Source organism: Quercus lobata, chromosome 11 (assembly GCF_001633185.2).
Source record: "Quercus lobata isolate SW786 chromosome 11, ValleyOak3.0 Primary Assembly, whole genome shotgun sequence".
In the NCBI taxonomy this organism is placed as follows: domain Eukaryota; kingdom Viridiplantae; phylum Streptophyta; class Magnoliopsida; order Fagales; family Fagaceae; genus Quercus; species Quercus lobata.
The window spans coordinates 14,425,244-14,497,332 of record NC_044914.1 but is presented as its reverse complement, the minus strand read 5'-3'; the positions used below and the strand labels follow the sequence as shown (position 1 = coordinate 14,497,332).

At 32.0% G+C, this 72,089-nt stretch overlaps 4 protein-coding genes across 7 annotated transcripts; all 4 read right to left on the bottom strand.

Moving 5' to 3' along the window:
- Positions 1 to 44,978: 44,978 nt before the first annotated feature.
- LOC115967393 lies at positions 44,979 to 48,277 on the bottom strand. Of its 4 annotated transcripts, XM_031086477.1 has the most exons (3): positions 48,191 to 48,277; positions 47,328 to 47,631; positions 44,981 to 45,681 (listed from the first exon to the last, which is right to left on the bottom strand). In XM_031086477.1, exon 2 carries the CDS (start codon positions 47,615 to 47,617, stop codon positions 47,345 to 47,347), a length of 273 nt encoding a protein of 90 aa, XP_030942337.1. In that variant the 5' UTR covers positions 47,618 to 47,631; positions 48,191 to 48,277; the 3' UTR covers positions 44,981 to 45,681; positions 47,328 to 47,344. The 4 variants fall into 4 exon arrangements, with proteins under 4 accessions (XP_030942338.1, XP_030942339.1, XP_030942337.1 ...); XM_031086478.1 differs by lacking the exon at positions 48,191 to 48,277 and having other exon boundaries at positions 44,979 to 45,669; positions 47,328 to 47,633; XM_031086479.1 differs by lacking the exon at positions 48,191 to 48,277 and having other exon boundaries at positions 44,979 to 45,661; positions 47,328 to 47,633.
- Positions 48,278 to 48,667: 390 nt separating this feature from the next.
- LOC115967392 (pentatricopeptide repeat-containing protein At3g18020-like) lies at positions 48,668 to 50,768 on the bottom strand. Its single transcript, XM_031086475.1, has one exon. The coding sequence runs from the start codon at positions 50,707 to 50,709 to the stop codon at positions 48,685 to 48,687; it is 2,025 nt and encodes a 674-aa protein (XP_030942335.1). The 5' UTR covers positions 50,710 to 50,768; the 3' UTR covers positions 48,668 to 48,684.
- A 4,107-nt stretch (positions 50,769 to 54,875) lies between these two features.
- On the bottom strand, positions 54,876 to 55,613 carry LOC115967555 (pentatricopeptide repeat-containing protein At3g18020-like). The gene is made up of 2 exons (XM_031086677.1): positions 55,204 to 55,613; positions 54,876 to 55,091 (listed from the first exon to the last, which is right to left on the bottom strand). Exons 1-2 carry the CDS (start codon positions 55,596 to 55,598, stop codon positions 55,037 to 55,039), a joined length of 450 nt encoding a protein of 149 aa, XP_030942537.1. The 5' UTR covers positions 55,599 to 55,613; the 3' UTR covers positions 54,876 to 55,036.
- Positions 55,614 to 66,067: 10,454 nt separating this feature from the next.
- On the bottom strand, positions 66,068 to 71,177 carry LOC115967352. Its single transcript, XM_031086429.1, has 3 exons — positions 71,069 to 71,177; positions 69,995 to 70,298; positions 66,068 to 66,366 (listed from the first exon to the last, which is right to left on the bottom strand). Exon 2 carries the CDS (start codon positions 70,282 to 70,284, stop codon positions 70,012 to 70,014), a length of 273 nt encoding a protein of 90 aa, XP_030942289.1. The 5' UTR covers positions 70,285 to 70,298; positions 71,069 to 71,177; the 3' UTR covers positions 66,068 to 66,366; positions 69,995 to 70,011.
- Positions 71,178 to 72,089: the final 912 nt, after the last annotated feature.

Sequence of the window (72,089 nt, the reverse complement as noted above, 5' to 3'; positions counted from 1 at the left end):
CCAACCTTGTTCTAAAAAACCAAGAAGAATAGTACAAAACAAAATTTGCTTCCTTTTTCTTCCTTTTTTTATTTTTTATTTTATTTAAAAAAAAACACCTAGAATGAAATGCATGAATGTTATGCAATGCAAATCCTAGAAAACAAAAATAAAACAAAAACAAAACCAAAGAACAATGGTCACAAAGGGTAGAGCAATGAAGCACAAGGACCATGTCAGAAAGACTCAGTTAGTTCGAGTCTTTTGCATCCAAAACCTTTTAGATGCACCATGAGCATTGGAGTTCTTATTCACATGAGAATGATTACCAACTCCAGGATTGGAATAAAGGTTTAAAACTTTTACCAATTCACCAATAAGTACCATAGGATCTTGTGCTTGAGGCACAGGTACTTTTGGTTTGTTTGCTCTCTTTGCAGCTTGCAGCTTGTAATAGTTTGGACGAATGTGTCCAGACTTTCCACAAAAGTGACAAACCCATGCAGGCTTATCATGTGTCTTGTCCTTAGATAGGGTAGGCTTCTTAGGCTTAGATTCTTTCAGATCAACCCTAATCTTCCTAGATGGTTAAACTTCTATGGATTTGACAACCTCACTCACAAGGGGTTTGACAGTTTCACTCACTATCTCACTCACAGAAGGTTCAGATGAAGAAGATGAAGGAACAAACTTTGTGGAATGGGGAGCAGACACAGAGATGCTTTCAACATAACCTAATCCAGTTTTGTCAGAAGAAGACTTTTGAACACTTAACATTTGATCAAGTTTAGAACTAGCAGATCTAGCAACAGATAAATCAAGTTCCAAAGATTTAACTTTATTAAGCAAAAGCATATTCTCAGTTTTCACATTGTTCAAAAGTTCATTAGCATCAAACAGTTTAACAAGCAAATTCTTCTTTTCAAGCTCAAGAAATTCAATTTTCTTCAGGCCAAGTTCAGCATTCATAGCATCCTTTGCAGCAACTTTACAAAGTTTATTATAGGCCTCTTGAAAATCTACATCTTCAGAGAGTTCCCCATCAGAAGGGTTCTCTTCAACAGATATGCTCTCATCGACTACAACAGTAGCGGTGAAAGCAATGAAGTTTCCATCCTCATCACAATCAGACTCATTATCAGAAACTTCACCATTACTAAGGGTTACAGCCATAGCCTTACCCTTAGACTTCAAATAGGTAGGACATTCAGATTTCATGTGTCCATACCCTTGACATCCAAAAACACTAAGAGCCCAAAGAATTATTGGAAGATTGACCTAATTTTTCTCTAGGTTTATCATTATTGTTAACCTTAGTGGGATCATGCTTCCTAAAGTTTCTAGGTTCAGCAGTGTTTGTGCCTCTTGCCTTTCTGTTACTGTTCTTAAGAAAGTTTCTAAAGTTCTTGGCAAGGTAAGCAATCTCTGTAGCAGAAAGCTCATCATCAAATCCACCACCTTCAACATCATCAATTGACGTAAGAGCCATCGATTTGGATTTGGTAGTTTTGGGTAGATCCAACTGATAAGATTGAAGAGATCCTACAAGTTCATCAACAAGGATGGAGTCCACATCCTTGCTTTCAGTAATGGCAGTCACCTTGGGTCTAAAGTTTTCAGTTAAAAATCTAAGAATCTTCCTAACAATTTTAGGTTGATCATAGATTTCACCCAAGTTAAAAGCAGAATTAACAATGTCATTCAATTTAGCATAGAATTCATCAAAAGATTCATCATCAGACATCCTAATGCTTTCAAATTTAGAAGTCAATTGCTGCAATTTATTGATTTTGACAGCCTTTGTGCTTTTATGCACAGTCTGGAGGATATTCTAAGCAGTATGAGCAACCTCAACATTAGAGATTCTCTTAAATTCCTCCATAGAAACAGCATTAAAGATAGCATTTATAGCCTTGCTATTAAACGCAGTTGCTTCTTTTTGAGAAGCTTCCCACTCACTAACAGGAGTAGCGGGCTTCTCAAATCCGTATTCAACGGAGTTTCACACTTTCTCATCAATAGATTTCAGGAATGCTTTCATCCTTACTTTCTAGTAAGCATAATTATTCCCATCAAAGTGAGGAGGAATAACTAGAGAGTGTCCATGTTCTATGACAACAAGGGTCAAGGATCAGCTTAGTGATCAAAGGATCAACAACAATAGAGCAACCTGCTCTGATATCACTTAATAGTTTTTAGACCCCTTAAAACAATTGATTTAACCTAGGTAATTAGCCAAGTTGTTACTTAGTCCAATTAAATAAGTCTAGGTTATCACAATAACAAAGATCAAATCAAGCAAAGTAGCGGAAAATAAATAACACAAGATATGATCATCTAGGAAACCAAACCGGTAAAAATTTGGGGAGGATTTGACCTAGTTATCCTCAAGGTAAACTTGAATCCACTATCTTGAAAGAATCGAAGTTCATACAATAAGACTTACAAGCCTCCACGCTTGACTTCTTATTGCTACCAACCAGTAGAACTTACTTACATGACCACATGCAAGATCCGAATCCACAGACTCCTTCTTTCTTGGATTCACCACTAGATACAAGCACACCCGCTTCTGTTTTCTTTAAGTTTCAATGGCACCAATTGAATTGATCATCAAGGTGTAGATAAATCTTCTCCTTGAAAACTCTAAGTTTGTGTAAAGGAAAACTCCTCTAGATCTCACAAGAGATTTACACAAATCGCAAATATGAGCAACACTAAAACGTGGCTAGGGTTTGCCTTTTATACTTAGGACAAATAAGAAACCCTAAAAACGTTTTAAAACACCTAGGGCTGAGTTGGAAAAATCTACAGAAAATCATTCTGCCCGAGTTTCGATCGATCGAGCCTAAGCTTCAATCGATCGAGCCAGGCCGAAAGGCACAATGCTTTCCTGCTTTAACTCGATTCCAACTTTACATAAATGTACAACTTTGAGTTAGACTAAAACACTTCTAAACACATTGTTTTGATCAAGTTTTGCCAACAATACAAATTAGAGTTCTAAATACATAAAATCCTAAGTCTTTAGAACCTAACAACAATCTCTCCTTGTAATGCACGGCTCCCAGTACGTGACTATCCAATTGCGCGGATCCCAGTACGTGACTTCAATCACCAACTAAAGAAGGTTGTTGGCTGCAAAGTTTTTCAGTTCATCCAGACGATGAAGATCAAGAAGATACTTGGTCATAAAACCCTACGGTGTACAAACACAGTAGTTTCTTCACAAGAAAGATGAACTAGGGCAAATTCTGTCTCCGGTCACAATTTGCTTAAACAAACTTTTGCTCAGCACTTATGCAACTTTTGTCACCTTTGACGGCCCTTAAAATAATCATTTTATATGTCTAGGGTTGTGAGAAAAGAAAGCCCAAACATACAATCACAGATTGGAGTCAAAACAAAACTGAAACTCTGTTTTTCATAAACCTCGACAGATACCCTATCTGTCAAGCTGCTGTCGAGCCACAGGCTAGAACAACTCTTCAAGGCTCGATAGATGCTAGCTGTCGAGTTTTAATGAACGACACTTTTCACATTTAAATCTTGGACAAATTTGCATGGTTTTAACACTTGAACTTGAAACAAGGTTTCTTAAAGCATCAAATATATCCTAGATCTACCCAATTACAAGTAAAGTGCGTTTTGTCAAAGAATTAGCCAATTACATAAAATAGTGACATGTATTCCTAATATGTGAAACACATATGTCCCAACATTGAAGTCAAACTTTATTTAAAAAAAAAAAAAAAAAAAAAAAAAAGTTGGGTGAATGTTTAGATTCCGCTCCTCTTTTATTGGATTCTAGAAACCCTGAAATGTCATCTTAAAATATCAAACTCCGCTGGCTCTGACAGTATTTGAGTTCTCATTTTTAAAATATCAAATGACAATGTGATATAGTCGGCCTATTTGATGTTCCTGTCTGTATGGTTCGGGAATCTTGGACATTATGCTTTGTGATCCACGCACAAAGCCAACAGATCCCATGAAGGCCCACTAGTTATATTTTTCTACTCTGGGTAGATTACTTTGAATAGATTAGAATACACACATTTGAGTTGTTCAATTATCATTATGATCTGCATATATTCTTTTTGATAATAACAAAAACAATACGTATATGAAAGCTCTAATGGAGTTCAATATATATGATTTTGTCAATCTCCATCTTAAAATATCAAACGACTATGTAATAGTACTAGGCCCTTTAACGCCCCTGTCTCTGTAGTTTGGGAATCATGGACGATATATTCTTTGTGATCCACGCACAATTTCAACACATCCCATGTACTGTAGACTGTAGAGCCCCCTAGATAGTTATCTTTTTCTGCTTTGGTTATTAAACTACACATTTAAATTGTTCAATTATTACTGTCATCTGCATATATTATATATAATGTCCTCTTTTTTTTTTTCTTTTTTTTTTTAATTAGAGAAGAACATATATAATACATGAAGCTTTATAAACTATCAATAGTAAATCATTGACTTTAAAGACATATGAGATTATAGAATATTTTCCTAATACCCACGTATTGGATGAGTTATTATTTATTAAAATAGTGATAGATATAAGAAACAATAAATAATACTCGATTTCATCAAAAAAAAAAAATAATAATAATAATACTCGATGAATTTGCTCAGGAAAAATATATAATAAAAAAAGACTATAAACCAGGTGATGAAAAGACAACTTGCAGTTCCCACAATAAGCTACTTGGGATCTTCATGATGGGGTACACCCACTCCATGACAGCTGAATTTTGGGGTCTTCGTGATGCATATAATCTCAACATCCGCAAGCTGCTCATTGAAAAATACACAAATTTTGTTGTTACCATTATCAACACATGGTTCTATGGCTGACATTTCTCACTCTTGTAATGCATTGATATCTAATTACATGTCTCTCTAGCTTTTTGACGAGACTCATATTCGATACACTCACTGAGAAGGGAATCACTGTACGGACATTTTGGGAATAGGAAGGATATTATCTTAGAGATAATTTTGTATCATATAATTCATATCCTCCTCATTTTATTTTGTATCAGCTTTTAGCTAATGTTTGGGGTGTTGTATACCCTAGATTTTGAGTATTGCTCTGTGTTGCGTGCTTGAATTTATATCACTTATTTTTTGTTTTGACAAAGAGAAATTGATTCAGCTTGCTCAGTTTTATCTAAATGATTTTTCAAAAATTCAAAAATGATAGGACAACTTACCAAAATAATGAAATTAAAAAAAATATTATATCTAATTTACTCATCATATATATACATTTAAAGCCAATACTACAAAAAAAAATCCAATTAAAGTCCAAATTATATTTCAATTGAGGTCTAATTTTATATCATATGTCTCATCTAAGGTTTTTTAATTTTTGTATCAAGTGAGTTAATTCAATGCAAAATACAATGAGTAAAATGTAAATGAACCATAAGAAATTTAATAATATATCTAAAATTAGAATAAAAGAGAGTCTGAAAGATTATTCCTTCCAACCCTTTGTTTGTCTAGGTAAAAATAATTCAAATTTATTAACTTTTTACCTAATACTAATAATTATGTAGAAACTTATTTATATATTATATGTTGTGTGTGTGTGTGTTTTTTTTCAATTATATCCATACACATGCACAAGTAATTATAAACTAATTTGTTATAAACTTATATTTCCATCGATCATACAACTACCAATTGCAACAACTACTGCTGAAAGGACTTTTTCAACCATGAATATGGTTAAAATTCCAAAATCTATTACACAAGTGATCAATGGGAGAATGGTGGAGCAATGAATGAATGAATGCTTTCAGACAACCTAGAAGAGGCAGGAATAATTTTCTTAATCTTTAAGGTGTGAATATTTAAACTTTACTCCACTTGAAACAGCTAGCTTTGAGAGTTTATTTAAGTTTTTTTTTTTTTTTTTGAGAATTTATTTAAGTTAATCTTAGATGTCAGTGCACAAAATGTGTTCATACATTACAAAATATTAGGCAGCAAAATAGTCAATGCAATAAAGCCTGACTGGATCGGTGACATCAACACGCAATGAAAGCATTGCTTGCGTATTAATAAAAGGGGGTATTATCTGACCGGAACTTCTTTTAAGTTTTTTTTTTTTAGGATAAAAGGGGGTTTATTATTTAATTATATATAGCTTCATACAACAACAGGCATTACAACCTTTAAGGGTCTTTTTACCAAAAAAAAAAAAAAACCTTAGGGTCAGAGTCTACTAGTCCCAAGGTTTATAAACTTCTTGTAAGTTTATTTAATTATTGTAAATCATTCTTTTAAGAAAAAAACATGTCGGAACCATATATTTCCCTACTTTTTTAACAAACCGAACAACTTCTGGGTTTAGCTTCATGGGTATGTCCGACGACGCCATAAAAGACCACCAGTGGTCATGTCTAAGAAAGTTAGAGAATTATTCGGAAATATCTGTGATATCTTTGGTGTTGGTGATGCTAAAAGAGCCAATAGATTTGAAGGGTCTTCTTCCTTGATCTTGGATGAGAAATGGGTAGTTAAGTAAGAGCCTCCACATAACGCTACAGTACCTACTTGCTTTTACCTTTGTAATACTAAACTATAGAAAATACACATATTTGAAAGAACAACTATTGTCATGTGTTGTTGTGTTGTGCTTCTTGTGCCTCACTCTTCTCTTCTTCATTTGGAACACACACAAATAGGGCCGGCTCAATAGGTGATGCAATTGCCTAAGGCCCTAAAATAAAAGAATGCCCCAATTTGTAAAAAAAAAAATTATATATAATATATTTATTTATATATTTTAGTTAAAAAAAAATTTTAAGCATTTTTATTGGTCAATAGAATGCATTAAAAAGGCATCATTGTATCTTAAAATGCAAAAAAAAAAAAAAAAAAGGAAAAAAAAAAAGTCACACTTCAACTAACAAAATTAAATTATAGAGCTAAATTTATTAACTCATTCTTGAAATATGCTAAAATCAAAATTAATAACAGAAAAATTCATTAATAATACAACGTAATTGTTTTGAAATATGCTAAAATAGAGATTATAAATTTAAAAAACCAAAGAAAAACCTCTCATCTCTGTATCTCTCTGCCTCTCCATCTATATTCTTACGGTCTTACCTTTCTTTTCTTCATCTTCATCTTGATTCTCAATCTTTTTCCATCAATTTAGCCAATTAGTCTACCTTGAAATTTTTCTTTGTTGATTCCAGCGTACCAGTCGGCGGTCACAAAGAGGTATTCTTCTTGTTCAGTTCTTTCCCTCTTTCTCAGTTTCTCTGTCTTACCGAAAATAAAGACTCAAGTCTATTTCTTTAACTTAAATTATATATATTTTAGTTTGCTTCACACTTTAATTCACTGCACTGCACAGTTGTTTGATGGGATGGGAGGGACACGTTTTTTTGCTATGGCTTTTCTAATCTGCCCCTCTTTAAACCTTTTTCTGCCATATATTTGATTCTGATAGGACACCTTTTTTCTTTAAATCTTAGCCATAGGAATATATGATGTAGTGGAGTACAAGCCAGATGGTTCTCACTTTTTTTTTTTTTTTTTTAATCTTACACTTTATCTATTATTATAAATTATTATATCAATTAATAATTTGATATGTATTATATCAACTCATTTGTATTATAGTGACACTAATTTATTAAACCATGTATTAAATTAATTTTTATTTATACAAGTTTAAACTTTAAAGTGGTCACGGCTTTAGAAAAATTGCAATAATCAGGTTCTATTGTTCTATACTTAAAATTTTATTTTTAGTTAAATTATCATTTTTCGTTATAAATTGTGTTTTATTTATCTATAAATATTTTCTCATTATAAATGTCTACTAGAAAATATTTATCCGGATATGAAAAACTTCTAAAAAAGAGAAAAATTGAAAAACAAATTGAATCTCAAAAAGGATTTATGGATAAATTTGTTACTAGTGTTAAAAAAAACACAATAGAAAGTTTGGGTGAAAATATTACAAATGAACAAGAAACTCATCAAAAAGAGTTGGAAGATAATGAAATTATACAACAAAAAGAGAATAATGAAAATAGTCCTAATAATATTCAAACATCTGATGTAACAATAATTGATAATGAAAAACAAAATAATTTAGCAGAAAATGAAAAAGAGACTAACCTACTTACTAATAATATCTATGATCCAAGTCAATGGGAAAATATTGATACAAAATTAAGAGATTTATTAGTAGAAAATGGTCCAATTAGAGACAATGATCTAAAATTTCCTTTAGACAAAGATCGTAGACATTTTTCTACTACATTTTATTTTAAAAAGTTATCAAATGGGGAGAAATTTGATAGAAGATGGCTAGTGTATTCAAAAGATTTGGATAAAACATTTTGTTTTTGTTGCAAGTTGTTTAATTTTAATACATATATATATATTATTTTATTAATATTCAATTATAAAAAGACCCCCTTTAAAATTTCACCTAAGGCCCCCAAAATTGTTGAGCCGGCCCTGCACACAAATGACAAACTCCTCTGCCAGATGATGGGTTGTGAGTTTGTGTATTGGGTTCAGACGTTTAGGTTATGTTTGGTAACAGTTTTTATTTTCTATTTTCAAAAACTTGTTTTTGGGAATATAAAGGAAAAACAATTTTCTTGCATTTGGAACACACACAAATGACAAACTCCTCTGCCAGATGATGGGTTGTGAGTTTGTGTATTGGGTTTAGACGTTTTTAGGTTATGTTTGATAACAGTTTTTATTTTCTATTTTCAAAAACTTGTTTTTGGGAATATAAAGGAAAAACAATTTTCTTGTGTTTTCGAAATTAAACACACGTTTGGTTAGTTGCAATTAAAAAAAATAGTTTTTTGAAGAAAAAAATAAAAAATACTAAAATATGTTGTTACTAGGATTTGAATTCTAATGCTAACTCATTAAATGAGTCAGATTCATTAAATTAAATGCGTAATTTCATTAACTTTTGAAAATTAGAAACTGAAAACAACATTTTGCATGTTTTCAGTTTCCTTCACAAATTGAGTTTTGAGAACAGATTTTGTTTTCCTATCTATTTTGAGTTGCCAAACAAGTTTTTTAGTTTCAAAAATAGAAAATTGTTTTTAAAAACAGAAAATAAGAGGAAAAAACAGTTACCAAACATACCAAGTGATTGGGAACATAAACATTCAATTAATTATAATTTAGTCTTGTAAGTCTAGAAATTTATTTAGTGCATAGATGCTTGCAAGGCTCAATTTTGTTTTTTGGCTATTGTAAATTAAGCCCATCTTCTTAGATATGTTTGTAACAATGATATAGGTCTTCTTGAGAAAATAGAAAAAATATATAGTAAAATTTTATGAGAATGTAAATTTATTATAAATATTTTTATTTTTCAAGATAAAAATGATTATATATAATCTAGACATGAAAAAAAAAAAAAAAAAAAAAAAAAAAAAAAAAAAAAAAAGCTTATTTCATTTAAATATTTTATATGGCCTCAAAAGAGAGAAAACATCAATTTTCAATCTAACACAATCAATTTCATTTAATTTGACAAATAAAATTTCTACCATTCTTACCTCTTCTTTCATATTGAAGAGTTGCAAGTACTTGATCTTGATTTAAAACCTCTATTTTATTTTTTTGTCAAACACTACACAAATTTGCAATTTTTATTGTCTCACCAACTTGCAATTCAAGCCTGTATCTGAAACATTGTTATTCCACTTAAATCGATTAGAATTTTTTTTAATAATATTTAAACATGAGAAATAGTAAATAAATAGAGTTATTTACATAATTAAATCATTATATATAATGAGATACATTTTAAAAGATACCACCAAATCCACAACAGTTGTTTAGTACTTACTGAATTTTTGTTATATCATCATTATATCATCCTTCTAGTTGTATTTGCACCTACAAATACTTTGAAGGATCAATAATGATGAAATTTTCTCATACAAATATTTACCTTCTTTTCAAGAGCATTTCCAGTTCTAACTTCTAATACATGCATTGCTTTTGCTTTGCATTTACTCCAACCAAATTCTGTTTAGATCTATAAGAGTAAGCTACGTGAATCGTATATAGAGCAAGCCATGTGAACCAAAGCCTACATGTAAAAGCAAAGCGTGGATCAGGAAAAAAAAAAAAAGGATTATGGTGTTGCTGAATCTTGGACTCAAAAAGTTGTACCGTTGGTGAATTTTAAGAGCATCTTTGGCTGCATGGGCAGTGATGAACTTATGATTTCAAGTATCAGGCCATTTTCTTCTGATCGATTCTTTTTATTTGACCTCGAGAGTTTAAATGAGAACAATCTTAGAATTGAAGATCTTGGAATTGAAAATATTTTACAGGAGCACTACACAACTAATCTCATGGAGAGCTTAGTTTTACTCAATGATTAAACCATAAGAAGGTAATCTTTTGAAATTCTTATTGATGAGTTTGTTCTTTTATGAATGTTGTCAGTATGGTGGTTTAAATAAAATTGATAAACATCAATGATTGATTAAGATTTTGTGTACATCCTAAAAATTGATTAAGTATTAGAGTATAAGTTGATAATAACAACTAAACTTCTATTTTATCCAAAATGTTGAAATTTTGAAAATCTAAACAAAATTCTTCAATTTTTTATGTGTAGTAAAAATTTATGAAAGTGTGAAGCTGATTTTTTTTTTTTTTTTTTAAATAGAAATTATAGGAGAAAAAGATAAGAAAAAAAATATATATATATATCTATTTTTTTTAAATCTAAAAAAAAAAAATCATGCAATTTAAGAAGATAAGAAAAATAAATATAGATATATATATAAATTCATGTGTTGTTGTGATGTGCTACTTGTGCCTCACTCTTCTCTTCTGCATTTGGAACATACACAAATGACAAACTCCTCTACCAGATGATGGGTTGTGAGTTTGTGTATTGAGTTCAGACGTTTTTAGGTTATGTTTGGTAACAGTTTTTATTTTCTATTTTCAAAAACTTGTTTTTGGGAATATAAAGGAAAAAAAATTTTCTTGTATTTTCGAAATTAAAAACATGTTTGGTTAGTTGCAATTAAAAAAAAAAATAGTTTTTTGAAGGAAAAAATAGAAAATACTAAAATATGTTGTTACTAGGATTTGAACTCTAATGCTAACTCATTAAATGAGTCAGATTCATTAAATTAAATGCGTAATTTCATTAACTTTTGAAAATTAGAAACTAAAAATAGCATTTTGCATATTTTCAGTTTCCTTTGCAAATTGAGTTTTGAGAACAGTTTTTGTTTTCTATCTATTTTGAGTTGCCAAACAAGTTTTTTAGTTTCAAAAATAGAAAATTACTTTTGAAAACAGAAAATAAGAGGAAAAAACAGTTACCAAACATACCAAGCCTTTAGGTTTTAATCTCACGTTTATAGATTTTTTTTTTAAAAAAAAAAATAATCTGACATAGTGGGTTGATCTGGTATGAAAAATTATTTTTTATTATTCTGTTTGACACATCAACTTTTTCCATCTAAATGATAATGGCAGGTCTAAATTACTATAACACTAAAAAGGTTATGGATCAAATTAATTCACACAATTGAAAGTTTAGAGATTAAATTGACACATGATATAAAGAATAAAGACCAAGGTTATAATTTACCATTTAAGTCAATAATGTGGTTACAAAATCGTTTGTGAACATTTTTGTTTTTATTTTTTTTATAGGATTTTTTATTTTTTTTTTGAGAAACTATTTTTATAGGATTTGGATGTGAAAATTGTTTTACCCATTTGTGTTTTTCAGCATATATAATAGTGGACATTTAAAAGTTACCTTTGGACCCCTTTTGTAGAGTTAAATCAACTTAATTAAATTAACCAATTATGATCTTCAATGGAATTCTGATTATTAATCCCAATAAACAAATCAACAAGTAATAATTACAAAGTAAAAAACCAATGAAAAAAAAAAAAAAAAACACTCCAAGGGTTATCACCAACCCTAAGGAAAATTCCAATACTAAAATCAAAATTTATACAATTAAATCGTATCAATGTTCCTAATTCTTACCTCCAATTGTACTTACAATGTGTCCCCACACTACTCCGGGCTAATTTGAAGATTCTTCTAAGCTCTAGAATAGGGATGGACACCATGGTTTTATCCTTGATCACCTATCCTCCATAAGCAAATTTCAACAAAACCAACAAAACAGAGATCTAAAATACAATTTTTTTTTTTTTTTTTTTTTTAGAAATTAAAATACAAAATATTGATTCACCTTTTTAGTTTCATGGAAAAAAAAAATTACAAAACAAAATAAATAGAAAATTCAATTATAAAAGTAATAAGTCTCAAGAATAAAGCAACAGGCAAGACATGACTATCCACTTCAGTAGCATCAACCAAATACAAGAAAGTACCATTGAAAGAGGACACTGGCCATGGGGGTCAGATATCAGTATATAGTTTACATGTTTCTGAATATTGTGCAGAAGTTTTCATCCTTTCCATGCTTAAATAATCAGTCAAGATAGTGAGCCCCTCTATGCCTAGTACAACGGAATTACATTTTTCATCCGAGTGAATTCAAGATAAAATCCATTAAAATCAGAAGCACAATCATACCATTACTATTACGTTAGGCTGAAAGCAAGACTTGGCTCACAAGTTATGATAGGTTGACAAAAAACTAACCTCATGAGTTGCAAGCTGTTTAGTTTGCAAAGGAAAGCTGAAGGACCACAGGCTAAGCTGAAGCATTTGGGAATAAATACAGCAACAAGTGAGAAACACAAAAGTGCCACCAAATCCGAAAAGAAATACAACCACAGAACAATCAAAGCTCTCTTCAGCTTTTCCTTCTCATGCGTGTTAATTTGTTCTTAATTTGAGAGCAATTGGAGTGGCAGGGGACGATGTGAAACTCTGAGAGACATTAGGAGATATTTGCAATTTACCCTAATATTAAATCAATGTCTATTAAATAATAAAACCCATGTATTTTCTTTCGTCATTTTTACTTCATGATTAATATTACTCTTATTACCTATCCAAAAAAAAAAAAAAAAAAATGAGCTCTAGCTCAATTGGCACGTCCTCCCCTTGCAAGTGCCAAGTGGAGGGTGAAGTCATGAGCTCAAGACCTATGGGATGCGTGTGTAACATACCAATCGAAAAATAGAATAAAGTTTATTTAAGGCAAGATAACAACGGATTGGGGGGCTTTAGTTTTTAAGTAAACTAGTCGCTAACCCGTGCGATGCACGGGATAATTAAACAAAATTTATACACATTCACTTTTATTGGTACAATCATTTGAAAATAATTCTAACTAATACCCAAATGTAAGAGACACATTGACTTACTATTTAAAGTAGTTTTCTAAAGAATTTACACATATTGTGCAACTAAGCCTTAATTTCTCATCAACAATAAAAACATGGAAATTCAAAACATGGAAAGAAAATAAAAATTACAACAATTAATTCCATTATCTTTCATGCTATACTTTGTAATTGTACGGAATTAAGTCAACTCAATTTAAGTAATTGTAATAAAATTGGCTTCTACTATTCTCTATTCTATAGAGATATGAACATATTGGATTTTTCAAACAATTACCGGTATTGCAATAAAATGATTTATTATTGAAAATAAGAAACAAAGAAAATCTGTCTATAACTTAAGAAACATAATATACTAAAATTAAAGAGATAAAATTTTTAGAGGACAAAATATTATAGATAATTTTAGAAACAGATTATACACTTAAAAGGGTTAGTAATTTATAGCACTTACCCCCCACTATTAGTATACAGACACCAAGTGCGATCGTCGTAACCCTTTGAAAGAACCTTCCCCAATTGGACCCTATCAAAAAAAAAAAAAACACCCAATTAACAAAATTGATCCAAAAGGGTCTAAAAAGCACACAAAATCAATTCAAAAAACAAAAATATGAGACAAAGTAATTACTTTCCGCTGCCAATGAAATCGTCTTTTGTATTTATGTTCCAAACTGCAACACTTATCTCTCTAAGGCCTTCAATTAACGAAAACACAAACTTCTCTTAGAATACCGGAATATTATGACCATCTATACACACACACACAAAACAAAATCAGCATAACTCACTATAACTCTATAGAAGCCTCAAAAATATAAAGAGAAATTAAAGGGGTTGAATTTGATATTTACGTTTGGAGAGAGAGAGTTTGCAGAAACTGTGACTTTATATTTCTTAACTTGAGAGAGAGGTTAAGGTTGCTAGGGTTTTGAGGTGTTATAATGTTTTTATGTAAGGTTGCTAGGGTTTTGAGGTGTTATAATGTTTTTATTTTTATTTTTTATTTTTTAAATATTGTGATGACGTGGAAAATTGTGGTGCCAGCAAAGGCTTCGATTTTATATATATATATATAGACTAGCTTTTAAACCCAGAAGTTTAATACGTACATGCATTTTCAGGTTCTTGGAAAACATGGTACAAATTTTTTCAACAAATTTTTTTACAAAAAATGACGAAATTTTTGTAAGAGCGCAAATAAATTTATGTACATGTAAATAATAAGAAACAGAGAAAGTAAATCTATTCAAATAATTTAAGGTTAATATTTGGAGTGAGTCTTAGTTAAAAAAAATTAATTAAATAAGGATGTAGCAAATGCAATTGAATATATAAATTTTGAAAAATAACACTTTAGTATGAATTTCAAATTGAATATGTATATAAAACTTAGTATGATATCCAGAACACTATATATGATATCAATAACAATATGCATTGACTTACAAATAGATCTTCTTTTAAACCTATTCTAAACACAACTAAAATGAACGGTAACATCCTTACTGATGGAGAGAAAATATTTCTATCAATTGAAAAAAAAAATCTAGCTAAAGAGAATGGTGTGAATGTCCTTGGAAGGAATTTGGTGGAGAAGCATGACTGTTGTCCATTTCATGTTTTTCGTCTTAAATTCTTAATACCTCTTCTTCAGCTAAAGAAATTGAGAAAATGAACCCAAGTTAAAAAATAATTCAGATTCTTAGGAATGTAATGTCTTGCAATCTAGATGTCTAGAAATGTAACGATTCATATGTTTGATTTAATTGGGAATCTAATAAAATTCTTAGGAATGTGAGATTATAATACTTGGTTTATCTCCAGAAATCTTAACTGATTTATTTATTTTTTCCATTCTATCCTTAGATTTGTAAATCCAATTAAATCTTTTTAAAAAAAAATAATAATCTTCCTCTAAATAAATAATGAAAAACAAAATATAAACTATAAATAATGACAAATTCATTAAAACTATAGTCTAAAAGAAGAAAAAATAAATATATCAACAGAGTTGTCTATCCTATTTATGTTGTTTTGGCGAGAAGAGATAAAGACAAAAGAAAAGATATTGATGATTTGTTTTATATTTTATCTCAATTGCTTAAATAATAAAGAAAAAATGATTAAAATTATCAATTTATAAAAAATATAATTTCCTTTAAGCTTAAGAATCTAGATAACCACCTATTTTAAAGGGAATCCACATTCCTACTGAAAATGAGTTAAAGAGGGAATTCAAATTCTCCTACCATCTGATTCCCTAGTGTGATTTACAACCAAACATGGGAATCATTAAACATTTCTAGAAATCCTAAAACATTGTCCCATACCAAACGCCACATTAGTTTCTATGGTGCCTCGTGGAAAGGTAGTAGCTTTAGACTTCAAGCACGTTTCAAGCATTTGTTTTTGTCTTGTTCTTATTTTTCTTTTTTATTTTGTTCTCTTCTTCCTCCAGTGTGTTTCAGGGCTTAAAAAAATTTTAAAAAGACCAATTCAGGGCCTGTTTCGGACTGAATTGGACTGATTCAAGGCTTGTTTCGGACTGTATCGGCCTAAATTGGACCGTATCAGAAAGGGAAAAAATAAAATAAAAATCCATGGCTGCATGGCACGTCCATGCGTATCCGACTCAGGTGCACCGGCCCAATCAGCGCACCCGTTAGTCTAAGAATTGGGCTTTGCTCAGCAACTCCACTTCTATTCTTGGCTTATCATAAATATAAAATTATTCTTGCTAATCGAGTAATTGTATATGTTTGGGGATTTTCAAGCTTCTATTGATAACTCTTAATAATGTAGGTGAATAAAATATTATATCAACAACGTCTCGCAGATCAAACACTGATGAAGCTTCATATATAATGCTGATTGCTGACATAAATTTCATTTCCAGAAACAGACGGCTAGCAATTGACTGCAACATACACCGATTCATGTAAACAATTAGAGCGTACAACACAACACAGATAGGAACATTAAATTCCAATTCGCCCAATAAGAATTATCAAAATCCAATACAGTTAAATCTAATTCAACGAAGCCTAAATTCAATTCAAAACCAAAGCCTTATCATATTTTCGCAGCAAATTTGAAAAACAAAATTTGGCAGTTACGACTTCATCAAAATCAAAAATCAGCTCAAAAGCTATCTTGCATATGCCCCCTTCATCAAGAGAATAAGAATATTCAGGTACCTAAATATTTTTAAGGAATAAACTCAATTCCTCCGTTTGACATTTTTTACATTAATCTATTTTATTAGCATCTCTAATGTAAATTTCTTAAGAAGCAATCAGCATGCCGCAGAAACTTCACGTCTGAAATTGTAAAAATTGGAAGTGAAGAAAGTGCACAGGGCTCAAGGAAAAGAAAATGCGGGGAGAAAAAAAGTCTGGAAAAATGGTCTAAGTTCAATAAAGGCCCACTTGGGATCTTCAATGGTCTAGTGTAATTGATAGTCTCACAATTAATATCGTTATTTTTCTCTCAGATAGTTTTCCCTGATACAAATTAGCTTATGATTTCTAATATTTTATATTCATGTCAAGGGTAATCTCAAAAGTTCAGGTTTCTATGGGTGGCCTATCAATGCAACATTGCAACCATGGGGAAAGGGTCAAATTATATTGATGAAACTAACTAATGGTTCCTAAAATGAAGGGGAAAAAAAAAGGTACGCATCACATACTTGTGAAGGAATGAGACACGGTATGAACAAGCCAGGCATAAAAAGGATCAAGAGAAGCAAATCCCTACATCCATGCAAGTAATCTAATCATTATAAAAAAAAAGTGAAACTTTTTTTGGATAAGTAAGAAATCAAGACACTTAATTTTAGGAAATTGAAAGATAATAACACTTAGTTTTAGGAAATTGAAAGATAATAATAAACTGTCAAGAAAAAGATACAAGCTTAGAGAGCATCTCAACAAAATCTCATATTCATTTTGTTATTTTGGAGATTAGTACTTTTTAATTTAATTTTGAGACTAAATTTATAATATAATACTGGTTAAATATGAATTTTTAATTCTATTTTTGAATTGAAGTTTTTAGCGAGTTTCACGGGGTATTCTTTGCTCTCTACTATTAGCAATACCCTGCCATTTATTTGGTGTTCTCTACATTTTTAATAAAGGTTGTAAGCAAGTAATACATAAACAAAATCTATTAGCATCACTTACTAACAAAAACTCCTTCCCCCACCCCCCACCCCCCACCCAAAAAAAAACAATTGAAAGAATGACATTTTTGCTTAAAATCAGCCGGTGATGAACTAATGAAAGTTTTACACCCATCTGATACACTTCCCAACCAAATTTGAATGTAAAACACATATCTAGAGGTTAGTTTTTAGACCCCTTAAAACACAATTGGATTAACCTAGTTAATTAGCCAAGTTGTTACTTAGTCCAAATTCCAAGTCTAGGTTATCACAATCAAACAATCATATCATGCATAGCAGCAGAAAATAAATAAGACAATGATATGATCACCTAGGAAAACCAAACCGGTAAAAAATCTGGAGAGGATTTAACCTAGCTATCCTCAAGGTAAAAAGCAAATCCACTAGAAATAATCGAAGTTCATACAATAAGACTTACAAGCCCCCACGCTCGACTTCTTATTGCTACCCACCAGTAGAACTTACTGACACGACCACGTGCAAGCTCCGAATCCACGGACTCCTTCTTTCTTTGACCTTTGCAAAACACAAACACTCCCGTTTGTGACTTTGAGATCCCACTCAAAGGTTTAGCAACACAAACTCTCCTATTTGTGACTCCAAGACCACCCTTGAAGGTTTAGATCATCAACACCTTTGATGACAAGAGAAGACAGCAACTTCTACAATACCGGAGCTTGATATTCTTCAAGGAATAGCACCAGTAGAAGACATAAGAGAGCTTTTTAGGAACAAAACCCTAAATACAAAAGAGGCACACTCTTTTCTCTCTGAAAAGCCACATAAAAAGGTGCTTAGGGTTTCCTTTATATACTGGGAGAAGTAGATTAGAGTTTCTAATCCTTAATGGGCTTGAACTGCTGTTTGGGTTTAATTAAAATTCTGTAGATACGATTTTCGATCGATCGAGCTTGTCTTTCGATCGATCAAACCAGACAGATTATGAAATCTTCTTCCTGCAGCTTGTATGTTCTTGAATCTTGACTTGAATCACATTGAGCATTGTCTAATAAAACCTATAGACTCTAAGATCTATATCTAGACAAGTTTGTGTTCACGATTTGCCAATTGTTCTAAACATTTAAAACCTAACAAACTCCTCCTTTGGCAACTCGTGACAAAACTTTCATACAAAATGAAATGCTCAAATAAAAGAACAACCCAATACAATAAAATGCCCATTACAAAAAATCCCAATCTAAGACTCCTAACCTAGAAGTTGCAAGAAGAGGTAGAATGTCTTGATCAGAATGCACCTGTCTTTCCTGAAACACTCAACAAACACATCACCACATTTGTGGAAAGAAAAATAGTAAATCAACAAATATGCAAACTAACTCTCCCCCTAAGTTAGATACATCAAAAACAAAGTTAACTCCCCCTAAACAGAACATTCTTGTATTTTCCACACATATTCCCAATATGGATTTCATCTAAATCTCCCCCTTTTTGTCACGTAATGACAAAGACAACTCAATAAAGAGTAAACATACGCAATAAAGGATAAGAGAAATAGAGAATCAAGGAAATACAAAACAGTTCAACTCTATAGAAAATAGAGACAACTCCCCCTATGAACAACACAGGTTAAAAACAAGCTTCTCCCCCTATAAAAATAGGGGAAAAAAAAACAAAACAAGTTTTGGGAAAAACAGTTTTGGGGAAAAATAAAGGGGGTGGGGATAATAAAAAGACACAAACCAAGTTTTTTTAAAAAAAAACTAAGTTGAGGATACACATGAAGAAAAAATATTCTCTCTTTCAATAAAATGCAAACATGGCACTATGTGACCCATAAATAGTTGCATGAGTAGAGAAAATATTTGCACATTGATTATCCATCATATCTCTTAAGAAAAATATTTTCTACAATTTACACATAAAAAAATAGCATATACTAAAAAGTACATAACTCAAAAACTTAATCAATCAATTTTTAAATCAAGTTTAGTACCCAATTTAGTAAAGTGTATGCATGCTATGTGTGAAAACAATGAGAGATACGATTGCAAAACTGCAAGATGGATACAAAAAAAAAAAAAATCAATGCAATATTTGTGAATCCTAAACGTAAATGATGCATGGAAAAATCAAATTTTTGAAAAACATAATAATTTAATGCAGAAACTCCTCAAAGCACAATATTTCATGAATGAATTGCATGAGTATGAGATTAAAAGTTTTTCAAAAAACACTTGAATTCAACCTAGATCTTCCAAAAACAAGATTTTCAATCAATTTGTTCTCAAATCTCAAACTTTAAACACATTTTGTATCAAAATCAAGGAACTTTAATCTTGGATGGCCACAACAAGATCACACACAATATAATGTACCAAGTTTAGCAAAGAGTAACTTGTGTAGTGTGTGGAACTAGCAAAAGCTTGAAAAACATGTGAGGTGATATGTAAATAGACAAAATTCATCACATAGAATTTGAAAGAGACTATCACCAAATGAGTTACATCATATAACTCCCACATCTCCTAGAATATAAGCTTGCAATCATGTAAGTTTCTTGAATTTTGCCTCATAATATACACACCAATTTTAATTATGTGATTTGGCATCAAGCCTAATAGTACATACCAATTTTAAGCATTAAGCAATTAAACCGAGGCTACACCTTATGTTCTTTTTGTACAAGTGCTACACTTTCTCGAGCACAAAATCTTATTATATGCACTAAGGTGTTCATGATTGGATAGTGAACAGTGGTGAGATGGTTATTTATGTCTTTCCCTAAGGTTCAAGTCCGACAGTCAAAGACATGTGACTTCAAGATCAAGACAAAGTGATCAAAACCATAAATATCTTTCTCACACAACATGCACTACAAAGCTTCAACTAGTCAAGTGCAATAAGTAAGCTCATCAAAAGTAAACAAGATACATAAACATGTTATGTAAAGATAATATGATCAATCCTTGATTATAAATCCATGATGTGAAATACAAAACACAATAATCTTTTTGGTAAAAAAAAACATGACCAAAAACAAAAAAGCACATATTATGCTAAATGAACAATGCAAATGCAATGCATGACAATGCTTAACTAAGCTATAGAGGATACACAAACAAGAATTATCAATTTCTTAATTAACCCTTGAGTACATGTACAAATTAGTACATACTCACACAAAATCAGAAATAGCTTAGCACTTATATAACACATACTATTCAAGTTTCTCCACAATGTCAAGTATGTTCTAAATCAAGAGAGAGATATCATAATTCATGTAATCCTCAAGAAAAATAAAACAAGACACAAAATAAAATATTTTTGACTTTTTGAAAATTTTTCAATGTTTTTGGATTTTTTTTTATTCAATAAAAAAAAATTCTAAAAGAAACAAAACAACCAAAAATAGAAACAAGGCATGTCCACAATCAATTGAAAGAATTAAATTAGGGACAAGTCAGCAACACTCACCTTGGAGAATCTTTTCTCACCCATATAGCATGAGTCTTCGGTTTTGTAAGTGAAAATCCATAAGAAGCAGAGTGTATTTGAGAAATTACACCAATCTTCTGAAAAAGATTGAAATCTTGCAAATTCCTTTCACAAGCCAACAAGCTCAAATTTTTCAAAAGAATATGAAACAATTTATATGGACTTATGGCAAGAGAAATATCATCACAAATCTTAGATTGAAACACAGAATGCTTAAATTTCAGTTTATGACAATTAGGACGAATGTGACCATGGACACCACAAAAGTGACAAACAGGAACAAATTTAGGAACATCAGTATTCCTAACAACAAATCTAGTCTCAGATTTTGGTTTTTGCCTCAACAAAGAGCAATTTGGTCTAATATGACCAACAACACCACAAAGGTGACAGGTAGGCGCAAAAATAGATTTATTGTGCTCTCTAATAGTAGGTTTAGACGTAGGTTTAGAAACTTCAGCGTCTACATCAGAACTTTTATGTTTGTCTAACCTAGCAAAATAAGCCTTTTCTTTATTATTCCTCTTAAAATGAGGGATATAAACTTTCTCAGTTTTAGGCTTAAGAGAAACAGAAACACTTCTGTTATCAACAGCAGGCTTGGTTTCAGTCAAATTTTCAATTTTGGCTTTAGATTCAACTAACTCTTGTTCCAAGCTTTTCATCTTCTCATCTTGAGAGGAAATTTGATTTCTCAAAAATTCATTCTTTTTATTAGATTCATCTAATCTAACAACCAATTCCTCTTTTTCAAGATTAGCTAATTTTAACTCTTCCTTGAATTTCTTAGCAATTTTCAAAGATTTCAATAATTCCTTACGGAGAGTTTCACAAGCATCAATAAAATCAACAGAAGCATGAGTAGAAACATGATCAGAAAGATACTTCAAATTATCCATGACAACAGGGATCAAGGATCAGCCCTTAGATCAAAAGATCTAAAACAAAAGAGCAACCTACTCTGATACCACTTGTTAGTTTTTAGACCCCTTAAAATACAATTGGATTAGCTTAGTTAATTAGCCAAGTTGTTACTTAGTCCAAATTCCAAATCTAGGTTATCACAATCAAACAATCATATCATGCAAAACAGCGGAAAAATAAATAACACAACGATATAATAACCCAGGAAAACCAAATCGGTAAAAAAACCTAGGGAGGATTTAACCTAGCTATCCACTAGGTAAAAAGCAAATCCACTAGAAAGAATCGAAATTCATACAATAAGACTTACAAGCCCCCATGCTCGACTTCTTATTGTTTCCCACTAGTAGAACTTACTGACACGACCACGTGCAAGCTCCGATTCCACGGACTCCTTCTTTCTTTGGCCTTTGCAAAACACAAACACCATCGTTTGTGACTTTGAGATCCCACTCAAAGGTTTAGCAACACAAACTCTCCTGTTTGTGACTCCAAGACCACCCTTGAAGGTTTAGATCATCAACACCTTTGATGACAAGAGAAGGTAGCAACTTCTACAATACCGGATCTTGAGATTCTTCAAGGAATAGCACCGATAGAAGACATAAGAGAGCTTTTTAGGAACAAAACCCTAAATACAAAAGAGACACACTTTTTTCTCTCTGAAAAGCCACATAAAAACTTGCTTAGGGTTTCCTTTATATACTGGGAGAAGTAGATTAGAAACCCTAATCCTTAATGGGCTTGAACTGCTATTTGGGTTTAATTAAAATTCTGCAGATACGACTTTCGATCGATCAAGCCTATCTTTCGATCGATCGAACCAGACAGATTATGAAATCTTCTTCTTGTAGCTTGTATGTTCTTGAATCTTGACTTGAATCACATTGAGCATTGTCTAATAAAACCTATAAACTCTAAGATCTATATCTAGACAAGTTTGTGTTCACGATTTGCCAATTGTTCTAAACATTTAGAACCTAACACTAGAGAATATACATAACAAATGTTTGGAACAACATGTGTGTGTGTGTGTGTGTGTATGGGGTTATAATTCTTGCAACTAAAATGAATTTTGTGTCATATGACTCCTAGTTGGTCATCAGCAACTAAGGCTTGTTGCAATTCCTATTATTTGGTGGACATGGGATGTAATTGCAAGCATTAGGGGTTGAAGTTGGAGCCGTAGGGTGTGAAAATGACACCATTTTTACCCCATATTTTGGCTTTATAACACCCAATGACCTCATGAGGCTTAACAAGGAAAATCAAAGACAAAAGCATAATGACTATGGCAATGCTGAAAAGGTTTTTCCACCAAAAGTACATTGTTCAATGTTGATGAAGAAAGAAATGAATGGAATTGTAAGAGCAAAATGAGTTAAGACTTAAGAGGCTTGGTTTGCTAGGATTTTAGAATGTGATGGGGGTATTTAAATATACATCTTTGGTGAAGTTATTAAGAATGATCAAGAAAAATTGTTGCACTATTGTTAGGAAGAGGACTTTCTGCTTCCCAAATGAGTAAGGCCCCCACGCATAATAGCGTGCATACTCATACATGTTCTCAACGTGTTGATATATTGGGAAAAAAATAAATATTTTTTTACTAAAATATATCAATTATTTTAAATATACTTTAAAATTTTTTACACTATTTAATTATTTTGAAAACATTAAATAATTATAAAATATGTGATAACTAAATAAAAACATACCTAAAACTTGTTTTAATTAATTGGGATATCCACACTATGGTGGTCTAAACTTTGTAGAACTGTAATATGTAATTGCATGTTTGTATCAATATCTGTGTCAATGCCTCTTAAACCAAACTTAATTACCTAGACACAATATAGGGGGAACTAAAGAAGCTAAGGGGTAAGATTAATGTATGAATCATGTGTGTATGCCATAATAGGGAAAATTGTTTTTTATTTATTTTTTATTTTTGTATAAAGAAAGGGATCATGTTGATTTTGTGCGATTTCAATTGTTATACTTCACATCTCTCCCTTGGTGGGAGCATACAAATTTGACATTGTTTCGGTGGTATGCGAATTACATAGAATTTTCAACGAAGCTATAGTAAAGGCTCAACTTTTGTGAAATGGGCAAGAGAAGAAATCAATTATATCAATCAAAGCTCCACTACCAACTTGATAAGATGCCCAATGCCTCTTGACAAGTCAAAATGACTCTAGGGCTAAGACAAAAAACAAGACAGGTGATAAACAATCCAACTATCCTTTTTTTTTTTTTTTTTTTGGTTAAAAGGAACCATGTCATTATCAAACCAAAACAACAGAAGTATTGGCAGAGCGCCTTAGATTGTACAGACCCTGTGCATCAGAACTTAGAATATTACATAGTTCAACAGAGTCAGGATTTTCTAATATAACAAAATCAAAAGGGGAAGAATAGCCTTCCTTAGCTAGCTTGTCTGCCACTCTGTTAGCTTCTCTGAAGACATGGTTGACCTTGCAATGCTGGAGACGACTAAGGAGGAACCTGCAGTCATTTAAGAGGGGGGAATAAGCTCTATTAGAGTTGTTATTTGAAAGTACAAGCTGCACAATAACCTTAGCATCAAGCTCCACAGCAAGATGGGTTATTCCCAGTTGGTCTGCTAAAATGAGACCATCTCTGAGAGCCCAAAATTCAGCTATGATGCTTTTTGCAACCCCAACTCTTCTTTTATAACCTTTAACCCAGTTGCCATTACAGTTGCGAATTACACCACCCCCTCCCGCTTTGCCCAGGTTCCACAATCCAACTATCCTAGGCAACATGAATATAGGCCTACGGCTCCAAAATAATAAAAAACTATACTCAAGGTAGAACAAGGATGGGCCTAAGACTCAAACAAAGAATATGATGTAGTTAAAGCCCAAGGCAAACAAGGATGGGTCTAAGGGCCAAACAGAAAACAGGTGGGCCTATAGGCCCCTAGACAAACAAGTATGGGCATAAGGCCCCAAGGCAAAACAAGATGGGTCTAAGGCCCAATCAGAGAACAATAATAGGCCTAATTCCCCTAGGGAAAAAAACAAAGATAGGCCTAAGACCTTATGATAAAACAAGATGGGCCTAACACCTCAAAGCAAACAAGGACGAACCAAACGCCCAGACATAGAACTAAATGAGTCTAAAACCCCCTAGATGAAGGACAAAAATAGACTTAATGCCCCTAAACAAGGTAAATATAGATTTGAGTCCTAAACAAAACTAGAAAACAAGATGGGCACAAGGCCCCTTGACAAAACTAGAAATGAAAGACTCGAATCATCAAACAACTTGGGTCTTTAAAAATTAAAAGGGTCAACCTTCAAAAAAATATTTGGATAACACCTTTGAAGATTCATTTGAAAGTAAATATTTTTTTCTTACAAAAAAAAAAAAAAAAAAAAAAAAAAAAAAAAAAAACCTATTTGAATCTTTTGGGAAAAGGTTAGTTGTAAAAGACTATTCTTCTTCTTTCTTCTTTTTTCTTTTTTGCTTTGTAAAACCGATTTTAAAAAATTATTTGAGAATAGATTTTGAAAACTTCATTCTTTTTTTGAAAATTTATTTGAAAACTTTATCATTTTTTCTAAAAACCTCATTGAGAATTTCTTTGGAAAGAAAAATCCATTAAGAATTTAAAAGATTTCATAAACTTCATTTTTTTTTTTTTTTTTTTTGGAAAACTTATTTGAGGATTTGTTTGAAAAGTACTATATAAGCTTCACTTTTTTTCTTGGTAAAAATTATATATTTTTTAGTAGTGGTTGACTCTTTCTTGAATGCCTAGTAAACAATGTAAATACAATTAAAAAGTGGGTATAATCTATAAAATCAAATTAAAAAAATTCTTAGGATGATTCACTAATTTGGAAAAAATCCATGGAGTAGGAAGTTATTATTGAAGGATCTTTTTTTTTTTTTTTCCTTTTGTTTGAGAAAGTATTATTGAAGGATCTAAAACTGAAAAGAAACATATAAAGAGAAAGCAGGTCCCCTTAAATTAGACCTCTTCCCAATTCGATATAACCCTTAGGCTTCTCATTCATTGAACAAGAATAAAACACTGATATAATGCGTATACTTTATAATTAGACTCACCCATCTAGTTGTCAAGCATAATTTCAGCATCGTCTCCTTCAAGCATTACACTTGATTATATGCCATACTCATATCAAGTTTGGAAGCCATATATGCATAACTATCTCATATCTTACTTTTTATGTAATTTAAGACTTCTAAAAATTTGGTTTGCATGGTCAAACTCATGAGACATTTGTAAACTTGCTACATCAATTCAATGGTTTGAATTCTCTTTCTTCCTTGATTGACAAGCAGCATGACAAAGTGTGTGTCACTACTTATCATTATATCATGGATTAAGTAGTGGCATGGGAATTTTCATAGAAATAGCCCCTCACCATGCAAAGGTGAGACAAACGTGGTGTACATGGAAAAACCATCCTCCCTTTTCTGGTTTTGATTGTCGGTTCACAAGTTCGTCCATTGATATTCATAAACAAAATCTAATCAATTAGTTGTAATTTTGCTTGTGCTTAATAATTTATTGCTGATCATTCATAAAAATAAATAATTACATACATACAATCTATTAGTATCACTTACTAACAAAAACTTCAACTAAAAAACAATGAAAATAATGACCTTTTTTCTTAAGATCAGCTTATGACTAAATGAAAGTTTTACACCCATCTGATAAACTTCCCAACCAAACTTGAATGTTAAACTTAACACATATCTAGAGACTGAACAAAATAAACATTTGGAACAACATATATGGGGTTGTTTTTCTTGCAACTAAAATCAAAGTTATGTCATATATAGAAATGACTCCAGCTGATCAGCAGCTAATTATGCTTGTTACAATTCCCATTATTTGGTGGACTTGGGATGTGGATGCAAGCATTAGAAGCTGAAGGTGGAACCGGAGTATTCGAAAATGACACCATTGTTGCACCATATTTTGGCTTAGTAACACCCAATGGCCTCATGGCCTCATGAGGCTTAGCAAGGAAAATCAAAGACAAAAGCATAATGACTGGCAATGCTGAAAAGGTTTTTCCTCCAAAAGAACATTGTTCAATATTGATAAAGAAAGAAAATGAATGGAATTGTAACAGCAAATTAAGTTAAGAGGCTTGGTTTGTAAGGAATTTAAAACATGATGGGCGATATTTATATATACATATTTGGTGAAGTTATTAAGAAGGATGAAGGGAAATTGTTGCACAATTTCTAGGAAGAGGTTTGAAAGCATCTACAAAACACGGATAGCTATTTTATGAGATGTTCACACCAAAATCCATATGTATGTTTGGTCCTCCGCCTTCTTCTACCAATGCAATTGTAATTCTGAAGGATTCGTGCTTTTAATTAGCTACCTTTTTACCCCAATTTAACATGAGTAATTAACAAAAAGTCATAAAATAATTTCATAATGTGATTTCAATGAAACTGTTTAAATATATTAAGATATAATAAATGTGTAAAACATGATAACGTAGACTAGTTATGGATTTCGTCACTAATTATTCGCTTATAAGCTAATTTTTTGTTTTTTATTTATAAGTTAGTTTTTTGTTTTTTGCTTTTATATATAACTTCTTAAAACTTCAAATTTTTTAAGTATATTTTAGTGTACTTTTAACGAAATGCTAAATAAACTGTTTACAAACAAAAAAGGTTATAATATATATGTACTAAACATATACATATACATATACATATATAAGCAAACATATATATTAAAATTCACACTTTAGAATAATATCGTCCTTTGACACTTTATGCTGACATTTTCTTATTATGATATTACTAAAGCTTGTTTCAACTAATTTGGTGGCAATATTATGAGAAACAAATTTATCCATTTTTGGTACTGAATCACGTCGTTGAAAAAGAAAGAAAACAAAAAGTAATTACAAGTTCATTATTTCCTATATTTTTCTTGCCATTGACATAGTAACTTCTTTACCTTCTCAATCACCCTTACGATGTATTTGAGCATCAAGTCAAACCAAATTAAAGTATAGCTTCCAAAAAGAAAATCAGAGGAAGTAAGCCTGAGTTTTGTATTACGTGTTTGACATTTTACAATATTAATTGCATGCCAACGTCACACAAATTCTTGGCAAATCATGCCAAAGCAAATCCCAGGAAGACCGCAAAGGCACAAATCAACATTTTCAACTTTGAGTTCCGCTACTTTATATGCGGGACACTTGTTGGAAGCCTACCAGGGGCTTGTTTACATCTTCCACATCATAGCACACTTTGTGCTTAGCCACCGCAAAAAGAAAAACATTAGGTTGTGCTAAACTTCAATTAGCTTTATCGCAATCTTTTTTCTTTTTCTTTTTTTGAGAAACCTAGATATAATATAGGAGGAGAAATGCTACATCTATAACATATTCACATTAATTTCACAAAAAAATCTTAAATGATAAGTTGTTATTGATATATAAAAAAGTAATGTCAGTGATAAACTCAGTTTAAAACTTGTAACATCTTGCTACCTAAGATTTATTGTCAAAATATTATGGATGTAATATTACTCATAAAATAAAATTTTAAAAACATAAGTATCACCTCCTTTACTGAATTAAAGAGAGTTTTCTTCGAAAAGAACATTTTTTTAAATCAAGAAATTAGGATGTATATTTCAAGTTTCTTTCTACGAAGGGGTATAGTTCGGATTTTAGGGCTTGTAGAAAAAGTGAGTAAATAATGCAATATAATACAGCTTAAAATTTGTGTATGTTGCGTATCAAAAAATGAAAAATTGTGTATGCTGGAAGAATGAAATTGCTGAGAAGATTCAAGGAAGATGTAGTGAAAGAACAAAATCTTACTTAATTAAGTTTTATTAAAAATATATACAAATAATTGCAAATTATATTAATATAATAGGAGCTTTTCCTTTATATGTTTTGCGTCGAAGTTAATAAGTTACTTGTCATGTTCACATTGATGACATATTATATATAAATATATATATATATATATATATATATATATATTTTGTAGACACTTAAAAATAGTTCACAATTAATGATTTTATTCAATTCATATTCTATTTGGTATACATGTAATACCATTTAAATATAATTATCAGCTAAATATAGGAAGCATTCATACCTAGTATGTAAATTTCTATTTGATGGATCTTTTGGAATCATTGGCTTCATCTTCAAGTAAGATGTAATGAAAAAGCACTGATGAGATAGTTCTCAATATGCCAAAACATAAGGCTTCCTCAATTTCAAAAGTAAGACCATTTCTTCCTTTCTTGGAAATTGTTATCCAATTAACATAAGTCCCAAAAGCTCAAAAAGTGTTACTCATGAAGTAATGATGAGTACAATTTTCTTGTAATATATCATATGGAAGTTGTTTTGAGATAGCTCGACCTTATTTTCCTTAGTTTAAATGGGAGCCACGTGAACTTAGAAGAAGCTAATTAAGGCATTACATGTCAAAGTAAAGTTGAAGAAAAATACTACAAATATATACTTGGATAGAAGTTAAAGTCTATTCTGCAAGTTCCTGATACAATGGCCTACATGGGATGCGTTGGAAATAAAAGGTTGGCAAGCCAAGGAAATTGAACCGGAAAGAAGTAAGCTTGTTTTGAATAAGATTTTAAATTTCATGTAATTGATTTTTCACAGTCGTTAATGTACATTTCATTCCTACAAAGTTCATAATTTTAGGTACAATATTATATATATTTTTGATCGATATCTATATTTAAAATGTGAAATAGGTAATGTATACTAATGATATATATATATATATAATATTAGTAAGTTTGTGAAAATCAATGTCCACAATTTTCATATATAGCACCATTCGTTAAATAAGAATAGAGTAATTTTCTGAAATAGCCTTGTCAATGTTCCCATGCAAAGTTGGGACAAAAAGGGACTTCTTTATGTAGAAATTTTTCTTCTTCCCTTTTAGTCTTCAACGACAATAATTTTCTCTACTAGCCACTTTTTTTCCTTTATTGACATATTCTAGTGGAATTTTTAAGTCAAATAATAGCTTCTTTTGGTGTTCACAACAAAGAAGGTCTCTATCTTATGGGATGTTCACAACAAAATCCATCTCTGTTTGGTGCTCCACCTTCATCTTCAAAGAAATTTTCATTTTGAAAGGGTTTACACGCTTTTAGTTAGCTACCTATTTACCCAAATTAACATAAAATCATGTTTATCAAAAGATTAAATAAATGAATCATAGAAATAATTAGACACTTTATCAAAGAAATTGTTAGAATATATTAAGATATTATTATAAAGGAGTATAGTACATAATTTATTAGGATATTAACAGAAGTGTGAACAACCTGATTTTTTAGAATACCATGTGTTACTATGATTTTGTAATATCATATGTTAATATGGTTTTAGGGTTACCATCTATTTTTTCTTTTTATATAAATAAGTGGTGTCACAACTTTTAATTTCATCAGACCATCCCACTTCTTGTCCACAAGACAATCGAAAACCCTATGAATCAATAGTGTGGTGGAAAAAATTTGGAAAATCCTAGGTTGACCAAAAATATAGTGGACACATGTGATAATGGAAACCTTGGCTTGGGGGCTTGTTCACCATCCAAAGTCACAACATTTCACTTCATATGAGTAAAAGTGTGTTCATCAAAAAGGTTGACGCTATAATTTAATCCTAGGGATCGTTTGACCAAGAGAACCATTACATGGTGATTTTTAAAATTATTCATGTGTATTATTTAAACAAGTCATCACATGACTCTTAAAAAAAAAAAAAAAGCATATAACTAGAATTATATATAAATGATGTCACTTAATGAGTTAAAGAAAGATAATTTCAAACCGATTTGGAACAAAACATTTTATGATGGTCATAGATAGAATGGGTGATTTGCCTAGAGATATTGTGATTCAGAAGACAGAGGCCTTGGGCGGTGGGCTTGTAGTAATGCTATTGTACATTAAGGGTGGGGAAAAGGGCTTGGACTTGGGCTTTGAAACACCTGAGATTTGACAAAATATTGCACCCGCTACACTAGCTCAAAACTGTAACTAATACAATCTTTTTATCGTAACATTCTTAAAAAAAGTGTATATATATATATATATATATCGTATACAAAAATTGAGACATCTGAGATTTGACAAAATAAATTTATTGAGAGGTTGCCAAAAATAGCCTCTTGAATCAACTTTTTAATAGCTTTACGAGGACCACCGACATTTACATATGTACACTAGTTGTGTACAAAGAAGTAAGAATAACAATAGGCATATGCGACTAAAATCATCTTTGCAATAGTTTTTTGGATATGGTTCTACTCCCATATGCAAAATTTTTCCATAAACTGCATATTGGCATACGTTAAGAAACTTTTTCGCATAAATCTATATGCATATATTACAGAGTGTGAAGGTTTAGAGAGCGTCTGGTAGAGTTGTTAAACAACTCATTTTTAGTTTTTAAATAACATTACACATTTTTTTACACACTTTTTCACCCACAAGTATTTCAAAAACTACAAACAACATTACTCAAACTCTTTTATCAAACAGACCCTTAATTTTCCATAAAATTGAAGATGTCATACTACATAGTCAGGTGCAGTAGGATCTTTTGTTTGGTGGGCCCAATTTTGATACTAATATAGTAGTCATGAAACAGAATAAATTATCACACATATGTGTAAACACACATACATACATACATACATACATATATATATATATAAACATTAATATTTTGATACTAGGATAGGTCATAATTTATAAATATATTGTATATAAAATTAACAACTTTCACATATGTATATTCGCATGATAATTTTTTAGAAGAACTTATCATTTTTTAAACTCTAATGAGTATACAAAAACTGTTTAGTTTGATATTAAACATGTACAAAAAAAAATGAATTTGAGAAAGAAAAAAAAAACTACCTTGTCTCTGTTTTAAAAGCATCATTGGACTAACCCAAACATTTGTGGAGGGCAACTTCTATTTTTGTAGTTAAATATTTAAACCTTTTAATACTTATACATACTATAAAAGATTTTTTTTAAATTTTGGAGGGGCCATGGTCCCCCCAAGCCTTGCTATAGCTCCACCCCTGTACATAGTATCATGTCATTTAAAAATTAATTATCAATCATTCCTTATAAATTATATGAGATTTCAATTAAAATAATATAATGCATGCCCATTCTTTTGGCATATAGATGGTTGGCAAGGAGCGAGGTGGAGTTCAAACTACTAACATGAGACATCACAAAGGATAACATTAATTACTGAAAGATTATAATTTGAATCCACCATAGTCGTACTCAATGCACAAAGCTTCAACTTTTTGTGGGGTCTAGGAAATGTTCTTTAAGCAGTCTTATCCCAATTTATTTTGGAGAGGTTGATTCTCGAATTTGAACCGACAAATTATCACTCTTAATGAAAGACACTTACTATCGCTCCATGGCCTAACCTCTAACTTTAAACCACCATGAATGCCTTTATATTCATTAATAACTAAACTTTTGCATTTTAAAGTAAATGGAGAAGATGATAGTAATGTAATGAGTATTTCCATACCATAATAATAGACCTTTTATTTATTTATAAACTATTACACAAATAATAATTGAGGGGAGATTTGAACCATGGTTCTTCTCATAAAGGAGAGGAAGACATCTTAACAAAATAGACTTTTCATTATAATTTACATGTGTTAAAAAAAAATAATGAAAGAGAGACCACAAACACTTGAATTTGTAGGCAAAAATAGGATACAAAAACTTTCGGAACTAGTCACGTAGCATTCATCCCATGCAAAGGTGGGACAAAAGTGACATACGTAGAAAATTTTCTCCCTCTCTCAGCCAAGTCTACAAGGACATTTTTATCTCATAACTATTGTTTTATTTGTTGATAAATGGTGGTATTCACATGTGAAACAAAGGAGAAATCTCCATTTGTTCATTAATGGCATTTTTCCTTACCAGGTGTGGGGATGTAAGTGCAAGGATTAGGGCTAGAAATAGGAGAGACCACAAACACTTGAATTTGTAGGCAAAAATAGGGTACAAAAACTTTCGGAACTAGTCACGTAGCATTCATCCCATGCAAAGGTGGGACAAAAGTGACATACGTAGAAAATTTTCTCCCTCTCTCAGCCAAGTCTACAAGGACATTTATATCTCATAACTATTGTTTTATTTGTTGATAAATTGTGGTATTCACATGTGAAACAAAGGAGAAATCTCCATTTGTTCATTAATGGCATTTTTCCTTACCAGGTGTGGGGATGTAAGTGCAAGGATTAGGGCTAGAAAGTAGAAATAGGAAGGGACGGTCGATTTTGTAGAAATTGCGCCTTGTTTAGGCCAAGTGTTGGTATGTCATGCAAAGGCCTAGGCCTAGCAGCATCAAGAGGAGAGGTGATAAAATTAAAAATCAAGAACACAACTATCACCACCTTGACAGTGTTGAAGAGATCGAGTTTTCTTCGAAAAGAACATGTTTTTTTAATCAAGGAATAAGAATGTATATTTCAAGTTTCTTTCTACTACGGGATATAGTTCAGATTTTAGGGCTTGTGGAAGAAGTGTGAGTACATAATGTACTATATATAGCTTAAAAGTTGTTTATGTGGAAGAGTGAAATTGTTGAGAAGATTCAAGAAAGAGGTAGTGCAAGAACAAAATATTACTAAATTAAGTTTTAAAAAAATATATACAAATAAAAATATAATTGGAGCCTTTCCTTTATATGTTTTGCGTTGAAGTTAATAAGTTACTTGTTATGTTCACATTGATGACATATATATAAATTGTGGACACTTAAAAATAGTAGTTTACAAGTAATGATTTTATTCATATTTTATTTGTTATACATGTAATATCATTTAAATTTAATTATCAACTAATTATAGGAAGCATTCATAACTAGTATGTAAATTTCTATTTTATGGATATTTTGGAACTTCACCTTCATGTAAGATGTGATGAAAAAACACTGCCGAGACAGTTCTCAATATGCCAAAAGGCTTCCTCAATTTCAAAAGTGAGATCATTTCTCCTTTCTTGGAAATTGTTATCCAACATAAGTCCCAAAAGCTCAGAAACTATTACTTGAGACTTGAGAGTATAATTTTTTTGTGATATTATATCATATGTAAGTTGTTTTGACAGCTCTACCTCATATTCCATAGCTTAAATGGGAAATATGTGCACTTAGGAGAAGCTAATTAAAGCATTACATATTTACAAATATGCTTAGAAAGAAATTCATATACTGCAAGTTCCTGACTCATTGAAGCTTAGAATATCCTTGCCACAATGGCCCACTTGGAAATAAAGATTGGCAAGCCATGGAAATTGAACGAGCAAAGAAGTGGACCACCATAGCCTTAGGATGTTGTTGATATGCATGGTTAGGGAATATATTCATGTAAAGAAGTAAGGTTGTCTTAAATAAGAATTTAAGAACCTAAGAGGAAAATTATCCTAAATTGTTTGGTAATTGTTCTCTTATACCCTTTGGTGTACATTTTATACATACAACGTTCATAATATCATATTTCTTTATTTATATATATATATATATATATATATATTTATATATATTTCAAATGTGAAATGAAATTAATATATATATATATATATATATATATATTTCAAATGTGAAATGAATGGTGTATACAAATGATGTAGAATATTTATATGGAAAATCAATGTCAACCGTTAAGTGAGGATAGAATAATTTTTGCCTTCGGAAATAGTCTTCTCAATGTTCCCATTCAAAGTTGGGACAGAAAGGGACTTTACTACATAGAAAATTTTCTTCCACCCCTTTAGTCTTTCAATGACGAAAATTTTGTCTCCTAGCCATTGTTTTCTTTACCGACAAATTCTAGTAGAATTCACAAGTCACATTATGGCTTCTTTTGGTGTACGTTCACAACAAAGAAGGTCGCTATCTATTGAGATGTTCAATTTGAAGCTCACGTGCTTTTAGTTAGTTACCTCTTTACCCAAGTTAACATAAAATCATCTTTCTCAAAAAATCATAGAAATAATTAGACATTGTATCAAAGATACGGTTAGAATATATTAAAGACATTATCAAAAAGAATATAATTCATATAATTTATTAGGATATTAACATGAGTGTGAAAACGTGATTTTTTTTAGAATACCATAAGTTACCATGATTTTGTAATATTATGAGTTAATACGGTTTTAGGGTTACTATCTTATTTATATATATATATATATATAGGGGTGTCCACGGGTCGGGTACTCGATCCGACATTATCAGGTCGGGAATATTTCGACCCGCAACCAACCTGAATGAAGTTTCAGATCAACCAGGTTGGGTCGTATCGGTTTTCGGGTGTGAACGGTCGGTTTCGGGTTTTCTGATCCTCCGATTTTTGGCCAAAATCTGGCTGGATCTAACGAGAGTTGGGCGAGATTCCTTTGAATCTATGAAAATTTGGCCGAGATTTAGCTGAGTTTGAGTAGATCTGGGCTGGATTCGCCGAAATTAAGCAAATCTGAGTAAGGAAGAGAGTAGATCTTGGCCAGATTTGAGCTGATCTAAGCGAAGGAAGCCTAAACATGGCTGGATCGGAGCTGAGAAGCACCAAATCTAGGTGATTTTCGTCGTTCTTTGAGTTTTTGTTAGGTGGCTCGGGTGGCTCGGGTTTTTGAGGAAGAAACCCGCCACTCGACCCGTCGGAGTCAGGTTCTGACGGTTGAGACCCGTCACCAACCTATTGAAGGTGTCAGCCCGGCCGTGACGGGTTGGTCCTAGTGAGTCTCCGGTTTGCATGGACACCCCTATATATATATATAAGACTATCCCACTCCTTGTTCATGAGACAATCAAAAACTCTTTACGAATCAATATTGTGATGGATAAATTTTGAGATTTTCAAGTTTACAACACGTACTTCAAGTCTATCACACTTGCAACCCAGACGTCCTCAAAGAGACTAGGGTTGCTATCTTAAGATCACTATATTTTTATACATAAATTTTTAATAAATAAATAAATAATGTATTTTTATATGTACATTACATTGAATTTATTATAAAAAATTCAAAATAATAAAAACGAAGTCATTTGGATTTTTTTTTTTTTTTGTAAATATAGACCGTCAAATCAAGTCACATCATTTCATTATATTATTTTATTTTATTTTTTCTATTTTAGCAGAAAAAATTATTGCTTTTTGTTTGGGAGGGAATTGTGATAATAATATACTAGTCAAGAGTCAAGATAAACCTCGCACACACACGCGCACACACGCATATAAACCTTGTTATTTTAATAGTAGAGTATACACAAAATTATCAACTTTGATGTATATGTATTTATTAATATATTGTATACATAAAATTATCAACTTTGTTGTATATATATTTACGAAATAGCTTTTTTGGAGAACTTATCATCTTTTAAACTCCAATAAATATATAAAGATTGTCTATTTTGATATTAGACTGTATAAAAATATCAGCAAAAATAAATTAGAACTCCTATAAAAATTATGCTCAATGATTATTTTTCATAGAATTAAATCATATTCATTACTATTCTTAAATTTTGCATTTTCAATTTTCTGGCTACTGGCTGCCTTATTTCCTTTTCTACACCATTCAAACCAAAGTACAAGTTTTCAAAAAGAAAAGCCGACCAAGAAAGCCCCCATTTGGTTCGTGCTTTATCTATTTGACATTATTTACATTAATCTTGTCTCCTAGTCATTGTTTTCTTATGTTCACAACAAAACCCATCTCTGTTTGGTGCTCCGCCTTCCTCTACCAAAGTAATTTTAATTTTGAAAGGATTCATGCACTTTTAGTTAGCTACCTCTTTACCCAAATTAACATAAAATCATATTTCTAAAAAAATCATAAAAATAATTAGACACTGTCAAAGAAATCGTTAGAATATATTAAGATATTATCATAACGGAGCATAGAATAATTAGACATAAAAATAATTAGACACTGTCAAAGAAATCGTTAGAATATATTAAGATATTGTGTGAACAACATGATTTTTTAGAATACTATGTGTCACCATGATTTTGTAATATCATGAGTAAATATGGTTTTAGGGTTACTATCTTTTTTTCCTTTTTCATATAAGAAAGTGGTGTCACAACTTTTGGCCCATGAGATAATCCAAAACCCTATGATGAACCGAGTGTGGTAGATGAAACTCGATCAAGACCTTTGAGTTTATGTTACGTCCTTCATGTCCATCAAATGTACCACCCAAACGTCATCGAAAAGACTAAGGTTACTATCTTAAGATTAACGTATTTTAATTTTTTATACATAAATTTTTAAATTAAAAAAACGTATTTTTATATATACATTGCATTGAATTTAATATAAGAATTCAAAATACTGCAAATGTAGTCATTTGGATTTTTTGATGTTGTAAATATAGATTGTCAGATCAAGTCACATCATTTCTCTATATTATTTTATTTTATTTTATTTTTCCTATTTTAACCTAAAAAAATTATTTTTTGTTTGAAGGGCCAAATTATGATACTAATATATTAGTCGAGAGTCAAGAAAAACAACAAATGCAATTACACACACCTGTACATATAAACATTAATGTTTTAATACTATAATACATCATAATTTATAAAAATATTATATAAAAAAATTATTAACGTTAGCAAATACATATATATATATATATATATATATTTACAAGATAACTTTTTAGGAGAACTTATCAACTTTTAAACTCTAATAAGTATACAAAATTTGTCTAATTTGATGTTAGACATGTACAAAAAATTTCAGAAAAAGAACTTAGTAATCCTATAAAAATTATGCTCAATAATAATATTTTATAGAATTAAATCCATCTTTTACCATTTTCATAGTGAAATTCTTAAAATTTTCATTTTCAATATAAATTATAAAAATATATGCCAAAGTAAATAAAAAAATTTCAATGAAACCAAGTCTTTGAAGACATGAATGATCCAAGACTTTAATAGATACTAGAGCATTTTTTACAATAATAAAAAATGAAATTGAGAAAACAAAAACTACCTCATCTCAATAACTACTAGACTAGTTGGTAATTTTTTTTAAGAGCATTATTAGATTAACTCAAATATTATTAATTTGGTAGCAGTGTTATGAGAAACACATGTATCCATTGTTGATACTATATCACATCACTAACAGTGGGAATGGGAGAACGTGTTTAGAAATTACGTCTATTTCTTATATTTTTCTTGTCGAATTACACTCAAGATGTATCTATGTAAGTCCAGTCAAACCAAAGTATAAGTCTCCAAAAAGAAAAGCTGACAAAGAAAATCCCCAAATTGGTTTAGGCCTATATATCTATTAGACATTCTTTACCAAAATTCTATTATAAATAAAAAAAATAAAATAAATAAAAATAAAATAAGTTCTAGGAAAATCCACGTTGATAAAAAAAAAATGCGGTGAACACATTGATCATGGACGCCTTAGGGACATGTTCATTCAACAAAAATATTCAATATTTACGTAAAATATACATAAAAACTAATTAATAAATTGTAATATCCACACTTTTCTTTTTTTTGAGAGTCAATAATATCATCCACTTTAAGTGACCTAGATACAATATACAATGGAACTAAAGGGGCTACGGGATAGGATTGGCCTATTAGGCATGGATATATAATGCGTTAATCACATGTAATTATGCAATAATAGGGATTTTTCTTTTTCTGTTGTTGAAAAAATCATGTTGATTTCGTGTAATTTCTGTTGCTTTACTTCTTGTCTCTCTTGGTGGGAGCACTCAAATTTGACATTGTGAAACTTTCGGTGGTATGCAAATTATATAGGATTTTCAAGGAAAGCTATGGTAAACACAATTTGTTTGTGAATTGGGCAGAGAAGAAATCAATTATATCAGCCAAAGCTCCACTTCCAATTTTGACAAGATAGGCCCTCACATTGAATAAGACAAGTTAATAATCCTAGACAGCATGTATATGACCTAAGTAAATAACAAGGTAGTAGAGAAAATAAAGATAAATCTAAGGCTCAGATGGAGAAAATATAGGTCTAAGGTCTAAACACAAAACAAGAATAGGCCTAAGGAAAAGTTAGACAGATAAAGTTGGGAATACCCTTATTAGACGAACAAGGACAAGCCTAAGGCTCCAAGACAAATCAAGGATGTGGGCCTAAAGCCCAAAGACAAAACAAGATATGCCTAAGGTTCCAAAACAAAACAATAATAGACTAAAGGCCCAAACAGAAAACAAGGATAAGCTTAATGTCCCTAGACAAAACAATGATGGACTTATGGCCCAAGCCAAAAAAAGTTGGGCCTAAAGCCCCTAGATGAAGTACAAAATGAACCTAATGCCCCTAGATGATATAAAGATGGGCTTACATCCCAAAACAAAGTAAAAAATAAGATGGACCTGGAGCCCCTAAACAAAATCACATAACTAAAAAGGACAAACTTGAATCATCAAAAAAATTAGGTCATAAGATTGAGTCAACCTCTATAAATATTTTAAGAACACCTTTAAAGGTTATTTGTAAGGAAAGAATTATTGTTATTTTTCTTTTTTTGGTTTGGAAACTCCATTTGTATTTTTCGCGGGGGGGGGGGGGGGGGGGGGAGTTGTGGTATGTTTGGTAACTATTTTTTTCTCCTTATTTTTTGTTTTCAAAAACAATTTTCTATTTTTGAGACTAAAAAACTTTTTTGGTAATCTAAAATGAATAGAAAACAAAAACTGTTTTCAAAACTCATTTTGTGAAGGAAACTGAAAACATGCAAAATGCTGTTTTTAGTTTCTAATTTTTAAAAGTCAATGAAAAAATACATTTAACTTAATGAATTTGTTTCATTTAATAAGTAAGTATTAGAGTTCAAATTCTAATAACAACATATTTTAGTATTTTCTATTTTTTTTTTCAAAAAACTATCTTTTTTGATTTCAATTAACCAAACATGTTTTTGATTCCAAACATACAAGAAAATTGTTTTTTCTTTATATTCCCAAAAAAGGTTTTAAAAAATTGAAAACAAAAACTGTTATCAAACATAACCTTAGTTTCTATTTTTCTTTTTCGTTTTGTTTGGGAAAAACTTTCTTTTTTTCTTGAAAACATTCATTTAAAAAAAAATCCTTTCAAAATTTTTTTTTAAAGAAAATTTTATGAAAAATTTTTTGGAAGGAAAAATCCCTTGATAATTTAAAATATTTTGAAAAAAAAAAAACATTTTTTTAAAAAAATGTAGATCACTTTTTTTCCTAGTGGTTGTCTCTTTTGGGTAGACCTAATAAGCAATGCAAGTACAATTAGGATAATGCTACATGTCATCCCATCAAACGCACACATAATTGGGTTAACCCTACTGGTTGGGTTCTAAGATTAACATAATTGGGTTAACCCTACAAGTTGGGTTCTAAGGTTATATATTTATGTCTTGGTAAGGATAATAGTGTCTCCTTCTCCTCCTCCAAATGGCCACCCACAACTTGCTAGGGAGATCCATTCTCCAATCCAAGCAAAGTGGAACCTTAATGGGTTGGCAAATCAGCTTGTTAACGTACTAATAATCCATTATAGGCAATGACATAGGTTGTGAGCTAAGTGGTGAGGTTCAAAGAGCTTAAACCCTAATTGCATTTATGGTCCCCCACTCACCTCCATCATGGGTTATATAGGGTAAAGAACATGCGAATATGTGCAAAAGAAAATAAAATGGGTTGGGCTCCATTAATATTTTTTTTTTTTTTTTTTAATAAGTATAGTCTAACAATACATCGGAATCTATTTCTCTATCTCCAATGAAGTTGTCATTGTGGGCGTATCGCCTTTCACCATAGGTGTTGCTCTAAGATAATGTCTCAGTTAAGTTGGCTAGAGACGGAGGGTTTTAGTATTGCGCCATGCACCATATAAGGTGTTGCTCTAGGAGAATGTCTCAACCAGAGGTAGAGGTATGTACAAGGGTGGGGGGCCAAAATTTTGAAAATTTTTAAATATACATATATAATTATTTTCAAATTTTCAAATTTTAGTCTACAAATATAAGAGTTGGCCTCTCAAATATTTGAATTAGTCAAATGATGCTTTTAAAAAAATAATTGGTTTAATAGTTATAAAGATACAACTTTATTTTTCACAGTTTTATTTTTATTGTTAAATGTGCTTTTATATATGTTAAATATTTAATAAAGTTTGGCATAAAAAATGTTTAAATCTATCTTTTTCAACCTGTTACATGGAAATTAACAAGTCATTGACTCATTAAAAAAATCTTGTCACTAAAACTACACATGAAATGTGTCTTTAGTTGCCACATAATGGGTTCGAGCAAAATAAGTTCAAATATGTTTGAAGCCTAAGTTATTCCTCCAAGTTTTGGATCATTTACGTTTTTGAAAATTTCAATAGTTCAATTGGAAGAGTTTTTACTTACTTTAATATAAAATTTGATCATTTGTATTTAAAATGAAACTTTTTAAGAATTTCACTATGAAAATGGAAAAACTGAATTTTATTTTATGAAAAATCATCATCAAACATAATTTTGATTAAAAGTATTAAGATCTTTTTTCCTAGCTCCACCCCTGCTCTCAGCTAAGTTGGCTAGAGACGGAGGGTTTTAGTATTGCCACATGATTTAGGTCTAACAACCAACTTTAACCCCAATGCAGAGGTTTAATGAACCAGAATAATTAATTGAACCATAATTGACAAATTGCTAAAACCGGCCGGTAGTAACTAGTAAGCCATGCATGGGAATCTAAACATTTTTTTTTTTTTTGGAAAAAAAATCCGGAACCTTATTTCCCCTAAAATCTATTATTTAAATTACTACATGATACTAGACCAAAATTATAAGAAAAAGAAAAGCACTTTACCAAAAGCAAATCATCTTTATTTCCAGAGATATATCCTGGATAAACTTTTAGAAATCAAATTACTACATGAAACTTTTAGAATCATTTCAACTATAATCATTAGAATTAACTTTTAATGACAATAGAATTAAAGTAAGTACTGCAAATATTACATTCCAAACTGGCTCTGATGACCAGATTTACAATTAAAACAGTACCATAATATTTCATGCATTAGTAAGCATTAGGGAGAGAGTTGCACCAGTGCAAAAGCAAGTTTAATTTATGCACCGATAATGTTTGATGTGAGTGCATGGAGAAGGAGCAGAAGGCGGGACAGGGCCTCTACTAAGTGGACCAACTTCCATGGTTCTATCACCAACACTCGACTTCTCAATATCCAAGGGCCTTGCACCTGCAAAAGTTATGGCAGTGAGAATCAACAAAACAAAAATCATTCTCCTAGTGTTACCGAAATTCTCTCTGCAAGCTTTCATTGTTGTATGGACTATTCTCTCTTCAAGAGTTTGTGTCTTGCTTGGACCAACTTCTCAAATTTATATATAAACTATCTACTGCAGTGGAAGTATGCATATTCTTTTTGCTCTTTACAAACTTTAAAAATAAAATTTTGTTCCCATAAATTTGATAGTCAAAAGAGATTTAACTATGTTTATACATTCTTTTGTTGAAAACTTGAAATGTTTCTCTAGGTAGAGAATCATAGATATAGATATGGCTTCTAAAAAAATTTAAAAAAAGAAGAAGATATAGATATGGAAAATGCTAAAGGTACTACAAATTTACTATTTTAACCATCTTATAACTGAATATTTGAATTGTCTTTCTATGATTGGAACACATCAATTTGTAAGTTCAATGTAATAAAACTTGTAGTACCGGTAGCACTACTCGATAGATATAGATACAATGGATTTGAACTTGTTTAATAACCAATTGTCTTAAAACCTTAGGTTATTTGGAAATTGTGAATTTAATAATTTAAGCATATAATTCTAACAAATCGGTTTTTAACCGATTGTTTCAAAAGCTTAAATTGTTAGAAAATAATGAATTTAATAATTTATCCATATTATTCTAACATAATTTATGGCATTCGTTTCATGCTAATTGTTTGTTTTTTAATTGCTTCAAACATCAATTGATTTTGTGTGTGTTTCAAATTCAACTTTTATATTCGTTGATAATAGACTTTACCACGGATATTAATATTATGCACACTTATTCTTTAGAAAATATAATGTAATTATTCTCATAATACTATATTTGTGTTAATAGCATTTATTATTTGGCTTTCTTCTTCAAAGAATCCTTTGGGATTGGAGGGCTTATTAATTGGAATATCTGGTCGCCGCAGATATTCATTAATCCAGCTAGCTGGTAAAATGTTATTTTCATTATTGCAATACTATACGGAACTTTGAATCACAGCCTAACGCACAACTTTGAACAAGTTGTTGGAAATTTTGGTGCATGAATTGAAAGCAACCAAAAGAATAAAAAAAGTTTCTAGCGTTTCTATAATTGTGGGAATCTGTCCCTCTAGTGCTTATAATTCTACTTAGAGAAATGTATAAACAACAATGCACACAACAAATTTAATAATTTTTTTTATATAATTTATTTAAGTGATAGATTATGATTATTGCAACATCACTTTTATTGGAATTATCATTAACTATATTTTTATTCTACAACAATCACAATCTGTCATCTCAACAATTTTGCAAATATTTGTAATTAAAAAAAAAAAAAAAAAAAATTCAATAGTACAAGGGGAGAAAGGGATTTGCCCTTATTCTCCTATTAAAAAAGAAAGGCTATGTTATCTAACTATAAGGACTCTTAACATTAAGGGCAAATTACAACTTACCTATATGAGGTTTGGCCAAAATATAAGTTGTCTACCTATAATTTAAAATTTGATATTTTATTCACCTGAGATTAGATCAGTTAGAATTCTGTAACCCACAACAAGGCCAAATATGTAACTTTGCTCCACTTTTATGTCTCTTGTCTCTAAAAACACAAAAAATATAAAAATACAAAATCAAATAAGATAAAGAAGAATCCAGCAAAACACTTGTATCATGAGATTTCAAACCACAGATAAGCAACTTAAATTTTGGTCAAACCTCAAATGGGTAAAGTGTCAAATTTCAAACCGCATATAGGCAACTTAAATTTCGATTAAACCACAGATTATTAATTTGTAATTTGCCCTAACATTAAACTTCAAATACAAATATTAAAATGTGCATATGCGGAAAAACGGGCACACAGCCCTGTAGTACTAGTAGACTACTATATATGAGAAGATTGCTTTGTAGTAGCTGTAAAAGGACACAGAATATTTGAAGTAAGAAGATTAGTCTATTGGAAACTTGCCAGAAAAGCCTTTAATAAAAGTGTAGCACGATGGGTACATGCGACTAAAAGTCTAAAATCATCCTTACGATAGCTTTTTGGATATGGTTCTACTCTTACGTTGACGAGAATAACAATTTTCATATGCAAACATTATTCCTAAATTGGACCATTATTAACATCACTTTTTCACATATTAATAATCATTTATCACATTAACAATTTATAAAAAAGTTTTTAAGATAATTTGTAACTCTAATATTTTCCACTACATATTGGCCTATGTTGAGAGAATTTTTCGCTTAAATTTGTATACACAAACCTAAGGGCAAACCAGTAAAGGTTTAGTATTCCACAAAATTAAAGGTTTATATAATGTCATGTCATTTAAATAAATTATCAACCATTCCTTAGTAATGAAATGAGATTTTAATTTTTTTTTTTAACACCAAAATGAGATTTTAAATGAAATAACACTATGCATGCCTTATTATTATTATTATTATTATTATTATAGATAGTGAGGAGAGAGGAGGCGGGAGACGTGGGATTCAAAAACAAATATGGGTTACCGAAAAAAAATATCATTACTGCTAGATTATCACTTTAACTTACCACGCATACCTTTAATTTCATTTAATAACTAAACTTTTACATTTTAAAGAAAATGGATAATATATTAATAGACCAAGCTAAACTTTTATGACAAGCTTCTAATTTAGTAAATGACCAAGCTAAAATCACATTTTCAAAATCAGATAAACCTCAAGAACAAGCTTTGGCCCAAAGTGAAGGGAGAAGGGGAGAATAGAACTAGTGACTCCACTTCACAAGGCGTGGTCCCTAGCCAATTATGATGCTCCTTGGGGTACGAAAACTTTTTAAGTTTAGCATGCTATAACTCTGAAGAACTCTTCTAGCAGTAATACACATCCTCTGCCAAATAAATATAAGCATTTTCTCACCAAAAAGCTGCCTTAAAGTGACGACAAACGAATATGACAAGACCTCCACACGATGATGCCATCAATTGCATATCATAACATCTTTTCCACTATGACTTCTGGAAAATTAAATCAAAACCAGACAGCTCATTGAGGGCTTGAGAAAATTTCAAGCAACTTAGTTAAATTATCTAGAGCTTGCTCAGCAGCAGCAAAGCAAAGTTTAAACAAGAATATCTAGAGATGATTAAAGCTCAAGTGGAGCTTGAACACACTAATATATTATATAAGCTAAGCCCAAGAGCCAAACACATGGCTCAGCTAGGCTTAATCAGTTGATTGGGGCCTACACAATCCCACCCTCATCACCCCTAGCACCAAATTCCAAAAATCCTTGCTCTGGTGTTCAGCCTTAAGCTTCAGATCATCCTCAATGCTAATTGATACCAAGACATGTGTACTTGAACCAACAACCAGCATTTACCTACACCCCTAGCAAAAGGACTGAACTGGATTAAATATAAACTGAAGACAAAGAAAATACAAGAAGTGGAAAAGTAAGGGAATTCGACAAACATGTGCGCACACACACAGTCATTAAACCAAGTACTAAAGGCTCAATGGAATTGTAATCCTTGATCAAAACAATTGCTTTGAGCTGTAAATAACAAACAACATAGAATATCACTAAAATGTTATTGAATCTTTGAGAAATCCAAGCTAAATAGTATTTGGGGATAATTGGCATCCAAGAAAGGGGTTTCCAAGGATAGTTACCACCCGTAACCAAAAGACAAAACATATTCTCTAACTAGCTTCTTATAAATCCCAACACATTTCCTCTTTTTTTTTCTTTACTGATAAATTACACACGCACAGTGGGTCTTGAACACACAACCTCACCCTCCATCCCATTATTATGGGAGAACAAAGTGCCAATTGAGTTATAGCTCATTGTGATAATCTGGGTAAGGTTCAGTGTGCACTAAACCTAGCTTAGCGGGGGAAAAGAAGAAGAAGGCTATAGCTCATTGTAATAGTCTACATAAGGTCCAATGTGCACTAAACCTAGCTTGGCGAGGGAAAGAGAAAAGGCCTGAGCAGTTTGTCTTCAGCATGCTAATATTGCAAACTTAAATGTCAAATTAACAAGTTCTCTTAAGTATATTTTATTAGCAACATTACTCACATCGCCTTTGCAGACCAAATGTTTTTCTAATATGAACAGCACTCCCTTTCTTTTGATATAGTGAAATCCTTACACACTACCATTGCTCTCATTGTCTGTAACTCATCTTGGGCAGCACAAATAACAAGTAATTCACGATCACTTCAGTACTTTATCAAAATCTCTGTCCACATTTTCTTGCATAAGCAAACAAGGAAAAGTAAATTATTAACTTTTTCCTCCTCGTTTCTTTGCCCTTTTATGTTCATTCCTTTCTCATTGTAAGTAGTGCCCAAATCTAGAGGCTCTAACACTAATATAATGCTTTGGAAACAGTATTCACGTGCAGGATCAAATCTGTCAACTAAAGCAAAGAATCTAAAATGGATTCTGCAGGATTCTCCATCTAGAAACTAAACATGGGATACATGAGAATATATTTGTGTGCAGTTTAAGATTTTGGCATTTCTTCTTGAATTTAAAGCTTAAACAGATCAAACTTATATCCTAATAAGCTTTCCCTCATTTCTCCAAATGGTATGATGACAACCCAAACAACAGGACCTAAGGTCTGTATATATATGCCATCACCCATTTGAATTTGGCATTAATCAATTATTGACAATCATATCCAACATGCATTTACAATATCCAGCTACAACAACGCCAAATGCAATTCTCTAAAAGCTCGCAAAATTCACATTCACAAATTCAGAAACCACCAATAAAATAAAATACAATCATCAAACATCTCTACTAAAAACATGTATTCATCCAATATCATGATTTCTCGTCAATAATATCCAATGATCAAAGCAACCAAACATCACAGTACTCCTAAAATAGACACAAAAACCAGCAAAACCCAAAAATTAAGCATCAATGATTTAATACTTGCTTCAATCAAAAGTCACAATTGTATATCAGGAAAAAATATATATAAAATAAAATAAACCCCATAATTACTCATTCTAGTAAGCACCTGCAATAAATTGATCATTAGTGCCCTCCATGCTCCTTGGCATGCTCCTGGTGCATAAGGTGGCAGCGTTCCTCAGGGAGTGCAACCAGGTAGGAGAAGGCCATTCCACCAAAGCAGACATGGTAGGGCGAATCAATGGAGTTGGTTTGAATGTACTTCACATGGTAGTTGTCGAGCCATCTCTGAAATTCATTCTTCAAATAGTTGGTGGAAACCATTGGCTTAACATGGTCGGGCACCTCTTTCACCTTCTGCCCCTTGATCTTGCTGTAGAATTTCCTCATTGCCATTTGCTACACAGGAACTGTGAAGAACAAAACTTTAGAAAAGCCATTTCCCCCAACACCCCATTTATCACATTAAATACTCTAAAATTTTCCTTTTTTATTTTATGAGATAACTTTAACCCCACAAAGAAAATCCATCAAAACAAAAATGAAGAACATTTTTCCAACAATAAGAAGCTAGGTCCACTGTGCATCAATATAAAACTTTCTCAAAACCTTTCTCAAGCCAAGCTGTAAAGGCCTCCAAATACTCCTAGCAGTAAATTGAACTTTCTTTCTTTTTTTGAGAAACCAGTAAATTAAACTTAGCCATATAAAAAAATAAAAAATAAATAAAAAAAATCCACTCTTTCATTTGTATTCCTATTTCCCCATCAATCCAACAAACAAAGAACAAAAAAAAAATCCCATTTTCCCGGAAAATCTAATCCACACAAAAAAAATACCAGAAAAACAAACAAAATAGAAATTTTGTTTGTTTAAAGAATGGTCTTGTAGACTGCAAACGAATAAATTCCAAAATTTGTGATTTGTTTGCAGTTTTTATCTAATTTCTGTATGCAGCTATCAACTCACCAATCCACAACATATCCACAACCTACAGCAATCCATTCACTAATCCTTTGATAGTACTCTCTAGCATAACAAACTCTCTTTGTCTAGAATATCTTTATGTTGTTGAAAAATTCTCCGTTAATCGCATGCCCCTGAATTTTTTTGACATCCTTCACATAAAAATAATTGTTAGTGAAAGACATGGTCTCTTTTCCTGCCCCATTAGGCATCTCAACCATGCATGACCACTTTGTGTTTTGGAGCTACAGCTCTGTTACATTTGCATTTTATTAACCCCTTCAGATGATTCCTCTCAAAGTCAAGGAGGTCATCTCCATAACAAGGTCAAAACATTTATCTTCGTCAGTACTAACTGGATCCTCCTTTAAAAAATGTCTCCTCATTATGGCTACTTAAATTCAAGTAAGATTTTCTTCATCAGGTTTTCTTGGTGTTTATATCCTGTGGTTCACCTCAGGATTGCAAAGCTGCATCCTCAACAGAGAATTACTTTCTCACATATCATGTAATTTGTCAAGAATCCTCCAGGTTACAGCATCTGGGGCCAGCCCATTCCTTCTCATCTCTCCCACAACTTGATAAGCTTCTCTCATTAAGCCCAACTTGCATGCACTGTCAATCAAAATATTATAATTGAAAATGTTTGGAGAGACCCCAGAATCAACCAATTCATATAAGAAATGACAAGCTTCATTGAATTTGCCTGAGCAGCAAAGCCCTTTGAGAAGGGCTGCATAAACATAATTATCATGATACTTTGATGGCCATATGACATCATCCCAAAACTTCATGGCCTCTTCTATTCGGTTGGCTTTACATAATCCATCAATTATTATAGTATAAGTGGTACAATCCACTGAGACACCATCACTTGCCATTCTATTAAAAAACCCCATTGCTTCATTTGCTTGCTGAAGTTTAAACAAGCCATGAAGAACTGCATTATATGTCACAACACCAGGCCTAACACCTCGTTCTGGCATTATGTGATACAAAAAGTCAAAAGCTTCCTGGGTTCTTCCAACATTTAATAAACCCTGTATGATAGTAGTGAAGGTCACAGCATCCGGGGAACAAAATTTGCCTATTATCATATCATTTAATACCTTCAAAGCTTCTCCAATCCTCCCCATCTTGCAAAACCCATTTATAACTGTGTTCAAGGTAATGACATCAGGCTGACACTGGTTTTGAAGCATGGAAACAAGTGCATTCAAAAGCTCAGTTGGGTTAGTGATAAGACAAAGAGCTCTTAAATATATATTGAACATTCTAGTTCTGTCCACACCCTTCTTATTCAGCATATATTGGAGAAGATTCCTTGCCTTGTAAAGGTCCGATTCTTTGCAAAGACCTTCTACTAGAACCTTATATGTATACTCAGATGGTAGGTACCCAAACTCAATTCCTTCCTCCAGCAACTGATATGCCCTCATATAACCTCCCTCCTTGCATAGTCCATGTATGATAGTATTGTACGATGCCAAACTTGGAAGAAACCCCCTCTTCCTCATTATGTAAACAATCCTTGAGGCCCCATGATGCTTTCCAGCTTTACAAAGTGAATCTATAATCTGTCCATAAACGAATTCCTCACACACACTCTTCCCTTGAGGCATGTTTTCTGCAATCCTAAACACTTCGTTAAAAAACCCTTCTCTACACAAAGAATCAACCAGGTTGGCAAAAGCAGCATTTCTCACAGACAGGTCCTTTTCATCACTCACCTTCTCCCAAAGTTTGCACATCAATTCCCTCCCCCGCTCAATGTCGCGCTCCCGAAGAACACCACCTAATAATACACTATATGTTAGCGAATTGGGTACCACACCATTCTCACCCATTTCATCAAACACCTTGTGGGCATTACCCAATTCACCAATTCTACAATACCCATTAATCAAAGTAGTATAAGAAACAACATTTGGACAATGCCCTCTACTCTTCATATCAAAAAACAACCTATGAGCTTCATCGGGCCGTCGTTGTAACGAGCAAAACTGATTCATCAAACGGTTATAATTAGGCAAAGACGGGACAAACTCAGGCTTAACATGAATCAGACGAAGTATAACATGCAATGTGGTATATGGGGTTCGAGAATCGAGTAATCTGGCAATAAGAACATTGCAGGTACGCTCGTCAGGGACCCAATGAGAAGATAAGAAGAGTAGAAGGCGGTGGTGAGCTTCGGAGAAGCGGTGGGAGTGGCAGAGTGCGTGAATGATGGTGTTGATGTTGAGAGAGTCTGGTTGGTATCCGCGGAGGCTGAGGCGGTCCAGAAGGCGAAGCGCCTCGTCGACATTGCGGTCTTTGGCGCAAAGTCTGTGAATCTTTTTGGTCCAGTATGAGGTGTTGTTGGTGATGCTGATGTCGTGTTCTGGTTCACGTTTTGGTGTTTGGTCGATGATAGTGTGAGTGAAGAAGAATGCAGCAAGAGGTAAGGTTATGGTCTTGTGGTTGTGGTTGTGGTTTTGTGGGATTGGGAACTTTGGTGATGGGGCGATGAAGCGGAACATTGAACATTTATCATATGCAAATATTCCTGAAATCTGCTTATTTATTTGTATTCATTTCTTGTATGCGAATATTAAGAAGGAAATGTATATAATATTGTAAACATTTGATGAGTAGTGTATATTATTGGATACTTTTTATGAAAATGTGTACCATTTATATAAACATTAAATGTAAATCAATAATTGTCCTATAAAAAAAAAAGTGAGCGTAAGCTGCTATAGTGAACATTTACTTGTTTTTTTTTTTTTTTTTTTAATATAGATTTTATAATGGTCGAGTAATACTATAGTCACAAATTATTTTATAACATTTTTACAAACTGCTAATGTAACAAATTTTTATTAGTTATAATATAGATCCACTACTAATATCATATTTATGTTTTCCAATAATTATTTGAAAATTACTAAAACTACATTAACAGTTTGTAAAAATGTTATAAAATAGTTTGTGTCTGTAGCATTATTCATAATAGGTCCAGTTAATGTATGTCCTAAGGACATACATTAACCATTCATAATAAGAAATTTTTTTATGAAAAATTGAAAAAACTATCAAATTAATTAGTTACTTTTTTATTTTTCCATAAAAAATTTTCTTAAATGGTTTACTAACGTATACCTAAGACATATGTTAATAAAACCCTTTTATAATTATGCTAATATCGGAGAGTGATCGTCCCGGTAATTGAACAAGTAGGATCTTACAACGAATGACTAAGTTTATATGTTGGACAAATAGCTTTTTTCGGATGAATGGTGTTCCTAAGGTGGATATCCATTGTTAGTGTGTCTGACTGCCAAAGATGTTAAACAAATGAGCATGGATTGGGCAACTGAAGTTAAGGGTATAGGGTTCGAATCATAAACACAGGGCACTGTAAAAAAATATCATTACCATTAAACTCTAACTTGAACTGACCATGCATGCCTTTAAATTCATTAATGACTAAAATTTTACACTTTAAAGTAAATGGAGAAGATAAAATCATTTTTTTTAAAGTAAGATAGGAAGAATTTTCCCAACATAGTAGTAAACTTTTTTTTATTTATAAACTATTACACATAGTAAAGAGGGAGGATTTGAACCTTGATCTTCCTCATGAATGAAACTAATCAATATCAATGAATTACAAGGCTTTTTACAATAACATACATAGGTGTTATAAATAAAAACGACGAAGAGATCAGACCAAAAAAACTTTGAATTTGTAGGCGACAATGGGTCACAACAAACTTTCCAAACCAATCAAGTAGCGTTTATCCCATGCAAAGGACATTTTTGTATCCTAATACTAGTGACATAGTAAATTTTCTTCCTCTCTCCGCGGTCTTTGCAAGGACATTTTTGTATCCTAATACTACTATTCTGAACGCTGGTAAATGGTGGAATTTACATGTGAAAAAAAGGAAAAAAGCTCCATTTGCTCATTAATGGCAATGTTCCTTACCCGATGTGGGGATGTAAGTGCAGGGGTTAGGACTAGAAATAGGAATTGTTCCTTGATTTTGTAGAAATCGTGCCTTGTTTGCAGCAAGTGTTGGCTTCATGTCATGCAAAGGCCTAGGCCTAGGCCTAGCAGCCTCAATAGGTGTGGTGATAAAATTAAAAATCAAGAACACAAGTATCACCACCTTTGCAGTGTTGAAGAGAGTTTTCTTAGAAAAGAACATTTTTTTTTTTAATTGAGAAAAATGATGTATATTTCAAGTTTCTTTCTACTAAGTGATATGGCTCAAAGTTTAGGATTTGTTGAAGAAGAATGAGTAGGTAATACATTATATATAAAGCTTAAAAGTTACATACGTGAAAGAATGAAATTGTTGAGAAGATTCAAGGAAGAGGTCAAGTAATGTTGGAATAAAATATTACTAAATGCATCTAAGTAATTAATTTGAAATTTCTTAGTTCCTACTATACAAACATATAAAAGTTATTTGTCATGTTCCCATTAATCACATGAATTTTAGACACTTAAAAAGAGTTTACAAGTAGTGGATCTTATTAATTTTGTACTTGTAATACCATTTAAATTAGATTATCAACTAAATATAGGAAGCATTCTTAAATCATAACTGGTATGTAAATTTCCATTTGATGGATCTCTTGAAATCATTGGCTTGAAGAAAGATGCTGGGAAAAACGCTGATGAGACAGTTCCCAATATGCCAGAACCACCAAGCTCCCTCAATTTCGAAAGTAAGATCAATTTCCCGTCTCTTGGAAAATGTTTACGAACACAAGTCCCAAAAGCTCGTAAAGTGTTATGTCATGACTATAATTTTCTAGTGATATTATATCATATGGAAATTGTTTAGACAGCTCAGCTGGAACTACCTATCAAAAAAAAAAAAAAAAAAAAAAGCTCAGCTGGAACTCATTTTCCTTAGCTTAAATGGGAATAAGCACGTGGGCTTGGGAGAAGCCAAAGCATTAAATTAAGTAAAGTTGACAAAGAACACCGCAAAGGAAATACACTTTTAGAAATTAAGGGGTTGTTTGATACTACATCATTTTAAATGTTTTCAGTTTTTAAATAATATTACATATATTTTTACACATTTTTTACCCACATGTATTTTCAAAAAAACTGAAAACTGTTATTTAAACACATGTACCAAACAGACCTTAATTAAGGCCAAAAGTTCCTAATACATACACTTAAGAAGTATAAGAGCTGTTTCTCAACAAAATAAAAAATAAAAATAAAAATAAATAAGGGAGAAGAAGAAGAAGAAGTGTAAGAGCATGTTTTAAAGTAATATTTTAAGAACCCAACAGGAAAATTACACTAAATTTCTATAGCGCCATTCGTTCTTTGGGAATGGACTAATTTTGTCTCTTCGGAAATAGCGTTCTCATGCAAGAGTTTCCTTCCTCCCACTTTTGTCTGCTAGGACAATATTTTTGTCTCCTTGCCAAAGTTTTCTTTGGTACAAATTCTAGTGGAATTCACAACTCAAACAAGGAAAAAGCTAAAGCTAGATTTGTTTATTAATTCCGCATTACCTGGTTTCTTGGCATGTAGTAAATTATTAAAGGTAAATTTCATTAACATACTTTCAGTCTTGAGTTAATGTTGATCAAGTTTAAGATATTTCAAAACTGACCAATTTAGTCTCTAAATCCAACTTGGTTTCTAAGATAGTTGAGAATATGAACTAACAAACCTAACAACGTTTAGAGACTAGTTGTTTTTAGAGATTAAAATGGTCAATTTTGAAATATCTTGAATCTGAATTGTACCTTTTTACCGAAATATATATATATATATATAATAACTATGCACCTGTGAACTAGCCTTTAAATTTATATGAAGATGAGTTTATAATGTTCAATGTTCATTAAATTAAAAGTTAAATGTCTATTTTTGTAAGTGAAAAATGAAATATTTCTCTAAATGGCCAGCTTTAGCTTGAAAGACTCGTCCTATTTTGGTTACATCTTCCTCTCTCTTTTTGTTCCCTCACCCCCAACCCCCACCACCACCCCCCCACCCCCCCACAACAACTTTTTGAGACGTGCAGGAACTGAACTGAAGGCATCCATTTTCTAAAGGGAGTTGACAATTGAGAAGCCTCATGGAAATTATGTGAGAGAAACTTTATTTGACATCTCAATTTTCCTTTATTTTTTTCTTTTCTTTCCGCCGTTCTCTCACCTTTTGTGTCTTATGCTAGGATAGTTCCGAAGAAAAATGTCTATAATATATTTATTAAAAAATGAAAAATAAATATTACTATACCCACTTAAAGGGTAAAGCATGGCAATAACCAAAAAAGAAAACACTGATCCACACACATTTATATAAATTATTAACTTAGAAGTTTGAAAGGAATGGCTTATTAACATATCACAATCTTTTCTTTTTTCTTTTTCTTTTTGTTTAATAAGTGAGAGGGAATTAGAACCCTCGTTAATATTCCCATGAGAATAAGTAAACCATAAAACTTTTGACATGTTTCTTAGTATCTTATAACTTAATATAAGGTTTAGCTTACCTCCAATACTTTTTTAACTGGAATCTCATTTTATTTTAATGAGAAACTATCACATCACATATTAACTAAATAAAATGTGAAGATTAAAACCAACTACCGCTTGTCATTGTGTATTTAAAACAAAAGAAGACTTCTAGTTAAAAAAGTACCAAAAGTAAGCCAAAATTCTCAACATATTAGCTCCTCCTGGTATTTCCAAATGAGACATTCACGATTCAAATACCCCTTATTTAAGGATTCAGACCCTTTAGAGATTTTAGTGATCTACAATACCCATTAATCAAAGTAGTATAAGAAACAACATTTGGACAATGCCCACTACTCTTCATATCGAAAAACAACCTATGAGCTTCATCAGGCTGTCGTTGTAACGAGCAAAACTGATTCATCAAATGGTTATAATTAGCCAAAGACGGGACAAACTCAGGCTTAACATGAATCAGACGAAGAATAACATGCAATGTGGTATATGGGGTTCAAGAATCGAGTAACCTGGCAATAAGAACATTGTAGGTACGCTCGTCGAGGACGCAATGAGAAGATATGAAGAGTTGTAGGCAGTGGTGGGCTTCGGAGAAGTGGTTAGAGTGGCAGAGTGCGTGAATGATGGTGTTGATGTTGAGAGAGTCTGGTTGGTATCCACGGAGGCTGAGGCGGTCCAGAAGGCGAAGCGCCTCGCCGACATTGCGGTCTTTGGTGCAAAGTCTGTGAATCTTTTTGGTCCAGTATGAGGTGTTGTTGGTGATGCTGATGTTGTGTTTTGGTTCACGTTTTGGTGGTTGGTTGATGATAGTGTGAGTGAAGAAGAATGCAGCAAGAGGTAAGGTTATGGTCTTGTGGTTGTGGGGGATTGGGATCTTTGGTGATGGGGCGATAAAGCGGAACATTGAACATTTCTCATATGCAAACAATCCTGAATTCTGCCGATTCATTTGTATTCATTTCTTGTATGCAAATATTAATAAGGAAATGTGTATAATATTGTAAATATCCACAGAAGTGACAGAATAGTGTATATCATTGGACACTTTTCATGGAAATGTGTACCATTTACATAAACATAAAATATAAATCAATAATTGTCCTATCAAAAAAGTGAGTGTCATCTGCTATATTGAACATTTACTGGTTTTTTTACTTCTTTTTAGATTTTATAATAGGTCCTAAGAGCATATATTAAACATTCATAAATCATAATAGAAATTTTTTTTTTATCAAAAATTGAAAAAATTATCAAATTAGTGTGTTACTTTTTTATTTTTCCATAAAAAATTTCTTAAAATGGTTTATTAACATATATCCTTGGGTATACGTTAGTAAAACTCTTTTATAATTATGCTAATATGCTAATATTGGAGAGTAATCGTCCCGGTGATTGGACAAGTAGGATCTTATGACGAACGACTAAGTTTGTATGTTGGACAAATAGCTTCTTTTGGATGAATGGATATCCATTGTTAGTGTGTCGGGTGCCAAAGATGTCAAACAAATTATCATGTACTGGATGGATGAAGTTAAGTGTGATGGTTTAGTTTTCTAGGAAATTGAAAGTATATATAATGTCATGTTATTTTAAATCAATTATCAATAATATATTCTTCTTTAATGAAATAAGATTTTAAATGAAATAATGCTCTGCATGCCTTCTTATTATTTGATAGATAGATAGGGGGAAGGGAGAGGGTATAGCGTTCAAATCATAAACATGGAACATTGTATAAAAATATTGTTACCGTTGAACTATAACTTGAACTTACTATGCATGCCTTTAAATTCATTAATGACTAAACTTTTACACTTCATAGTAAACAGAGAAGACAAAATCTTTTTTTTTTTTTTAAGTAAGATAGGAAGAATTTTTCCAACATAGAAGTAAACTTTTTTATTTATTTATAAACTATTACACATAGTAAAGAGGGAAGATTTGAACTTTAATCCTCCCCATGAATGAGAATAATTAATCAATATCACTAAATTACAAGACTTTTTACAATAACATACATAAGCTATATAAATAAAAACGATGAAGAGAGTCCACAAAAGCTTTGAATTTGTAGGCACCAACGGGTCACAAAAAACTTTCCAAACTAGTCAAGTAGCGTTTATCCCATGCAAAGGTGGAACACTAGTGACATAGTAAATTTTCTTCCTCTCTCCGCCGACTTTGCAAGGACATTTTTGTATCCTAATACTACTATTCTGAATGCTAGTAGATGGTGGAATTTACGTGTGAAACAAAGGAGAAAAGTTCCATTTGCTCATTAATGGCAATGTCCCTTACCAGGTGTGGGGATGTAAGTGCAGGGGTTAGGGCTAGAAATAGGAAGTGTTTCTTGATTTTGTAGAAATCGTGCCTTGTTTGCAACAAGTGTTGGCTTCATGTCATGCAAAGGCCTAGGCCTAGGCCTAGCAGCCTCAATAGGTGCGGTGATAAAATTAAAAATCAAGAACACTAGTATCACCACCTTTGCAGTGTTGAAGAAAGTTTTCTTAGAAAAGAACATTATTTTTTAATCGAGAAAAAGAATGTATATTTCAAGTTTCTTTCTACTAAGTGATATGGTTCAGAGTCTAGGGTTTGATGAAGAAAAATGAGTAGATAATACATTATATATATAGCTTAAAAGTTGCATACCTAAAAGAATGAAATTGTTGAGAAAATTCAAGGAAGAGGTCAGGTAATGTTGGAACAAAATATTACTAAATGCGTCTAAGCAATTAATTTGAAATTTCATAGTTCCTACTATACAATTGAACATATAAAAGTTATTTGTCATGTCCACATTAATTACAAGAATTTTAGACACTTAAAAAGAGTTTACAAGTAGTGGATCTTATGAATATTGTACTTGTAATACCATTTAAATTAGATTATCGATCAACTAAATATAGGAAGCATTCATATACCATAACTGGTATGTAAATTTCCATTGGATGGATCTCTTGAAATCATTGGCTTGAAGTAAGATGCAGGGAAAAAACACCGATGAGACAGTTCCCAATATGCCAAAACCATATCACCACACACTTTTAGTGCAATAGTCACTCCACAAAAATAAATGCTTGTAGAGTGTGGGGAGTAAGGACTAGAGTTCAAGTCTCCAGGAAAGAGATTCACACATATATACACTTAAATTAAGTAGAGTAAAATTCTATCTTGTAAAAAAAAAAAAAAAAAAATGCCCAAACTACAAAGCTCCCTCAATTTCGAAAGTAAGATCAATTTCCCGTCTCTTGGAAAATGTTTACGAACACAAGTCCCAAAAGCGCGGAAAGTGTTAGGTCATGACTATAATTTTCTAGTGATATCCCAACAGGAAAATTACACTAAATTTCTATAGCGCCATTCGTTCTTTGGGAATAGACTAATTTTGTCTTTTCGGAAATAGCGTTCTCATGCAAAAGTTTCCTTCCACCCACTTTGTCTGCAAGGACCATATTTTTGTCTCCTTGCCAAAGTTTTCTTTGGTACAAATTCTAGTGGAATTCACAACTCAAACAAGGAAAAAGCTAAAGCTAGATTTGTTTATTAATTCTGCATTACTTGGTTTTTTGGCATGTAGTAAATTAATAAAGGTAAATTTCATTAACATACTTTCGGCTTTGAGTTAATGTCGATCAGGTTTAAGACATTTTAAAACTGACCAATTTAGTTCCTCAACCCAACTTGGTTTCTAAGATAGTTGAGAAAATGAACTAATAGACCTAACAGCGTTCAAAGACTAAGTTGTTTTTAGAAACCAAATTGGTCAATTTTTAAATATCTTGAACTTGAATTGTACGAAATATATATATATAGTAACTATGCACCTATGAATTAGCCTTTAAATTTACATGAAGATGAGTTTATAATGTTCAATGTTCATTAAATTAAAAGTTAAATGTCTATTTTGGTAAGTGAAAAATGAAATATTTCTCTAAATGGTCAGCTTTAGCTTGAAAGACTCGTCCTATTTTGGTTACATCTTCTTCTCTCCTTTTTTTTTTTTTTTTTTTTTTTTTTTTTTTTCCCCAACTTTTTGAGACGTGCAGGAACTGAACTGAAGGCATCCGTTTTCTAAAGGGAGTTGACAATTGAGAAGCCTCATGGAAATTATGTGATAGAAACTTGTTTTGACATCTCAATTTTCATTTTTTTTTTCTTTTTTTCTTCCCGCCGTTCTCTCACCTTTTGTGTCTTATGCTAGGATAGTTTCGAAGAAAAATGTCTATAATATATTTATTAAAGAATGAAAAAAATATATTACTATACCCACTTAAAGGGAAAAGCATAGCACCAAAGGATTTGTAGCTGAATTGGCACCCCTCCTATGCATAAAGTGCTTGGGGGTCTAGAGGGGAAGGGTTCAAGCTACGGGGTTAGCATATCTCAATCTTTTTCTATTTTTTTCTTTTTTAAAATAAGTGAGAGGGAATTATAACCTCATTAATATTCTCATAAGAATAAGTAGACCATAAAACTTTTAACATGTTTCTAAGTACTCCTGTCCCAATTTGTTTGTCCTATTTAAAAAGTCAAAATTTTTAAGGAAACATCATTTATTGTCTTGTCTGCCTTATAAAAATGTATAAGATTACAAAACTACCCTTAAATAAATTTATTAGTTTTTTTTTCAAAAGAGTTATTCTTAATGGGGCAACTAAAAAGGTGCCTCTATTAAATTGACTTTTTAAATATTTGTTAGTTTTTTTTTCAAATAGTTTTGAAAATAAAGTAGAGGTATATTAAGAACATTAGTAAATTAATGACTTTTTTTTTTTAGAAACAAGACAATATTTTGGGACATCCCAAAATGGAATAGAGGACAAACAAACTAGGATGGAGGGAGTATCTTGTAACTTAACATAAGGTTTAGCTTACCTCCAGTACATTTTTTAACTGAAATCTCATTTTATTTTAATGAGAAACTGCCACATTACCCACTAACTAAATAAAATGTGGAGATTAAAATTCACTATCACTTGTCATTGTGTATTTAAAACAAAATGAGACTTTTAGTTAAAAAAGTACTAAAGGTATCAACATATTTGCACCTCTTGGTGTTTTCAAAGAAGACATTCCCGATTCAAATACCCCTTATTTAAGGATTCAAACCCTTTAGAGATTTTTGTGATAATCAAAGTAGTATAAGAAACAACATTTGGACAATGCCCTCTACTCTTCATATCGAAAAACAACCTATGAGCTTCATCAAGCCATCGTTGTAATAAGCAAAACTGATTCATCAAATGGTTATAATTAGCCAAAGACGGGACAAACTTAGGCTTAACATGAATCAGACGAAGAATAACATGCAATGTGGTATATGGGGTTAGAGAATCGAGTAACCTGGCAATAAGAACATTGCAGGTACGCTCGTCGAGCACGCAATGAGAAGATATGAAGAGTAGAAGGTGGTGGTGGGCTTCGGAGAAGTGGTTAAAGTGGCAGAGTGCGTGAATGATGGTGTTGATGTTGAGAGAGTATGATTGGTATCCACGGAGGTTGAGGCGGTCCAGAAGGCGAAGCGCCTCATCGACATTGCGATCTTTGGAGCAAAGTCTGTGAAAATTTTTGGTCCAGTATGAGGTGTTGTTGGTGATGCTGATGTTGTGTTCTAGTTCATGTTTTGGTGGTTGGTCGATGATTGTGTGATTGAAGAAGAATGCAGCAAGAGGTAAGGTTATGGTCTTGTGGTTGTGGGGGATTGGGATCTTTGGTGATGGGGCGATGAAGCGAAACATTGAACATTTCTCGTATGTAAACATTCCTCATATGTAAACATTCCTGAATTCTGCTGATTCATTTGTGATGATGTGTGACAATTGTCAATGAGTCGTAGGCTCCAAATCACTTCAATGGGTACCTGTAAATAAGAACAAAGGACCAAACAAAAGGTACCAGTGTGGTACTGGCTGAAAACCCTCCGAAGGTTAAGTTAGTGAATGAGAAATCTCTATCAACTCTTTAGTGAGAGAGCTAGGTATTTTCTGCGTACCTGTAAAAGAGGAGGTTTGGCGCTTATATATTAGTAAGAAGTAAATCCAGATCCCTTGAGAATGGGGATTTTTCCTTATGGAGAAGATCTGGTACTAAGGTTTCCGAGATTACGAGGTGTCTTTCCATATGAGGGAAATATGAATCTATAATAGATCATGTGTGAGTAACAAGATATTTCCTTATATGGATTTTCATGAGGCATGCTAGACCCGTAAGCTCTTGGTCTTCTTGTCGACCTTCTGTATGTTCATCGGCCATTTTTCCCGTCAAGGCCCAGTGTGGCCTCGTCACTTTTTATATAATCGTCCTAGTCCTTCCGTCCACGCCTGAGGGACCGACGGTCCTATAGGCGTCGTCAGTTTCCTTTGTATGACGTGTCTTGGGCCTTAATAAAATACCCCCATCAATTTGTATTCATTTCTTGTATTCAAATATTAATAAGGAAATGTATATAATATTGTAAACATTTGCTTAATAGTGTATATTATTGGACACTTTTCATAGAAATGTGTACCATTTACATAAACATTAAATGTAAATCAATAATTGTCCTATCAAAAAAGTGAGCGTCAGCTGCTATAGTGAACATTTACCGGTCTTTTTACTTCTTTTTAGATTTTATAATGGGTTCTAAGGGCATACATTAACCATTCATAATAGGAAACTTTTTATGAAAAATTGAAACTGTCAAATTAGTTTGTTACTTTTTTATTTTTCCATAAAAACTTCTTAAAATGGTTTACTAACATATGCCCTTGGGCATACATTAGTAAAACCCTTTTATAATTATGCTAATACCGGAGAGTGATCGTCCCGGTGATTGAACAAGTAGGATCTTACAACGAACGACTAAGTTTGTATGTTGGACAAATAGCTTCTTTGGGATGAATGGTGTTCTTAAGGTGGATATCCATTGTTAGTGTGTCGAGTGCCAAAGATGTCAAACAAATGAGCATGGATTGGGCGAATGAAGTTAAGGGTGATGATTTAGTTTTCCACGGAATTGAAAGTGTATATAATTTCATGTCATTTTAAATCAATTATCAATAATATATTCCTTTTTAATGAGATAAGACTTTAAATGAAATAATGCCATGCATGCCTTCTTATTATTTGATAGATAGATAGGGGGAAGGGAGTAGGTATAGGGTTCGAATCATAAACATGGGACACTGTAAAAATTATCGTAATTGTTGAACTATAACTTGAACCTACCATGCATGCCTTTAAATTCATTAATGACTAAAATATTACACTTCAAAGTAAATGGAGAAGATAAAATCATTTAAAAAGAAAAAAGAAAATAGGAAGAATTTTCCCAACCTAGTGTAAACTTTTATTTATTTATAAACTATTACACATAGTAAAGAGGGAAGATTTGAACCTTGATCTTCCTCATGAATGAAACTAATCAATATCACTGAATTACAAGACTTTTTATAGTAACATACATAAGTGTTATAAATAAGAAGACGAAGAGAGGCCACAAAAACTTTGAATTTGTAGGCGACAATGGGTCACAAAAAACTTTCCAAACTAGTCAAGTAGCGTTTATCCCATGCAAAGGTGGGACACTAGTGACATAGTAAATTTTCTTCCTCTCTCCGCCGACTTTGCAATGACATTTTTGTATCCTAATACTACTGTTCTGAATGCTGGTAAATGGTGGAATTTACATGTGAAAAAAAGGAGAAAAGCTCCATTTGCTCATTAATGGCAATGTCCCTTACCGGGTTCGGGGATGTAAGTGCAGGGGTTAGGGCTAGAAATAGGAAGTGTTTCTTGATTTTGTAGAAATCGTGCCTTGTTTGCAACAAGTGTTGGCTTCATGTCATGCAAAGGCCTAGGCCTAGGCCTAGCAGCCTCAATAGGTGTGGTGATAAAATTAAAAATCAAGAACACAAGTATCACCACCTTTGCAGTGTTGAAGAGAGTTTTCTTAGAAAAGAACATTTTTTTTTTTTTTTCAATCGAGAAAAATGATGTATATTTCAAGTTTCTTTTTACTAAGTGATATGGCTCAGAGTCTAGGGTTTGATGAAGAAGAATGAGTAAATAATACATTATATATATAGCTTAAAAGTTGCATACCTAGAAGAATAAAATTGTTGAGAAGATTCAAGGAAGAGGTCAAGTAATGTTGGAATAAATTATTACTAAATGCATCTAAGCAATTAATTTGAAATTTTTTAGTTCCTACTTCCTACTATACAATTGAACATATAAAAGTTATTTGTCATGTTCACATTAATTACAGGAATTTTAGACACTTAAAAAGAGTTTACAAATAGTGGATCTTACGAATTTTGTACTTGTAATACCATTTAAATTAGATTATCAACTAAATATAGGAAGCATTCATAAATCATAACTGGTATGTAAATTTCCATTTGATGGATCTCTTGAAATCGTTGGCTTGAAGTAAGATGCAGGGAAAAAACACTGATGAGACAGTTCCCAATATGCCAAAACCACCAGGCTCCCTCAATTTCAAAAGTAAGATCAATTTACCATCTCTTGGAAAATGTTTACGAACACTAGTCCCAAAAGCTCAGAAAGTGTTGCTCATGACTATAATTTTCTAGTGATATTATATCATATGGAAATTGTTTAGATAGCTCAGCTGGAACTCATTTTCCTTAGCTTAACTGGGAACCGCGTGGGCTTGGGAGAAGCCAGAGCATTCAATTAAGTAAAGTTGACAAAGAACACGCAAAGGAAATACACTTTCAGAAATTAAATAATGCCAAAAGTTCCTAATACATATGCCTAAAGAACCCCACAGGACAATTACACTAAAATATATAGCGCTATTCGTTCTTTGGGAATAGACTAATTTTGCCTTTTCGGAAATAGCGTTCTCATGCAAAGGTGTCCTTCCTCCCCCTTTGTCTGCTAGGACAATATTTTTGTCTCCTTGCCAAAGTTTTCTTTGGTACAAATTCTAGTGGAATTCACTACTCAAACAAGGAAAAAGCTAGATTTGTTTATTAATTCCGTATTACCTGGTTTTTTGGCATGTAATAAATTAATAAAGGTAAATTTCAGTAACATACTTTTAGTTTTGAGCTAATATCAATCAGGTTTAAAATATTTCAACAAATTTAACCAAAAAAAAAAATTCAAAATTGATTAATTTAGTCCTTAAACCAACTTGATTTCTAAGACGGTTGAGAAAAGAGACTAACAGACCTAGCAGTGTTTAGAGACTAAGTTGTTTTTAGGGACCAAGTTGTTTAATTTTGAAATATCTTGAACCTAGTTTGCACATTTTTACCTCTCTCTCTCTATATATATAAAAATTACTATGCAGCCTATGAAATAGCCTTTAAATTTACAAGAAGATGATTTTATAATGTTCAATGTTCATTAAATTAAAAGTTAAATGTCTATTTTGGTAAGTGGAAAATGAAATATTTCTCTAAATGGTCAGCTTTAGCTTGAAAGACTGGTCCTATTTTGGTGACATTTTCTTCGTTCCTTTCTTTTTTTTTTCCCCCCCAATTTTTTGAGACGTGCAGGAACCAGGAACTGAAGGCATCCATTCTCTAAAGGGAGTTGACCATAGAGAAGCCTCAGGGAAATTATGTAAGAAAAGTTTGTTTTGACATCTCAATTTTCCTTCTTTTTTTTTTTCCCCTTTTCTTTCCGCCTTTCTCTCACCTTTTGTGTCTTATGCTAGGATAGTTTCGGGGGAAAATGTCTATAATAAATTTTTATTAAAGAATGAAAAAGAAAGATTACTATAAATTATTACCGTAGAATTTTGAAGGGAATGGCTTATTAACATATAAGAACCTTCCCCCTCAAAAAAAAAAAAAAATATATATATATATATATATAAGAATTTTTTATTTTTTATTTTAACAAGAGGGAATTCTAACCATCATTAATTTTCCCATGAGAATAAGTAGATCATAAAGCTTTTGACGTGTTTCTAAGTATCTTGTAACTCAACATGTTGGCACCTCTTTGATGTTTCCAAAAAAGACATGCATGATTCAAATACCCATTATTTAAGGATTCAAATTCTCTAGTTTCTAGAATTTTTAGGAAAATTTACCATTTAGAGTTATTTTAATCTAGACATTTTATTTTAAAATAAATGGTTCAAATGATGCCATATTATTATTCCACTAATTAAAACTTTAAAACAATCGTGCCACATCAGTTATTAAAAAACAAAAAACAAAAAACAAATTTACATGGAACATTTTTTTTATTCTTTTAATTTGTTTTAAAAACTTAAATTTTTTTTTTTTTTAAATCGCAAATTTGAAGGGAAGATCTCATGGCACTAGGCTTGTGTCCAACGACGTCTCGGGGCTAGAAACAAATGGAAAACCTGCCAGAGACACAAACTTACGTCTAAAGGATCTAAATCCCTCATTTAATTATCGAATTATAAAATAAATTAATTTAATAAATTTAAAAAAAAAAATTCTGCACATATTTATAATGTTAATTATATAGAGGATTTATCTTATAGAATTTTATGGTAAATTAAAACTAGGAAGGATCAAATTTATCACAGTTAGAATATTTAGGGAGCTAATTGTAAATTATGAAGCATATTGAACGAACGATATAGGGGGTGTTTGGTTTGTAGTTTTAAACAACCATTTTCAGTTTTTAAACAGCATTTCACGCATTTCAACGCACTTTTTCACCTACACGTATTTCCACAAATATTTTCAAACAACAATTTTCAGTTTTTAAACACATATACCAAACGGGCCCATAGCAATCCTAACGTTTGAATCTCCGTACTCCATAGACCACGACCAAAGACACCACAATCAAAGCTGACGGGACTAAGATGTATTTTAGATTTCTGTTCTCTTTCCCCAGAGAGAACCCCAAAATTTAGGAAGACATTCATTTATGATCAATGCAGTGCATTTGCGAAAAAATAAATGACCTAACCACAAAGCAGCTCGTTTGAGTTTGAGAATGGAGAGTTATCTTATTTATACTAATATTTTTGGGGGGTCTTTTAATCGAACATATATGATATATCCCGTGAATTAAGATTGTACTTAGGTACTTTTTTCTATGAAATTCCTATTCTTTTTTATATTAAAAAAAAATGTATACGAATATAAATAAGGCCAATAGCACTCCCATTCTTTGCCATAATAGAGCAGGCACCAGAACAAGGCCGAAAGATGAGAAAGCTACACATTAGTTATACTCAATTTCTAGCACTCAACGTAACTCAGAAACATCACTACCTATTTTTTGCTTTTCATTGATACTTTCTCTAACAATTTTACTACCTGTTTAGCGTCTTGTTGACTGAACTACCATACCCGTAAATACTTCTTACCTCCAAATCACCACTTAGTACCAAAATCCAAAATACAAGTTTTGGCAGAATGTTTTAAAAACCCCACATAAAACATGTAACAACAGAAGCAACAAGACAATATCATCTAATCAACAGGACTCAGCAATCAAAACAAATAAAGTAACAAAGCATAATTCCCCTGATACACATTTTTTTCAACAATCCAACTAAAATAATAAAGTACTGTAAACATCGTTCATGTGGATCTTATTGTGCTTAATGCTGCCATGCAATTAAGAACAGTATTTCTCTGTTAACAATTTCCAGATATCAAGACCAAAGAATGATAAGCATTTCAATGGTCTCCCAACCAAGACTGGGGAACCTGCACATAGAAGAAACAAAAAGTATCAAGTACACGCATTGTAACAAGCCAAACAAAACATGAGTGAAAGAACTGAAATAAGAATGATTTCTGTCACAGTAAAGTAAAAGGCATGAAAACCAAGTTAGTTGTTCATTTGATTATAATGACTAATGGAGACATATTTCTACTATTGCATATCATAGACCTCTTTGGTTTTATCAAAATTTATTTGTTGAACATGCATCTACAAATACAGATTTTCGCCATTCTTTTTACACTGAAATTTCAAATGATATAGACATGTTTCAGATAAAGATGTATCACAACCATAATAGTCAACATCTCTACGAGTCTTAACTTCTCTCTTTTGATCAATGGAGCACTAACAAGATATTTAAAAATTCAATCAAGGCACAAAATTAATCTTAGAGCTGCATAAAAAACTGAGATGCTGAATGCCTAGGACTATCTTTATGACAAGCTTCTAATTTAGTAAATGACCAAGCTAAAATCACTTCTTCAAAATCAAATAAGGCTCAAGAACAAGATTTGGCCAAAAGGGGAGGGAGAAGGGGATATTCGAACTAGTGACTCCACACTATAAGAGGCAAGGTCCCTAGCTGATTATACTGCCCCTAGGGATATGAAAAAAATTTAAGTTTAGTATGTTATAACAACGAAGAACTCTTCTAGCAGTAATACACATCCTCTGCCAAATAAATATAAGCATTTTCTCACCAAAAAGCTGCCATAAAGTGATGATAAACAAATATAACACGACCTCTCACATGATGATGCTATCAACTGCACATCATAACATCTTTTCCACTATGACTTCTGGAATACTAAATCAAAACCAGACAACTCATTGAGGACTTGAGAAAATTTCAAGCAACTTAATTAAATTATCTAGAGATTGCTCAGCAGTGGCAAAGCCAAGTTTAAACAAGCATATCTAGACTTAATTAAAACTCAAGTGGAGCTTGAAAACACTAATCTGTTATAAAAGCTAAGCCCATGAGCCAAACACTTGGCTCAGCTAGGCTTGATTGGGGCCCACACAATCCCACCCTCACCCTAGCACTAAATTCCAAAAACCCTTACTTTGGTGAGCCTTAAGCTTCAGATCATCCTCAATGCCAATTGACAGCAAGTCGTATGTACTTAAACTGACAACCAGCATTTACCCACACCCCTAACAAAAGGAATGAACTGAGTTAAATATAAATCGAAGACAAAGAAAATACCAGAAATGGAAACATAAGGGAATTCAACAAACACGTGCACACACACACACACACACACACACACACACACAAGGTCATTGAACCAAGTACTAAAGGCTTAATGGAATTGTAATCCACAATCAAAACAATTGCTTTGAGCTGTAAATAAGAAACAATATAGAATATCACTAAAGTGTTATTGAATCTCTGAGAAATCCAAGATAAATAATATTTGAGGATAATTGACATCTAAAAAAGGGATTTCCAAGGATAGTTACCAACAGTAACCAAAAGACAAAACACTTTCTCTAACTAGCTTCTTATAAATTACAACACATTTCCTTCTTTTTACTGATAAATTACACACATACAGTGGGTCTTGAACCCACAACCTCACCCTCCATCCCATTATTATTTTTTTGATAAGTAATAAGATATATTGATATCAAAAAGGAAGCACCCTAGTACACAGGGAGTGAACAAGGGGACAACAAATCAAGAACAAAAATTGCAAGAATCTAGGAAAACAAAAAAAGAAGGGAAAGATTTGTTTTGCAAAGCAAACAACCAATCTAACAAAGTTCTAAAAAAGAAAAGCTTGAGGTCCGGAATAGATCTCTCAATATCTTCAAAACAACGACTATTTCTCTCCCTCCAAAGACACCACATTAAGCCATGAGGAATGATGGACCATATATAACCATTTTGATGACGACCAAAGATGCCTTGCCAACACCCTAACAGCCCCAAAACAGTAGGTGGCATAACCCAAGATACTCCAAATAACCCCAAAACCATAGACCATAGATCCATGGCAATGGGACAATGAGGGAGGAGATGGTCAACCGATTCACCATTACTCTTGCACATGTAGCACCAATCCAAAATCCACACCTTCCTTTTTTGCAAATTATCAATCGTCAAGCATTTCCCTAAGGCAGCAGACCATACAAAGAATGCTACTCTAGAGGGAATCTTCTGCTTCCAAATACTTCTCCAAGGAAAACCAAAGATAGAAGGACCAGCTAAAATTCTATAATAATCTTTCACCAAGAACCCCTTAGCTTTGCTAGGAATCCAACACATCTTATCCTCACCAAACCCCCTTATAGAAGAACCATATATGGATTCCATGAAGCTTGACAAAGCCTCTAATTCCCGAACATGCACACCCCTAAAGAAACTCACATCCCAAAAAAGGACACCATTGGGGGATTTCATAAGCTCAGCCACACTAGCCTCCTTATTCCTGCAAAATCTGAACACGTCAGGGGAAAAGTAAGTGCTAATTGAGCTATAGCTCATTGTAATAGTCTGGGTAAGGTCCAGAGTGCACTAAACCTAGCTTAGCAGGGGAAAAGAAGAAGGCTATAACTCATTGAAATGGTCTACGTAAGGTCCAGTGTGCGCTAAACCTAGCTTGACGAGGGGAAAGAGAAAAGACCTGAACAGTCTTCAGCATGCTGCATGCTAATATTGCAAACTTAAATGTCAATTTTAACAAGTTCTCTAAGTATTAGAAACATTATTCACATCGCCTTTGCAGACCAACTTTTTTCTTTTCTAAGAACAGCTCTCCCTTTCTTTTGATATTGTGAAATCCTTACACATAACACACTACCATTGCTCTCTTTGTCTATAACTCATCTTGGGCAGCAAAATAACAAGTAATTCACGATTACTTCAGTACTTTGTCAAAATCTGTCCATTTCTTTTCCCTTTTATGTTCATTCCTTTCTCATTGTAAGTAGAGCCCAAATCTAGAGGCTCTAACACTAACATAATGCTTTGGAAACAGAATTCACTTGCAGGATCAAAATCTGTCAACTAATGCAAAGAATCTAAAATGGACTCTTCTCCACCTAGAAACTAAACATGGGACACGTGAGAATATATTTGGCATTTCTTCTTGAATTTAAAGCTTAAATAGATCAAACTTATGTCCTAAGAAGCTTCTCCCTCATTTGTCCAAATGGTATGATGACAACCCAAGTAACAGGCCTTAAAGATGTGTATATATATGCCATCACCCATTTAAATTTGTCATTAATCAATTATTGACAATCATATCCAACATGCATTTACAATATCCAGCTACAACACCACCAAATGCAATTCTCTACAAGGTCACAAAATCCACATTCACAAATTCAAAAACCACCAATAAAACAAAATACAATAATCAAACATTTCTACTAAAAACATGCATTCATCCAATATCATTATACCTCGTCAATAATATCCAATGATCAAAGCAACAAAACATCACAGTACTCCTAAAATAGACACAAACACCAGCAAAACCCAAAAATTAAGTATCAATGATTTAATACTTGCCTTCAATCAAAAATCACATATATCTATCACCAAAAAAATATAAAAATAAAATAAACCCCATAATTACTCATTCGAGTAAGCACCTGCAATAAATTGATCATCAGTGCCCTCCATGCTCCTTGGCATGCTCCTGGTGCTCAAGGTGGCGGCGTTCCTCAGGGAGTGCAACCAGGTAGGAAAAGATCAATCCACCATAGCAGACATGGAAGAGTGGCTCAACGGAGCTGGTTTGAATGTACTTGGCATGGTAGTTGTCCAGCCATCTCTGAAATGCATTCTTCACATAGTTGACGGAAAGCATCGGCTTCACATGTCCAGGCACCTCCTTCACCTTCAGGCCCTTGATCTCGCTGTAGAATTTCCTCATCGCCATTTGCTACACAGGAACTGCAAAAAACAAAACATTAGAAAGGCCATTTCCCCCAAACACCTCAATTATGATTTATCACATTACACAATCTAAAATTTTTCCTTTTTTATTTTACGAAAAAACTTTAAACCCACAAAGAATTTCCATCAAAACAAAACTGAAGAAAGAAACATTTTTCCAACAATAAGAATCTAGGTCCCTTGTGCCTCAATATAACACTTTCTCAAAACCTGTCAATTTTTCTTGGGCATAAAAACTTAGTCATAAAAACAATTCTACTCTTTCATTTTTACTCCTATTTCCCCATCAATCCAACAAAGAAAAAATCCCCATTTCCCGAAAAATCCAATCCACAAAAAAAATAAATAAGAAAAACAATAAAACCCATGTTCATATTCTTCTCTAATTACATTTTTTTTTCCCAGCAACCAAACAAAAATACCCATTTTTGGGGAAATCAAACGGGACCCATGTAAAATTTTTCCATATAAAATAAAAAAATAACCCTTTATTTCTAATTCCATGTCCATTTAACCAAATCGGAATGACAAGCAAATGAATATCTTAAAACATTAGAAAAAGTCCAATCATCTCATACAATAACCAACACCACACACAAACGAGAAACCCCTTGAAATCTAAATTGTACTTGTAATGTTTTTTTCTATGAATACCCAATCGGAAAACACTAAACACGATCGAACAAAAGGAATGAATGAGTAAATGGATCTAATCTAAGTGAAAAAAAATATATATATATATATACACACAAAGAGAGTTTAGTTACCTTGATGAGAGAGAGAGAGTGAGAGAAGGGTTCACTATCACTGGTTAGCGAAGAAAGCTCGAACAAAACCAAACAACAAAAAACAGGTACAGACTACAGAGGTCAAAGAACGATTGTAAATGGAGTTTGTAATGTACAGTACACCACCTGATTTCATCCAACGGTCCAGATTTGGCATCTCTATTTACCATATGAATTTATGATTGTATTCAGCTGGTTGAAATGTCTGAAATAGCCTTGCCTCAGGGGGTTTGTGAATTTTTGGGAATGTATTGCTTATTTTTGGTAAATGTATAATTCTATGAATTAAAAAAAAAAAAATTGACAGTTATAAAAAATTTTAAAAAAAAAGACATATTCGTGGACTTAAGATAAAAACCTATACATTGACAACAAAAATGTAATCAATTTCTGTTCTTCTTTTTTGGTGTATTTAGCATTGCTCTTGCTACATTGGTAACAAGTTTTTTTTTTTTTTCGTCTTCTTATTTATTTTTAATTATATAACATAGGTACACACATAAAAATAAATAAATAATAAAACATAGTTATAAACACATTATTAAAGGAAAAAATTTGTCTTTAAACTAGTTTTGAGGAAAATTCTTCCAACCAATGGTGAAAACTTTGTTCTTCATTGTATATTATACATTTATTCTTCTTAAATCTGATTTTTTTTTAGGATTAAATTTAATTATATTACTATTTTAGTACATAAAATATTTAATAAATCTTTTTTAAGAAGCTTTGTGAATAAAATTCGTGTTATGTATAAAATATTGATATTAGATAAAAGTATTAAATTGGATTTTATTTTTTGTTTGTAAACTCGATAGTTATAATGAGGGATGATTTGAATCCTAAAAGTCTTCGTTAAAAATACTAGGAAGTTAACTTTAATTGGTAAAGTTTCTCATTGATTAATACCTACTTGCAACATTTTCAGACGCATGCTCAACATGCAACATATGCATATTATATCCTAACCAAAAACTAATACATTCTATCTTTTTTTAATAAT

What these genes read in the sequence shown, in the direction of transcription:
- LOC115967392 (XM_031086475.1), bottom strand. Translation starts at nt 50,709, where the DNA reads ATGTTCCGCTTCATCGCCCCATCACCAAAGTTCCCAATCCCACAAAAC.
- LOC115967393 (XM_031086477.1), bottom strand. Translation starts at nt 47,617, where the DNA reads ATGGCAATGAGGAAATTCTACAGCAAGATCAAGGGGCAGAAGGTGAAA.
- LOC115967352 (XM_031086429.1), bottom strand. Translation starts at nt 70,284, where the DNA reads ATGGCGATGAGGAAATTCTACAGCGAGATCAAGGGCCTGAAGGTGAAG.
- LOC115967555 (XM_031086677.1), bottom strand. Translation starts at nt 55,598, where the DNA reads ATGTTCCGCTTTATCGCCCCATCACCAAAGATCCCAATCCCCCACAAC. An exon ending in TACAATGTTCTTATTGCCAG is followed by an intron (nt 55,092 to 55,203) that starts GTTACTCGATTC and finishes TTGATGAATCAG; the next exon opens with TTTTGCTCGTTACAACGACA.